This window comes from Lactuca virosa, chromosome 1 (assembly GCF_052849685.1).
Source record: "Lactuca virosa cultivar CGN04683 chromosome 1, Lactuca_virosa_CGN04683_v6, whole genome shotgun sequence".
NCBI classification, from domain to species: domain Eukaryota; kingdom Viridiplantae; phylum Streptophyta; class Magnoliopsida; order Asterales; family Asteraceae; genus Lactuca; species Lactuca virosa.
In genome coordinates this window covers 229,160,080-229,232,168 of record NC_136426.1, presented here as the reverse complement: position 1 = coordinate 229,232,168, position 72,089 = coordinate 229,160,080, and the positions used below count along the sequence as shown (strand labels likewise).

General features: G+C 39.1%; 1 protein-coding gene across 1 annotated transcript; it reads left to right on the top strand.

The window, feature by feature from the left end:
* Nucleotides 1-32,802: 32,802 nt before the first annotated feature.
* Nucleotides 32,803-38,080, top strand: LOC145165091 (Tetratricopeptide repeat (TPR)-like superfamily protein). Its single transcript, XM_079083720.1, has 5 exons — nucleotides 32,803-34,444; nucleotides 35,145-35,329; nucleotides 35,689-35,859; nucleotides 35,976-36,431; nucleotides 37,436-38,080. The coding sequence occupies exons 1-5, from the start codon at nucleotides 32,956-32,958 to the stop codon at nucleotides 37,898-37,900; spliced, it is 2,766 nt and encodes a 921-aa protein (XP_078939846.1). The 5' UTR covers nucleotides 32,803-32,955; the 3' UTR covers nucleotides 37,901-38,080.
* Nucleotides 38,081-72,089: the final 34,009 nt, after the last annotated feature.

Sequence of the window (72,089 nt, the reverse complement as noted above, 5' to 3'; positions counted from 1 at the left end):
TGGTCTTCCTGCCTTGGGAACCCCCACAAGGTCTTCCTGCCTTGGTAACCTCCACAAGGCCTTCCTTCCTTGGTAACCCCCACAAGGTCTTCCTACTATACAAAACGTAATACAAACTATACAAGCAAATATTTTAGGATGCCATGGAAACCCTCCAAGGTCTTACACCAAAAGCCACGAGAACCCCCACATGATCTTCCATGCAAATAACATACTATCATATCGCACATTCAATCAATAATCGTATCTCATAAAATGGGCTGGCCTTGGTGCCTTAGACCCATTGATATGGTGAGAAGACTCACCTCTCACAGGCTGAACCGACAAACTGTAGTCAGATATATCCCACGCTGCTCCTCCCAAACTGCCTATAATCAATAAGTAAATAACTCAGCATAATCCCATAAATACCCCCAGGGTCAACCCTGGTCAAAGTCAAGGTCTATAGTCAAGGTCAATCGTCCATATTAAGCTTGACTTGACGAGTACAATCAGTCACTCGTCGGGTTCCCTGCTTCACTCACCGACTCGTCGAGTCACCCGAGGGACTCGTCGAGTTCCTTGATGTTCACGGTTGTAAACCACCAACCATACACCCCTGACCATGAACCCTAGACCGTGAACCCTTGGCCGTAAACCCTTGGCCGTGAACCCTTGGTCGTGAACCCTTGGCCATAAACCCTTAGGCGTGAACCCTCTCGACTCGCCGAGTCACCAGAGGGACTCGATGAGTTCTCACATAATCAGTTCTTTTCAGTGGGATTTAAGGTTTCAAACTTCAGATCCATACTCTCCTAGTGAAGATATCACGTAAAGTTGCAAACTTTACGTGCATGCATAGCCTCACATGGCCATAACACCAAAACTAACCTTCAAACAAGGTTCTTATGCATGGAGAGGGAATGAGCTCAATAAAAGATGCAACTTCATGATATTTGGGGCCTAAGAAGGTCTAGATCTAGAACCATATCCCTGTGATAGGTCCAGATCTAAGCTTGCTTCAACTTCCTCAAAGTTGGTCACAACTCTCAAATAGAATTTATGCTTAAGGTAACAGATTCATACCTCAACTCAATGCCTAAGACGGACTAGATGCTAGATCTAGTGTTTTCCCCTTGATACTTCTTCTTCAAGCTTGAAATCCTCCCCAAAATCCCAAGGATAAGCTCCCAATTGATATTGCTTCACTCACAAGAGGGTTTGCGGCCGTAAACGTTCTTCTATGGTGCTAAGGGAGGCTACCGAGGCGGATAATGACGCTTATATAGGGGGAAAACCCAAAATTTAGGGTTTTCTTTAAACATCTTGGACTCGCCGAGTCGACCTTCGACTCATCGAGTCGGTCCCGTTCTGCGTTTCATGATCTCACGACCCTACTCGACGAGTTGACCTCCCAACTCGCCGAGTCCATGCATAAATCCTTACCAATCCAAACCAGGTGTTACATGTAAGTTCTAAAATTGTTTAGACACACATGTGAGCTATCTAATGAAAGGTGTATGAGTTTGAGAAGCCTAGATAAAGTCTTATCAAAGCGTCTTGTATCAGAAATCTGAACTTTGGTAAGAAAGTCAACAAGTATTGATTTCTAGAAGTCCAGCTTATTTCTGGGTACATGTCAAAGCTAGTAGGAGCATAAGTGTTATGCTAGTAATAAATAATTATCATGCTAGTGGGAGAATAATTATTATGGTAAGTGTTGCGAGTTAGCAATGTTAATTATAGAAAACAAAGGTTTCAATTCGCAAAGTTGCAGGGTTAGAAAAGTTGTTTTGCTATAATTAAGGGAGAGGAACTTATACTTCATTTCAATTCTAAAGTTTAGATTGAGATTTTAATCAAATTTAGTCAAGGACATATATGAAAGTTATGTTGAAAAGATTCGACATAAGGAAATTCTTGTTGGATTATGTGTCTAAGCCAATAACTATAATTGGTATGTACTTGACCCGATACAGCATGGTCTATTTGTGTTGTAACACTCTGGAACAATTTGATAGGATGGATATTTGAGAAAGAGGTTATTTTTGATTTATTAATATATTATAAGTATAATATATTAATTGGGAAATCATATTATTTAATTATTATTGATCACGAATTAATTTGGAATTAATTTAGTGATCAAAAGAGACTAATTAAATTAACGGGGACTGATTATGTAAATCAGTGATACATATGGTTTGGGCTATTGATCCATGATGGACTAAGCTTATGTGAAAGTCCATGAAATATTAGTCCATATGGATTATGGATCATAAGCCTAAGTGTAAGAATTAGGGTTTGCTTATGACTCTTGGAATTCTACACTATATATGTAATCCTCTAAAGCGAAAATCGTGCACTATGTGTTCTTAGAAGCTCTAGCCGATTTTGAGTCTCCAACTTCTCTCTCAAATTCCTCCTCTTGTTCTTGGTTTGTTATAAGACATTTGAGGCATGACACTTGAGGTGCTAGGCTCTTGAAAGACCGATTCCTACAAGCTACAATAAAGAGGTAATCTTCTAACTTACTTTTATGATTCATATGTCAAATTGTATGCTAGTTGTAGGTTTCTAGCTTTGGAAATTTTTGTTGCAAGTATAACTATAGAAAACTTAGATCCAAAGTTATTAGGGTTGTATGTGCACCATATGAGTGTTATAGTACACAAAACCCAACAGTGGTATCAGAGCCATGGGTTGTTTTCTGTTATATAGATGCATAGCTAATTGTTCAAAGTTGGAAAAGTCGAAAAACTACACTCTGACAGGAGGACTCAACGATTCCATACATGAACTCGTCGAGTCCATGCTCATAAGTGATGAACTCGTCGAGTCCATTATCCGACTCGACAAGTTGTATCATCTGTTGGCAGTTTTTCGGGTTTTTTGGCCTCAATTGGATTAGAGTCATTACCACAAACTGTTTTGTATCATAAAATCTATTTTTTCAGATATGGTAGTGATTATTTTCATCCAATTAAAAGATAAATTGTCAAATTTTAAGATAATTACTAGTTTCTAAGATAAAGCTATATATTTGTAATTTTTTATTTGAAATTATCTTACTACAAGAATTGTATTATGATCAATTTGGTAAAAGATAAAAATGGTTATTTTATAAGTTTATAATTTGATCTAAATGTTTTAAGGAGTTACAAATTTTGTCATCAAATTTGGAACTCAAAAGATTTTTTAAGGAGTTACAAATTTTGTCATCAAATTTGGAACTCAAAAGGTTTTATTAAGGAGTTACAAATAAATATTAGTTAAATTGATCTTAATGTTTTTGAAGAGTTCCATAAGTTATGGAACTTGAAAAGTCTCATCTTCATAAAACAAATTAACTCCTTAAGTTATGAACTTGAAAAGTTTTTCAAGAATTACAAAACTTGCCCTCAAGTTCTGGTATTTGAAAAGTCTCAAATTATGGAACATTGATTTCTAAAACTATTGTAATTAAAAGGTGCAACTCTTGGGTTCATAACCTAAAAATTAATTAATTAGTTTTAATTTGATTTAGCATCTTGATGTTTTTGAATAGTTCAATTAACTCTTATGGACTTTATTAATAGTTAATTAAATGTTTAATTAAATGAGTATTATTAAATCCATAATCATATGGTTTAATTTTAATTAAATTAAGAGTATAATTTATTAATAGATTAAACCATCAAGTATTTTAAAAGTTTAAAATACACCCTTATACTATATAAAATTAAAAGTCTAATATATTATATATATATATGTATAAGTTAAAAGTTAGTCTTACCGTTAGTAGGCCTCATTCACGAAGCTGGTCTATAAGGGGTGTTTAAGGAGCGACCTATAAAATGACCACCATTGGGTATACACTCTTACCCACCGCACTCTTGACCAGTGGAGGGTCGTTAGCCGAACGGGTTTGACACGACATTTATATCCTCATTAAAAATATAATGAAATACCAATTAACTAAACATTTATAAATTCCCAATCTTAGTTACTTAGGAAAAATGTGAATTTGGTGCTAACCCATGAAATTGCACTTTGCACCTTGCTAAGTCGTTAGTGGAGCATGTGTGGTTAACCGGCACACTAATTTGGGACTAGCAAGGGTGGAAAAGGGTAGTTTGGTGTTAATCATGGATCAATGGAGCATGTGTGGTTAATCGGCACATTGATTAGGTGTAACATCGAGAGTACCAAGCTAATTTTCATGATTATCCACACCTTGTTTGTGATCCTCGGCATACCAGTCACAAACTTGAGAGGGCATAATCAAGATTAAACATGCCATTGAAAAGTTCAATGAATCTCAAAGAATCTAGGAATTTCAATTCATTTAAAACCTAAAATTCATTTTCGTTTTTCATGGTGGAAATTGGTAAATCGTTATTTACCTACCTTCAAATATTTTGCAATTGGATTACGACATCCCTCTTCCGAATTGTAAAAGAATGTGTTAGGTCGTAGCCTTAATATTTCATTATAGGTGTTATATTAAGGACTTAAATCAAAAAACTTATATTTCTCCCTTATAGATGTCTAGTTCAGACAACTATGGTCTTCCCGAATCTTATGGAAAAAGCTTTCCTCATGAAGATGATATTCCCAGAAATCATACTTCACTTCCTCCACCTCCTCCAATATTTCTCCTTAACCCACATGTTCATCGACTTGAAAAGTTCAAGGTCACTCAAACCCTATTGGCAAGCAAACACCAAGATGAAAGGTCTGTGTGTGCACATGTCTTAGAGATGAAGTCACACATTGACAAGCTGGGAATGTTAGGTGTCGTTGTCTCAAGGAAGTTGGTTGTTGACTTGGTTCTTCAATCACTTCCTAAGTCATATAGTGAGTTCGTTAAAGATTACTATATGACAGACAACGACGTGACCCTTATCGATCTTACCTATTTGCTAATTGCTGCTGAATCAGCAATGATTTGGCGCACTGGTAAAGCAAATTTGATTGGAATATCTACTTCCAAATGTAACACCTGTTTTGAGTATCAGTTAGAAAGTACCATTTGGGGGAAATGTTCTGCATGGACTCGGCGAGTTGGGAGTCCAACTCGTCGAGTAGTGTCGTGTATCTTGGACACGGATCCAAAGTGACTCGGCGAGTCGGAAGGCTCGACTCGGCGAGTCTGAGTTGTTTAATGAAAACCCTAATTTTAGAGTTTGCTCCGTATATAAACATAATTATAAACCCTAGTAGCCTCCCTTAACACCATAGAAGACCGTGTACGGCCGCACACTCACTAGTGTGCGAAGTGTGTGCATTTGAGAGCTTGACTTTGGGAATTTGGGAAGGAATCCAAGTTTGGAGAAGAAGAATCAAGGGGAAAATAGTAGATCTAGCATCTAGTTCGTCTTGGGCATCGAATTGAGGTATGAATCTATTACCTTGAGCCTATATTTTATTTGGGAGTTCATGACCAACTTTGAGGAAATGGAAGCAAACTTAGATATTGGCCTATCACAAGGATATGGTTCCAGATCTGGACCCTCTTAGGTCCCAAATATCATAAAGTTGCACCTTTTATTAAGCTCATTCCCTCTCCATGCATGAAAACCTTGTTTGAAGGTTAGTTTTGGTGTTATGGCCATGTGAGGCTTTGCATGCATGTAAAGTTTGCAACTTTACGTCTTATCCACACGAGGAAAGTATGGATCTAAAGTTTGAAACCTTAAGTCCCACTGGAAAGGACCGTAATCATGATGAACTTTGGGGGACTCGCCGAGTCGTGCAAGTGACTCGGCGAGTCGAGAGGGTTTTCTCGTTTACGGCCAAGGGTTTACGGCCAAAGGTGTACAGTTTGTGGTTTACGGTCGTAAACACCAGGGAACTCGACAAGTCCCTCGGGTGACTCAGCGAGTCGACGAGTTAAGTAGGGAACCCGACGAGTGAATGATTGTACTCGGCGAGTCAAGGTCAATATGGACTATTGACCTTGACTATAGACTTTGACTTTGACCAGGGTTAACCCTGGGGGTATTTATGGGACTATGCTGAGATATTTACTCCTTGGTTATGGACAGTTGAGAAGGAGTAGCATGTGGGATATGTCTGATTTCAGCTTATCAGTTCTGCAGTGCGAGGTGAGTCTTCTCACCATACCAATGGGTCTAAGGCACCAAGTCTGGCCCATTATATGATAGTTGGTATATTTGCTATGTAGAGGTGTGTGATATGTATGTATGTGTGATACGCGGTAGAGATAGCCTTTGTGGCTAATGGTAGAGACAGCCTTTATGGCTGATGGTAGAGATAGCCTTGTGGCTAATGGTAGAGACAGCCTTTATGGCTGATGGTAGAGATAGCCTTGTGGCTAATGGTAGAGACAGCCTTTATGGCTAACGGTAGAGATAGCTTGTATAGCTAATTGATGTGTGCCAATGGTAGAAATAGCTTTTATAGTTATTTGATACGTGATATGTGGCAGAAGTAGCTTTTATAGCTAATTGGTATGTGCTAATGGCAGAGAGAGCTTTTATAGCTATTTGATATGTGATACGTGGTAGAGTAGCTTCTATAGTTGATTGATATGTGATAACGGTAGAGATAGCTTTTTACAGCTAATACGATATGTGATATGTGGATTGTGTGTGGGGTATGCTCTGGGGGACTCACTAAGCTTTGTGCTTACGGTTTACAATTTTGGTTTCAGGTTTCATCGATTTGGAAATGAAGGGCTCAGATTGATCACAGTGCACACACCTATGATTTCTGCAATGAATGGTTTTGGGACGAACTCTTATAATTATTTTACTTAATGATGATTTGGAATGTTTGAAATAAATGGTATCAATGTTTTAGCTACAATAAAAATGAAATTTTTACCTCTGATTTTTGGGTCGTTACAAGTTGGTATCAGAGCCTTGGTTTGAGGGATTCGGACATACTTTCGGGTGAGTCTGAACTCAAACTGAGGATCTGTAAAGTCTTCAAAAGAAAAATGTTTTAAGTAAAGAATTTCTAAGACAAGAAAGGGTGTGGTGCATGTAATCAACCGAGCTCAAGTAAGTTTCCCCAGAATACCCATATTTGTTATCTGTTATGATCTGATTTATGAATCTGAGAATCGCATGCTAGTTAGGGCTAGGGGAGATGCCTATATATGTTGTATGAGCTGGTAGACGTGCATGCTAGTGTTGAGTAGTCAGCAGTAGGTTGGCCAGATATGTGATGCTTTTAGCCTTAGGAATATTTGATGTCATGCTAGAATGGGAATGATAATTGTATTGGATTAGGTGTCTAAGCCCATAACTATTTTGGTATGTACTTGACCCGATTACGAGCATGGTCCTTTTGGGTTGCCTTCACCATAGCAACTGATAGGATGAACTAAGGAGAAAGAGGATTAATTATGATTTATTAATATATTATAAGAATAATATATTAAGAGAGAAATCATATTGTTTAATTAATATTAGTCAAGAATTAATAAGAATTAATTTTGTGGCTAAAAGAGATTAATTAAATAAAAGGGACTGATATTGCAATTATATGATAGTTGCAATTGGGCTATGGATTCCTAATGGAAAGGGGATTGGACGAAATCTATGGGAAGCCCATATGGGTTTCGTCCAAGGGCTTTCTAAGGGAACTCCATGGGCTGCTTAGGGCCTAAGCAGTCAGATTAGGGTTTCCTAGTTAAAAACCCTAATAGCCTAAGTATAAAAGGAACCCTTAGGCCTCCAAAAACGTGTCCAAATCTTTGAGAGAACCCTAGAACGTTTTTATGCCTCCTCCTTCTCTTTCTTCTTCATCCTTATTGCTAGTGATGTTTGTGACTCCATTAGAGGTGCAACATTTGAGGCACTAAGCTTTCAGAAGTCAAGATCAAGAAGGTTTTTGAGATTGTTATTGCTATATAACAATCAAGGTAATGATTCTAACCCTAATCATATGTCAATTTCAGATTTGTATGCTAGTCAATTAGGGTTTATTGCTTTGGTATTCAATGTTGTATGTTTACTTAGAAAAACCTAGATCAAAGCAATTAGGGTTGCATGAACACCATAGGAATGATGTTATGCTAATAATCCATCAGTAGTATCAGAGCCTAGGCCGTTTTTCTAGTGAATAGATGTGACAACCGTCAAATTCTGGTCAAGTCAAAGTCAAATAAAGTCAACAAGTCAAACCGGTCAACTCTACTAACTCTTGTATACTAGGGTTTACATTATGTAATTACTGTACAACTCGCTATTCTAATGAGAAATCATCAAATGAAAAGTCGTATATCTAGATTTTTCCTTAACCAAAAACTGTGGTAAGTAATGAACCAAAGCGATAAAACACTATTGCATACTCATCGGGAGTGTGTAAGATCCTTAAACATGGCTTAACGGGGTTTACAAACCTTGCGTTGCAAAGCCGGACACTCAAAAAGGTCACAAAAGGAGTCTCTCCAAATCGCTTTCACTCTATCTCTCCCTAACTCAAAGCTCTCCCAAATCTCTCCAAGAATGTGAAATCTCTCCCAAATCTCTATCTGTATGACAAATCTCTCCAAGCATGTGAAATCTCACCCAAATCTCTCTCTGTATGAGAAATCTCTCCAAGAATATGAAATCTCTCCCAAATCTCTCTTTGTATGACAAATCTCTCCAAGCATGTGAAATCTCTCCCAAATCTCTCTCTATATGAGAAATCTCTCCAAGAATGTGAAATCTCTCCCAAATCTCTCTTTGTATGAGAAATCTCTCCAAAAATGTGAAATCTCTCCTAAATCTCTCTCAAAACCTCTTTTGAGTTTTGTAATCATTTGGGGCATCCTGAAACTTGACTTGGTGAAAAACCATTCGAAAAGGGGCGATACCTTGGAAAATAGCCTCTTAGGGCCGAAGTCCCTCTATAGGGACCAAACCCTCCTTGAGCCGAGGTCCCAAGAAGCAAAACCGGAGTCTCCTTAGGTAGCCACAGCCATCTAGCCGCAGCCATCGGACCTGGAGCGCCGCATCCGAACTTCTCCTGACGAACCCGCCTGCGGTACCTGCTCGGACCGCAGCCCCCTTCTCCCTTCGGATCCACTTCAGCGACCAAGACCACTTCGGTTCTAAGGCTGTTAAGACCGGAATCACCCTCCTGACTTTGGATTTGCCACTTTCCACCCGGTTTTCGACCACGACTCCGTTTTAAGCCCGTTTTTAATTATTTTAACGAGGGATTTTCACCCAAACTTATATTTTAACAATTAAAGCCCCATATTTCATTAATCCCCATGTTTTTAGTGCCAATCATATCCAAGATTTAGTGGGTGAAGTACAAGGGGGTGGAGTGTTGACTTTTCTTTGATTTATGACACAAGCAACCACCCATACCCACTCCATGACCAACCCACACCCCTCCCCACCATACCTAGTCACTTCCTTGTACTTTTCCATCAATCTCCAGCCATTCCCACATCCTAAGAGCTGGACAACCCACCCTCTCTCCTCACACTTCCTTCATTCTCTCATTTTTCCTCCAAGGATCACACTACAAATTCTCTCACCATTCTCTCTCAATTTCGAGACTTCCAAGGCTGATCATCAAGCTTTCCTCCACTCTTGGTAAGTATAATTCATTCTTCTTATGATTATTACACATCCTTCTACTTAAAATCATAGTAAACTTACACAAACATCGTCACCTTCATGTTAGGTTCTCGATTCATCAAGGCATATTCTTAGTGTTCTTGAATAGAACACTTCTTTTCTTCAACATCCATCCACTAAGAATACACAAGGTGAGTTCATACCCCTATATTTTCATGTTTTTCTTAAGTTTTAAGGGGGGGGGGTGGGGGGGGAGGAATACAAGATAAATCACCAAAAACACAACTAAATACATTTAACAGCCTTCATCAGAAAAGTTTAACTCCATTCACGGACTGTTTTGTTCAACTTAAACATTTTAGTTTTCAAAACTGTATGAGGTGAAAATAGTTCAGGTTCATACCTTTAAAATGACTACTTGCACATATCCATACGATTTTTCTACAATTTATGGTGATTTTTGCAAAACTGCCTATCATTTCAAGAACAAATCCGGACCAGTCTGTGATTAAGGACTTTTTCACACAAGTTGGAGGTCACTAAAAATCATAATAAAATTTATGAACAAACTAGACTCATTTTCCAAACTCTCAGAATTTACAGATTCTGATTTGGACCTTTGATGATTTTTCTATAAATTTTCTAAGAACACTAATAGAAATGTTAATACTAGAAAAATGCTATCAATTTCATTTGCACCTTGTAACTTGTTGAGCAAGGTGTGTATCATTATGTGAATATATGTTTTTACATTATATGTCATTTCGTCTTAGTGTATTGACATACATCAGAAAATAAATGGATTTTTCTTTCACAAGAATGGTAATTAGTTTATTGTTATAAACAAAGTTTACGTCCATTGTATACAAACATTTGATAAACTATGGAAGTATAGTTTATGTTGCTTTTACATTATAAACGATTACAATAAACTATAATAGGTATAGTTTATGTTTCATTACCTTTCAAACTCTTTACCAAAGGTTTTCAGTTCACGTAAATCTGTTAATGAATAAATTTGTGAGACATTCGCTTCGCGTTACATCCATGTAACAAAGTCAAAAGTCCTGTAAATTGTAACCAGAGTCTCTTGTAGGGAGAACGTGATAGTTGTGTATAGATCTATATTGGGTCTGACAAACCCACACCTGAGCTGCATGCAACAGCTAGACCGGCAGGTCTGGGGTGACAAGTGTCATTTAACTTGCGACGCCTGAAGAACGTCGTATTACGAGGCCGTCTGAGTCATAGTATGGTTATAATAACTCACATGTGGTATTAACAAAACAAAAGATTTACGGGTTTTACTTCTATATTTAACGAGTTATGTCGATTTAAACTTGCATAAATTACTTGAAGTATGGTAAAATACTTGTACACTTCGGTCTTGACTTTTAAGACTACAATGCATTACATAAGAAAATATGGGATCTTTCTTGAACAAACATCATTTTTACAAGAAAAGAATTTTAGCATCACCTTCAAAAGCTTATGAACTCACCAACTTAATTGTTGACACTCTTTCAAAACTACTTGTATTCTCAGGAAATCAATAAACAGGTAACCAAGTGCTTTTGAGGATGGGACGTAAAGCGTCAAACATTTCATTTTTGTCAACATAATGTAACTGATTTGGAAACATGTAAACTCATACAATGATGTAACTCTTTCAATTATATTTATGTTGGTTGTGTTTACTTTGATCACTATTGCAAATTGTTGTTATGATACTATACATGAAGTCCTCCACCCCCGGACGTTTCCGCCATCCTTGGTTTGGGGGTGTGACAGATTGGTATCAGAGCAATGTTTATAGTGAACTAAGTATATCGAACCACATAAGATATACAAACTATAAACACATTTGGGACTAAAAGTCTCTGATTAAACATTTTTAAATGGCTATACTTTCAGAAAATAAACGGTTCTTATTAAAAGTATAAGTACATGCATACATGCGCGCGTAGTGTCATAACTAGGAAGAACATAAAGTAAAACGAGGAGTTGGACACTACGAGTAGACCTTGGGATATGTAATCAGACTTGAGATGAATATAGCCTGATCAACTATATTTATCCAAAGTATGACTATTGTATGCTGGGGTATGGTCGTAGTGAGCAACAAGCCTAAAAACTCCCCATACAAGAAAGTTGCTAAGAACCAAACATAACATTTAAAAATACTATAGGAGTATTTTGTAAAATTATAACTCGACATTTTAGATTCATTTCATATCTCTTACACCCCTATTCTCGTACAGACAACATGGCAGGATTCTATCTACCTGGAGACCCTTACTTCCCTAATGAGGGAAACGCTGGATGGCTCGAGGCAGAACCCGAGGAGATGATCGAGGAAGATCCTAAGGAAGACCCCGAAGAGGCTGAGGAAGACCCCGAAGAGATTGAGGAAGAAGAGGAACCCGAGGAGGAAGAGGAACCCGAGGAGGAAGAGGAAATGGAGGACGAAGAAGAAGAAGAACAGGAGCCAGAGGAGGAAGTCATCAACCCTCCTTACATCGCCAGGGTGCCTGCAAACCGTTTTGGCTACAACAGGCCCGAACTCCGTTGGGCAACAGTAATCGAGCGATGGGGCCGTTAGCAACGACAACGATCACCATTCGGTGATCAAAGGGGTTACTACGACCTTAGTCACGGGGGACCGGCTGATAGAGCCCTCCCAGTCGTGATCCAACAGATCACGAACCTTGGAGACCAGAATAGGGAAGTGGCAAATCAGGTTCGGGATCTCAACGCTGCTATAGAAGCCTCGGATGCTCGTACCAGGGACTTGGAAAGAAACTTCTACCCCATTGACCAACTCATCGAGGACCTTACCACCGCTCGGGCGGAGGTAAGGGAGTACCAGATAAGGCACGCAGCTCTCGAGGAGAGAGTAATTGCGGCCGAACGCCGGATTGCAGAGCCTCAGGGAGCCTCGACCTCATCTCAAGGCCTCAATGGACCGGATGCCACCCGCCACGAGTAGTGCTTACACTACTCACATTTCGTTATAAACTAGGATTTTGAGTATGCATTGGTGCTACTCTTTTTGCATGTAAGCTAAACCTGCGATTAAGTGATTACACTACTCAAGGGGCTATGCTATGCCAAAGTTTTTCCGTTACATTGATGTAGACCTGCTTAAAGGTCAAATTCTCCTAAACAATATGTATCACATTATATCAATGAAATTGGCATGTATTTTATTTCATTGCGATATTTTATGATAAATCTCATAGCATGACAGTGCAAACAATTTGCTTTCGGTATTTCTGAGATTCTTAATGTGCACCTCCTGGTTAGTTGTAATTTTGAGACGATCGACTTAGAAATGGTGAGTCCGCCTTAGGTCCTGTTCCTTGTTTGGTTGTGGGCCTAGGGTAGACTCATTAAGTTCAACGGCCTATTGGACCACAATCACAAATAACTGGTGTGCATCGAGTGATCATAGGAAAGGACCAGGCATGACCAAAGATTACAAAATTACATTTGGGTCACTACTAAATTCGGGGAGTTCGAGCGCAAGAACTTTCTTCATTAAATCATTTCTGAATGTTTTAAGTCGGGTCATATAACAAATAATCAAATTCAGTAAACTCCGACTTACAATTGAAGACTTACCGATTTTTCGTCTTTATAACTTTTGACAGAACTATGCCGCCAAGAAAAAGGCCCAGACCTTCCGGCAGCACAGCACCACCTCCTCCGCCGCCACCTCCACAGTTTGACTCCGTGATGTTCCAGGCTGCAGTAACAGCAGCCGTGGCGGCCGCAATGTCGCAAATAGGGACAAACGGCGCTGGTGGTTCTGGATTGGGTGCTACGCACTCTAACCACGAGGACAGTACGGGGCGTACAAGAGAGTGTTCTTACAAAGACTTCACGAATGGCAAACCTGATTTCTTTAATGGAAGCGGCGGAGTGGTCACGCTAATGCAATGGTTCGAGAGGACCGAAGCAGTTTTCGAAATTTGCGCTTGCCCCGAAGCAAGCAAAGTCAAGTATGCGGCATTCACTTTCACCAGTAAAGCTCTCACTTGGTGGAATGGCCGAGTTAAGTCACTTACTCCTGCAGTGGCTAACTCTATCAGCTGGGAGGACTTGAAAGCTTTGATGCTAAAGGAGTATTGCCCGAGGGGCGAAGGCAAAAACTTGAGGAAGAACTCTGGAACCTCAAGATGTCGGACACGGACCTTGAAACTTATACTACCCGATTCAATGACCTCGCACTCCTCTGCCCAGCGATGGTCACTCCAGAAGAGAAGAAGGTGGAACGATACCTCTGGGGGCTATCATCCCAGATTCAAGATAGTGTGCTAGCCTCAAAACCCACTACTTTTGACAGTGCCAAGGAATTGGCACAGCAACTTATCGATCATAGAGCCAGCCACGGTACTGTTACTACCACCCGCGATCAAGCTAAGAGGGGGAGCAATAAAAGAAAATTCTGGAACAACAAAAAGAAGCAGTCGGTGCCAGACTCCACCAAAAAGCAACAGACACTTGCTGTCCACGCTGCCACTACCCCTGCCACTCCAGCACCACCAAAGCCATATGCGGGAACCCTTCCCAAGTGCAATAAATGCAACTTCCACCACACCGGTGCTTGTCGGGAAATGCACTGCAAAAATTGCAACAAAAAGGGGCATACCGCTTGCTTCTGTAGGACGCCAGCCCAACCAATCACTCAAGTCGCCAGTACAGGGGCAAGTCAAGCCTGTTACGGCTGCGGGGAGACAGGGCACTTCAAAATAAACTGCCTAAAGGCACAAACCCCTAATGTTGGTGGCGTGGGGAGAGTCCTGGCCATAGGACATGGAGAAGCAGTCAAGGACCCCACGGTGGTTACTGGTACGTTTCTTCTTAATAACTCATATGCATGCATACTCTTCAATAGTGGAGCGGAGAGGAGTTTTGTGAGCCATCAATTCAAAAATTTACTTAATCAAGATCCCCAATTACTAAAAGACACATACGTCGTAGAAATGGTAAACGGAAAAGCATAGCGCGCTAGCGATATATACTCAAGGTGTACCCTCACTCTAGATAATCATTCATTTAAAATCGACCTAATGCCGGTAACAATAAAAAGTTTCGACATAATCATCGGGATGGATTGGTTAGGTTCTCATCGTGCCGACATTCTATGTTACGAAAGGGCCGTTCGCCTCAATCTGCCAAATGGCGAAACCCTTCTCGTCTATGGTGATAAACCCGGTGCAAACTTACAAATCATCTCTTGCGTCAAGGCTCAAAAGTATCTCCGAAAGGAATACCACGCCTTCTTAGCCCACGTAGTAGATAAGAAATAAGAGATGAAGGATATCAAAGACATTCCAGAGGTGTGCAACTTTCCCAACGTATTCCCAGAAGACCTTCCAGGCGTACCCCTCGCACGGCAAGTCGAATTCCGAATCGACTTGGTCCCCGGAGCTACCCCGGTAGCCAAAGCCCCATACCGCCTAGCGCCGGCAGAAATGCAAGAATTGTCCAGCCAATTGAACGAGCTGTTAAGCAAAGGGTTCATCAGACCGAGCTTTTCACCTTGTGGAGCACCAGTCCTGTTTGTAAAGAAGAAGGACAGATCTTTTCGCATGTGCATCGACTGCCGCGAGTTAAATAAGCTTACCATCAAAAACCGATACCCTCTACCCCGAATCGACGACCTCTTCGACCAACTTCAAGGAGCAAGCTACTTTTCAAAAATCGATCTGAGGTCGGGTTACCATCAGCTACGAGTTCAAGAAGTAGATATCCCCAAGACAGCCTTCAGAACTCGCTATGGGCACTACGAGTTTGTAGTGATGCCCTTCGGGTTAAGCAACGCACCCGCGGTATTCATGGACCTGATGAATCGAGTGTGTCGACCCTACTTAGACAAGTTCGTGATCGTGTTCATCGACGACATTTTGGTCTACTCACGAAGCAAGGAAGAGCATCGCCAACACTTACGACAAGTGCTAGAGACATTGAGAGCTGAGAAGCTCTATGCTAAATTCTCTAAGTGCGAATTCTGGATCCGAGAAGTGGATTTCCTTGGCCATGTGGTCAGTGAGAGAGGGATACATGTGGACCCCTCCAAAATCAAGGCAATCGAGAACTGGTCAGCACCAACAACACCAACGGAAATCCGACAATTCTTGGGGCTTGCTGGATACTACCGAAGATTCATCCAAAACTTCTCCAAGATCGCTAAACCGCTCACCACCTTGACTCAAAAAGGTGTGATGTTTAAATGGGAAGATAAACAAGAAGCTGCCTTCCAAACGTTAAAACGAGCCCTGTGCAGCGCACCAATCCTGTCTCAGCCAGAAGGAACCGAAGACTTTGTAGTCTACTGCGACGCATCAAACCAGGGGCTTGGGTGTATATTAATGCAACGAGGAAAGGTCATTGCCTACGCGTCAAGGCAATTGAAAACGCACAAGGTCAACTACACCACGAATGACCTCGAATTGGGAGCAGTGGTGTTTGCCCTAAAGATCTGGAGGCACTACCTTTACGGAACAAAGTGTACTATCTTTACCGATCACAAGAGCCTTCAACACATTCTCAACCAAAAGGAGCTCAACATGAGGCAGAGACGATGGGTAGAACTGTTGAACGATTACGAGTGTGAGATTCGTTATCATCCAGGTAAGGCAAACGTAGTAGCAGATGCCTTAAGTCGAAAGGAATACTCGGGGCGCCGAGTAAAGTCATTAACGATGACAATCCATTCATGCCTGTCTACTCAAATCAAAGAGGCTCAGTTGGAGGCCTTACAACCGGAAAATGTAACGGGTGAGGCATTAAGAGGAATGGATAAAAACCTAGAAGTCAAAGACGACGGAGTTCGTTACCTCATGAATCGGATCTGGACACCGAAGTTCGGTGGTTTCCAAGACGTCGTCATGAACGAAGCACACAAGACTCGATACTCCATCCACCCAGGTTCAGATAAAATGTATCTGGATCTCAAGAAGTTGTACTGGTGGCCAAACATGAAAGCCGAAATTGCTACCTATGTAGGCAAGTGTTTGACTTGCGCCAAGGTCAAGGTAGAATATCAGAAACCCTCAGGGCTGCTACAACAGCCTGAAATACCAGAATGGAAGTAGGAACGGATAACCATGGACTTCATAACCAAGCTACCTAAGACCACGGGCGGGCTTGATACCATATGGGTAATCGTAGACAGATTGACCAAATCTGCGCACTTCCTGCCGATAAAGGAAACCGACAAGATGGAGAAACTGACTAGGACGTACATCAAAGAGATTGTACGACTGCATGGCGTGCCAAAATCCATTATCTCAGACAGGGATAGTCGATTTACCCACAAACCGACGGGCAAAGTGAGAGGACCATTCAGACGCTAGAAGACATGCTTAGAGCGTGTGTGATAGACTTTGGTAAATCTTGGGATATCCATTTACCACTTGTCGAATTCTCATACAATAACAGTTATCACACTAGCATCAAGGTTGCACCATTTGAAGCCCTCTATGGTCGCAAGTGCAGGTCACCTCTATGCTGGGCTGAAGTGGGTGACACGCAACTAGCTAAGGGACAAGTCCTTAATAGCACCCTCATTGGCCCGGAGATAATAAAGGGAAACTACAGAGAAGATAGTACAAATCCGAGAACGGTTAAAAGCTTCTAGAGACAGACAGAAAAGTTACGCGAATAACAGACGAAAGCCCTTGGAATTCCAGGTTGGGGATCACGTCCTATTAAAGGTCTCACCCTGGAAGGGTTTAATACGTTTCGGCAAATGAGGAAAACTAAATCCTAGATACATCGGACCATTCGAGATCCTCGCTAGGATTGGCCCAGTAGCTTACAAGCTTCGCCTACCACAAGAACTTAATAATGTACATCCTACCTTCCACGTATCGAATTTAAAGAAATGTCTATCCGACGAGACCCTCGTGATACCTCGCGACGAAATTGAAATCAATGAGAGTCTCCACTTCGTGGAAGAACCAATAGAAATCATGGATCGAGAGATCAAAAGAACAAAGCAAAGTCGTATCCCCATTATGAAGGTCCGCTGGAACGCTAAACGAGGACCCGAATTCACCTGGGAACGCGAGGATCAGATGAAAAAAAAGTATCCACATCTCTTCCCAAATTCTTGAAGTCCCAGTCAAAAGGCTAATTTCGGGACGAAATTCCTTCTAACGGGGGGATGATGTGACAACCGTCAAATTCTGGTCAAGTCAAAGTCAAATAAAGTCAACAAGTCAAACCGGTCAACTCTACTAACTCTTGTATACTAGGGTTTACATTATGTAATTACTGTACAACTCGCTATTCTAATGAGAAATCATCAAATGAAAAGTCGTATATCTAGATTTTTCCTTAGCCAAAAACTGTGGTAAGTAATGAACCAAAGCGATAAAACACTATTGCATACTCATCGGGAGTGTGTAAGATCCTTAAACATGGCTTAACGGGGATTACAAACCTTGCGTTGCAAAGCCGGAAACTCAAAAAGGTCACAAAAGGAGTCTCTCCAAATCTCTTTCACTCTATCTCTCCCTAACTCAAATCTCTCCCAAATCTCTCCAAGAATGTGAAATCTCTCCCAAATCTCTCTCTGTATGACAAATCTCTCCAAGCATGTGAAATCTCTCCCAAATCTCTCTCTGTATGAGAAATCTCTCCAGGAATGTGAAATATCTCCCAAATCTCTCTCTATATGACAAATCTCTCCAAGCATGTGAAATCTCTCCCAAATCTCTCTCTGTATGAGAAATCTCTCCAAGAATGTGAAATCTCTCCCAAATCTCTATTTGTATGAGAAATCTCTCCAAGAATGTGAAATCTCTCCTAAATCTCTCTCAAAACCTCTTTTGAGTTTTGTAATCATTTGGGGCATCCCGAAACTTGACTCGGTGAAAAACCATTCGAAAAGGGGCGATACCTTGGAAAATAGCCTCTTAGGGCCGAAGTCCCTCTATAGGGACCAAACCCTCCTTGAGCCGAGGTCCCAAGAAGCAAAACCGGAGTCTCCTTAGGTAGCCGCAGCCATCTAGCCGCAACCATCGGACCTGGACCGTCGCATCCGAACTTCTCCTGACGAACCCGCCTGCGGTACCTGCTCGGACCGCAGCCCCCTTCTCCCTTCGGATCCACTTCAGCGACCAAGACCACTTCGGTTCTAAGGCTGTTAAGACCGGAATCACCCTCCTGACTTCGGATTTGCCACTTTCCACCCGGTTTTCGACCACGACTCCGTTTTAAGCCCGTTTTTAATTATTTTAACGAGGGATTTTCACCCAAACTTATATTTTAACAATTAAAGCCCCATATTTCATTAATCCCCACGTTTTTAGTGCCAATCATATCCAAGATTTAGTGGGTGAAGTACAAGGGGGTGGAGTGTTGACTTTTCTTTGATTTATGACACAAGCAACCACCCATACCCACTCCATGACCAACCACACCCATCCCCACCATACCTAGTCACTTCCTTGTACTTTTCCATCAATCTCCAGCCATTTCCACATCCTAAGAGCTGGACAACCCACCCTCTCTCCTCACACTTCCTTCATTCTCTCATTTTTCCTCCAAGGATCACACTCCAAATTCTCTCACCATTCTCTCTCAATTTCGAGACTTCCAAGGCTGATCATCAAGCTTTCTTCCACTCTTGGTAAGTATAATTCATTCTTCTTATGATTATTACACATCCTTCTACTTAAAATCATAGTAATCTTACACAAACATCGTCACCTTCATGTTAGGTTCTCGATTCATCAAGGCATATTCTTAGTGTTCTTGAATAGAACACTTCTTTTCTTCAACATCCATCCACTAAGAATACACAAGGTGAGTTCATACCCCTATATTTTCATGTTTTTCTTAAGTTTTAAGGGGGGGGGGGGTGGGGGGGGGGGGAGGAATACAAGATAAATCACCAAAAACACAACTAAATACATTTAACAGCCTTCATCAGAAAAGTTTAACTCCATTCACGGACTGTTTTGGTCAACTTAAACATTTTAGTTTTCAAAACTGTATTAGGTGAAAATAGTTCAGGTTCATACCTTTAAAATGACTACTTGCACATATCCATACGATTTTTCTACAATTTATGGTGATTTTTGCAAAACTGCCTATCATTTCAAGAACAAATCCGGACCAGTCTGTGATTAAGGACTTTTTCACACAAGTTGGAGGTCACTAAAAATCATAATAAAATTTATGAACAAACTAGACTCATTTTCCAAACTCTTAGAATTTACAGATTCTGATTTGGACCTTTGATGATTTTTCTATAAATTTTCTAAGAACAGTAATAGAAATGTTAATACTAGAAAATGCTATCAATTTCATTTGCACCTTGTAACTTGTTGAGCAAGGTGTGTATCATTATGTGAATATATGTTTTTACATTATATGTCATTTCGTCTTAGTGTATTGACATACATCAAAAAACAAATGGATTTTTCTTTCACAAGAATGGTAATTAGTTTATTGTTATAAACAAAGTTTACGTCCATTGTATACAAACATTTGATAAACTATGGAAGTATAGTTTATGTTGCTTTTACATTATAAACGATTACAATAAACTATAATAGGTATAGTTTATGTTTCATTACCTTTCAAACTCTTTACCAAAGGTTTTCAGTTCACGTAAATCTATTAATGAATAAATTTGTGAGACATTCGCTTCGCGTTACATCCATGTAACAAAGTCAAAAGTCCTGTAAATTGTAACCAGAGTCTCTTGTAGGGAGAACGTGATAGTTGTGTATAGATCTATATTGGGTCTGACAAACCCACACCTGAGCTGCATGCAACAGCTAGACCGGCAGGTCTGGGGTGACAAGTGTCATTTAACTTGCGACGCCTGAAGAACGTCGTATTACGAGGCCGTCTGAGTCATAGTATGGTTATAATAACTCACATGTGGTATTAACAAAACATAAGATTTACGGGTTTTACTTCTATATTTAACGAGTTATGTCGATTTAAACTTGCATAAATTACTTGAAGTATGGTGAAATACTTGTACACTTCGGTCTTAACTTTTAAGACTACAATGGATTACATAAGAAAATATGGGATCTTTCTTGAACAAACATCATTTTTACAAGAAAAGAATTTTAGCATCACCTTCAAAAGCTTATGAACTCACCAACTTAATTGTTGACACTCTTTCAAAACTACTTGTATTCTCAGGAAATCAATAAACAGGTAACCAAGTGCTTTTGAGGATGGGACGTAAAGCGTCAAACATTTCATTTTTGTCAACATAATGTAATTGATTTGGAAACATGTAAACTCATACAATGATGTAACTCTTTCAATTATATTTATGTTGGTTGTGTTTACTTTGATCACTATTGCAAATTGTTGTTATGATACTATACATGAAGTCCTCCACCCCCGGACGTTTCCGCCATCCTTGGTTTGGGGGTGTGACAATAGATGCAAAAGTGAAGTGCCAAAGGATCAAAAAATCGAATTTCTTTTGCTGTCTGCGATGCCGGCTCGGCGAGTCCGTCAGTGGACTCGGCGAGTAGCCTGAACTCGGCAAGTCCAGTGTGCTGTTGCCGGGATTTTCGATTTTTTGAGCAGATTTTGTTAAGGATAATTACCAAAACTCGTTTTTATTGCCTAAAATCGTTTTTTTATGTTTGGAATGATTATCCTTATCAAAATTAATGGATTTGGTTAAATATGGATAATATAGGATTATTATGAGTCAAATATTTGACCTAGTAAGGTTGAAAAGTTTCAAATTACACCCTTTAGGTTTTATAGTTTAAATTTGAACTTAAAAGTTTTAGTTTTTGAAATTGAAATAGTTAAACCCTAATGTTTTGAAAGGTTTTCAAAACTTGTCCTCAAGTTTTGGAATTTAATTTTAATTAAAAAGTATTAATTTTGAAATATTAAATTCTAAAACCCTAAAGTTTTGAAAAGTTCAAATTACACCCTTATGGTTTTATTAACTTAATTAAGTGTATAATTAAAAGAGGGTTAATAATTCCATAATGATTTGGTTTATATTTAATTAAATTAAAAATATAATTTATTAAATTAGACCACCTAGTATTTTAAAAGTATAAAATACACCTTATACTATATAACATTTAAAAGTTTAACATATTATATATGTATGAGTAAAGAGTCAGTCTTATCGTTAGTAGGCCTCATTCACGAAGCTGGTCTCTAAGGGGTGTTTAAGGAAATTGCCTATAAAATGGCGATTGAATGGGTATCCACTCTTACCCACCGCACTCTTGACTAGTGGAGGGTCGTTAGCCGAACGGTAGGATAGGACACAACCTTCCATTATAAGTATAATGAAATACGAAGTAACTAAACACTTTTATAAATAACCAAATCTTAGTTACTTTAGGAAAAAATTAATTTGATGCAATTCCATGGAATTACACTTTGTACCCTTGCCGAGACAATTAGTGGAGCGTGTGTGGTTAACCGGCACACTAAGTTGGGATTGGCATTGGTGGCAAAGGGTGACTCACTGTTTTTCATAGATCGATGGAGCGTGTGTTGTTAATCGACACGTCGATTAGGTGACTATAACATTGAGGGCACCACGTACATTCACATGGTTATTCACACCTTATTTGTGATCTTCGGCATCCTAGTCACAAATGAAGGGCATAATCGAGATTAAACATGCCATTGAAAAGTTCATTGAATCTCAAAAGATCTAGGAGTTTCAATTCATTTAAAACATAAACTTTCAATTTTCGTTTTTCATGGTGGAAATTGGTAAATCGTCATTTACCTACCTTCAAATGTTCTGCAATTTGGATTACGGCATCCCTCTTCGAAGTTGTAGAATGTTGTGTTGGGTCCTAGCCTTAATATCTCATTTGGGTGTTTTATTAAGGACTCAATCAACTAACTTGATTTTCTCCTGTTTTGTAGATGTCAAAGTCTGACAATTATGGTCTTCCCGAATCCTTTGGAAAAAGTTTTTCACATGAAGATGATGTTCCACAATTGGATTGTGGAAATGGAAATCATGCTTCACTTCCTCCACATCCTCCAATAATTCTCCCTGACCCGCGTGTTTGAAGACTTGAAAAGTTCAAGGTCACTCAAGCCCTATTGGCAAGCAAACACGAAGATGGAAAGTTTGTATGTGCTCATGTCCTGGATATGAAGTTGCATATTGACAGATTGGGAATGTTGGGTGTCAAAGTCTCTAGGAAGCTGGCTGTTAACTTGGTTCTTCAATCACTTCCTGACTCATATAGTGAGTTCATTAGAGAGTATTATATGATGGACCGAGACGTGACCCTCATTGATTTGACTTATTTGCTTGTTGCTGCTGAATCAGAAATGATCTGGCGGACTGGTCAAGCAAATTTGTCTGGTATATCAATGTCCCAACCTTCTATGGACAATGGCAACATTGGAAGTCCAGAAAAGTTTTCTCTACGCAAGAGAAAGGCTAAGTCTGAGATAGTCCCTTGTGTCATTCCCAAAGAATCTGTGTGTTTTTACTGCCAAGAGAAGGGGCATTGGTTGCAAAGCTGTCCTGACTACCTGAGAGATCTAAGAGATGGGAGAGTCAAGATATATGACTCTACTTCAGGTAAAATCCACTATCTGACTCTATTAAGTTTTTTATACATTCCTAATACATAATGTGATAAGATTACATTTGGTGTTTTGTAGGATCGAAGAAAAAGGTAGCTTAAAAGAAAGAAGTGAGCTGAATCTGGTCATGAAGAAATGGATTTCGATCGCATGATTCAAAGATCGGATTTTTAAGCTGCTACTTTAGAGTTAGGATAGATTGCTAAATAATATTTACATAGTTTTCATTTGTAATCGCATTGTAAGGACAAGATTTTTCCGCAATAAAATAAATTTTGATTTTGTCTTATTTATGTTTCCTTGCGATGGATTTTTATGAAAATTGGTGTTTGAATGTTTCTATTGTTAGAAATATTGTGAATGGATTTGATTCTTAGTTATGTTATTTGTGGTAATGTCAGAAATTTACCAAATAAGGAAAGATTCTCATCGCCCAAGTTTCAATTGGACAGAAACTTGGAATCATGCAAATGGTATTGTATGATGAATGAGAACCTTCGTATTTGGGAAATTAAGACTAATTCTTTGTTCACATAAGTATGTGAGTCGAGTAAAGGAATAAAGGATCTACTACGCATTTGTGTGCACTAGGTCTAGTCCACCACAAAGAAGGATAAAATGTTCGTCATGATTTGCTAAAAGATTAGTAAATGTGATTATACTTAAAAGATTAAGTATGATTCTGAATCATTGAAAAGGTTTCAATGAATAGCAGAACGAATAAAAAGAATCAATTAGGCAGGAAGATATAAGTTTCTCCAATCTGAAAGGATGGGAGAGGACTTAAGTATCGTGTTTTATGATTAACTTAGTGATTATATATCTGTTTCACAATTGATCCTCTAAGGACAACTTAGTGCACAAGTATGTCTAAGAAGAGGAATCAGGAATTGTTGAAGTGGTTAAATCAAAAAGTGAATCATACTTCGTTCCAAAACAAGTCTTAGAGTCATACTCCAAGATTGTGACTTGAGTGACACATCTTAAGAAGATTTTATAACACTCATCAAATGTGGAATAGAAAAAGTTCTTACTTTTACGCATTTGAAAAATTGGTAAGTTGTGATGTCTTGGATAAGACAAAGACCAACTAAGACCAATTGTGTGTAGTATTTGCCTTGATAAGGACCTACACTAACTCTTGAATATTTGTTTTGTCAAGAAATGTTTCTTGACAAGAGAAACTTATATGTAAAGAGGTCAGTGGGAGTCTAAATGATGTTCAAAAAGTCTTAAGAACTAATCAAGGGTAAACCTATTGTTAAACACTAGCACACGACTTGAGGTTTGTAACCTATCGTGTTGACACATTTTTTGTTTCTGTGTCGTTCCAGTTTAAGTCAACTATGCATATGAGTTCTATGAGTTCTCAATTGATTGCATAGAGGCAAGGTATCCTGATCAATGGAAAGTACATTGATAGGTAGGGGTGAGCTGCTCGAAGACTTGGAAGCAATGGTGGGACCCTTGATGACAAGAAATAAAGAATGAACAAGTTCTGTCTATAAGAGTTTGGATTTGTCACAAACATTATCTTATCATTATGGTTATGACAAATTCACATGGATAGGAACACATACACCATAAAATCTAAGTGTCATAAGGTTTCTCTCCTTCATGAAAATGATTGTGAGGAAACGCTTTCACTAGGAAGATTTTAATGAGATAGCGATTATGTAAATTGCATTCTCAAATTCGATTATGACCACGGCATCCCTCTTCATAGTTCGAATTGTGAGATTTGGCAATTAATTTGAACAGTTAAGACTTATTCCTATAAGTTCTAAAATGGTTTAAACACACATATGAGCTTTCTAAGGAAAGGTGTATGAGTTTGAGAAGCTTGATAAAGGTTTATCGAAGCATCTCGTATTAGAAATATGATCTTTGGAAGTCAATAAGTATTGATTTCTAGAAGTCCAACTGTTTTCTGAATACGTGTCAAAGCTAGTGGGAGCATGGGTGTTATGCTGGTATCGAGATAATTATCATGTTAGTGGGAGCATGATTATTATTTTAAATATTGCAAGTTAGCAATATTAATTATAGAAAACAAAAGTTTCACTTTGCAAAGTTGCAAGAGTTGAAAAGTTGTTTTGCTATAATTAAGGGAGAGAATATTATACTTCGTTTCAAAATCTAAAGGCTTGTCGTTTCAAAATCTAAAGGCTTGGATCAAGAAATTTTAATTAAGGACATATATGGATGTTATGTTGAAAAGATTCAACATATGGGAATCCTATATATGGCACTATTATAGCAAGGAACTGGTAAAGTATCACGTTTTTCATTATGAATCGTGTCCCATACGCTTCTGGATAAGATCGATCGCATATCTTGTAATATTTGAACGTTCTAAATTTTCCAAATGCCTAGGGCATTAAGAGGGAAAAAGGACTAGAACCGGATTTGACTAAAATAATTAAACAACTGTCAAGGACAATCTAAGGTTCGCTAAGGATTGGTCGGTTGTGAGCAGTTGGAAGTATAGTAATGAATGGACCATAATGACATTATTATGATTAGATATGATTTTATTAATAATGAGTTGTCGTATGGAAAATATGGAAATGTTTCCATATTGGGAGTTGGACGTTAAGAATTTATGTCTAGATTAGAAACTTTTATGCAAGAAGGATGTTCAAAGAAATGTACTTTGAATGAGAGACTTCATGTCTATGGAATTGCCTTGTAACAATCTCCAATAGAACACTTTGTAATATCGTTGGCAAAGTCTTGGTGACTTTTGTGCAATAAGATTACAAAAGGATCATTGCATAAAATGTTAGAATCTAACATATTCTAGTAGTGGCGAGAATTGTGTGTTCTTACACTAACGATAAGGATTAGGGATTGTGAAATGAGCATCATTGGAAATGATTGCAATTGATCTATTTCACAAAGTATGGACCACAGGTAAACAGAGTGTGCATGCTTGGTGGATGGGACAATTGTTGTTATAGTTCAAATAATAAGTTGATTATCCGAAACATTATACAATGAATAATGTGTAATCAATATGGTGACTAAATAAAAGGGGTTTTATTTATACTCAAAAGTTTGGGGCCATATTGGATTCAATTATTATTGTGATTCACTTTGCATGTTTTGACTTCCCGAATAATAAGATTATTCAAACTATCCACAGTCGCTTATACTTTGGAAGTAGGTATGAAAGAAGATTGTCATGAATTGACTTGTAGATTGTCTAAAGTGTATTAGACATAGCAAAAGTCTTCTACAACGTTCATGAGTGCTTATGAATTAAGATTTGAGCATTGGATTAAACCCACGCTCACTTGATCCCTTCAAGGATTTTATCACGAGTGATTGGTGAGAAGATAATATCTTATATTCTTGAAACCGAGACGTGTGAGTTGTAATTTACAAGTCGTTTGCACATTGATAATATGTAAACGCACCAGTAACTTGGTGTTATAAAACATATTGTTGTGTGTGATTTGATGAGTAGGTACAAGCAAGCATTGAGTCGAAGTTTATCCGTTCCTTTTAACCAATGTGGGATAAAAGCGATATATGTGGGCCCCTCGATGATTTAGTGATGACACCCTAAGTGCTTGGCCAAGCCTGGACTAAGTTGATGTGTTCAATGTAGTCTGTTATCAGTCGTCATAAATCGTAAATCGGGAAACAACACATGAACAGAGAGTATGATTAAAGTCCATGTCTCAGTTCATACGATATCTAGAATGGAGGAATATATGATCCCTTATCTAAAGGACACGTTTCTGATAAAATCAGAGTTCGTCAGCGGCTTTTGAAAGCTACGATTGCTGATCCGGTTCTGAAGTCATATGCAGAATAGTTGTTAGACTTATCCAAGTGGGAGACTATTGAATTAGGTGTCTAAGCCCATAACTATTTTGGTATGTACTTGACTAGATTACGAGCATGGTCCTTTTGGGTTGCCTTCACCATAGCAACTGATAGGATGAACTAAGGAGAAAGAGGATTAATTATGATTTATTAATATATTATAAGAATAATATATTAAGAGAGAAATCATATTGTTTAATTAATATTAGTCAAGAATTAATAAGAATTAATTTTGTGGCTAAAAGAGATTAATTAAATAAAAGGGACTGATATTGCAATTATATGATAGTTGCAATTAGGCTATGGATTCCTAATGGAAAGGGGATTGGACGAAATCTATGGGAAGCCCATATGGATTTCGTCCAAGGGCTTTCTAAGGGAACTCCATGGGCTGCTTAGGGCCTAAGCAGTCAGATTAGGGTTTCCTAGTTAAAATCCCTAATAGCCTAAGTATAAAAGGAACCCTTAGGCCTCCAAAAACGTGTCCAAATCTTTGAGAGAACCCTAGAACGTTTTTATGCCTCCTCCTTCTCCTTCTTCTTCATCCTTATTGCTAGTGGTGTTTGTGACTCTATTAGAGGTGCAACATTTGAGGCACTAAGCTTTTAGAAGTCAAGATCAGGAAGGTTTTTGAGATTGTTATTGCTATATAACAATCAAGGTAATGACTCTAACCCTAATCATATGTCAATTTCAGATTTGTATGCTAGTCAATTAGGGTTTATTGCTTTGGTATTCAATGTTGTATGTTTACTTAGAAAAACCTAGATCAAAGCAATTATGGTTGCATGAACACCATAGGAATGATGTTATGCTAATAATCCATCAAATTGGTATTTGTAACTGCAACGTGTATGCTTTTAAAATTGTATACGGTTAGGATCTTATTGCCTAAGAATAATTGATTTGGCCTTATTTCCTGTTCCTTGTTTGGTTGTGGTCCTAGGGTAGAGTCTATTATTCGACAGTCTATTAGATCCTGTTCTGTGTATAATTTGCATGCATAACGCAGCCGACAGTGAGGACGGATGGATGTGGATAGCGCGAGTCGCGATACGTGGGTGGAATGTTCTGTGGCAGTTCTTTGGATCGGAGTGTTTCTGCACGAATGTTGCTTGCTTCGTGCTTTGTGGAACTCTTGAGTGATGGGAGTCAGCCACTAAGTGGATATGGCAATATCCAGGAGGTGGATGGTTGGCATCATGAGGAGTTCTTTAGCAACTGATGGCAGGGTGAGATTGGGAACCTAGGAAAGCCTAGGTTATGCTCCAGTGAGATAGTGGGGCGGTTCAGTGAGGTTGGAAGTCCAGTAGGTGCTTCGGTGGATATTACGTTGCGGTTTAGCGGATATTCGGTGCATCAATGGGGTAGGTGACTTAGAGAATTCAGGAGGATTGCTGAGGAAAGTATGGATAGGTGTGGAAGGTAGTATGGGCCCGTACTACTGAAAGCACAGGATCCATACTCGAATCAGTGAGAGTCTTGGAGAATCTAAGAAACCTGGGAGAGAGGAATTTTGATTATGATTGAACCGTGGGGATAGCTGCTGTGCAGACTATGGATGAGCACACAAAGAGAAGGACCAGGGTTTGGTCCCGGCTCCGGTGGTGAGCCAGTTAGCAGAAGGACTGCCAGGACTTGGAGTACGCCTAGGTTCAGGCGGCAAGGATTGTGCTATCTAGTGCACATTCGGGATTGGAGACCAAGTCTCAGGGACAGCTTGTAGCCCGGTTTAGAGCAGATATTGTTCCAGTTATTGCAGTGTGGTATTGGCATTTGAGCCAGTGAGCGGGTTAGGGTGCGAGACCCTGGATGATATGGATTCCAGGGCCCGAGGGCAGAAGATTGATTAGGAGTACCTCGAGGAGAGAGGTTCAAGCCATGGGAAGTTAGTGGAGGATCTCGGGAAGAGATCCAGAAGCTTTGATTAGCTTTTGAGGGGCCAGTGGGGCCGGATTCGGTGCAACGCTTGCAGAAATTGCACGATGGAGCTTCGCTCCAAGAGTTGGATTGTCATTAGGACCGGAATAAAGTATTACATCATGTTCTCAGGAGGAGGTGGTCAGGGTTCCTCCAGATGTTTACGGATATGCTATATTCGGCTATTCCTGGTGGATATCAGGAATTTGCATTGCTTTGGAGTGGTGATAAGTTAGATCTCGGTTCGGTTCTCTGCTATTTTCTAGGATAGCAAGAGTTGTCAGATTCTAGTCAGCACGCCGAGGAATTTTTGAGGAATCATCAGACGGACATACCATGCGGAGTGGAATCCGCGTCTACCGTGATTGCTCTGGGTCATTGTCGGATTATGTTCAGTGATCTGAGTTGCTACGGGTGTAGCAGGTTTGGTCACATTGTTAGGGATTGCCCACAGGGGGAAAGCTCGTTATAATTGTTGCGATCAGAAGGGTGACAAGGAGGTAGACCATTTGAGAATCAGAGAGGAGCGATGAGTGCATCCGCTCCGGCTATTTTGTGGATCACTATTTGGACGAGAGGGTAGAGCCGGAGCCCAGCAGGGAGGGGCCCCACTTGCAGGGTCAGAGTGGGGAGACCGGAACTCCAGCAGACAAGGGTGCAGGCATGATAGGTGTATCATTGGTTGTTATCTTTGGTGGTGGTTGAGTTATACGCACCTTCAAGAAGAGCTATATGCCATCTGCATATTGTGATTTGGGTGGAATAGTACGGGATCATCTCCTGTTATATCGTGGATTTTTCCAGCAATTGAGTGTCATTTTGAGTATGGCCAGGGTTGGTTCAAGGGTTCGTACGAGGGAATTATGATTAGGTTTCAGTAACCTTAGCAATTATGTTAGGAAAGTCTCTCGGAGTTGCCAATGGAGGGAAGGAGAAGCTGTCGCTGAAGTATTGAGGGAACATCCGACCTTGGATTCCGAGATCTGAGTGTGATAACAGTGTGAACAGCCAGAGTCATTGGCATTGTTGGGGCGCAAGATGTGTTAGTTGGTTTCGGAAATTGTGTTGTTTGGAAGGGGTATGCATGGTGTTCTAGCTTTGGTAAGCACCGGTCGCCAGCAAGGTGAGCATTGGAACGTAATGAGGATTGGGAATCCTGCAATTTTCGTGTGCAGAGCGGTCTTAGTTGAATCTAAGTGGGGGAGAACCGTCCAGGCATCCGGGTCAGAAGTAGGGTGAAAGTGATGTAAGGCTACGGGGGAGCCGTATCATTCACTAATGGTCAGATAGGGTATAGTGTTGTAAGACAATGGGGGGAGCCGTAGCATTCACTAACGGTAGAGAGTGTTGTAAGGCTACGGGGGAACTGTAGCATTCACTAGCGGTAGAGAGTGTTGTAAGGATATGGGGGTGCCGTAGCATTCACGGATTCTGTCAGGTGATTTGGACTAGGGTAGGCTAATTCACAAGGGTTGTGGGAGAGCCACAACTTAGTAGGATCAGGACCCGAGGTGGTCAGGACCTGAGGTGGTCAGGACCCGAGGTGGTTGATCGATCAGTTATCCGGGGGCAAGCCTGGACGTGTATGGGAGTTCAGGGTAGAACCGGTAGAGACTATTGAGCTAAGGGTAGGACCTTGTGATACAGGATCTTGTGGTTGAGTGGTGCATGTTTCTGTAGGGCTGCGGCTGGGTAGCCTTGTTTTGGGATCTCATAGGAACCTGGTGGTTGGACCAGGTGCAATACTGGAAGTCTCAGAGAATCAGCTAAGGGTATTTATTAACCGGTCAAGTAAAGGATGATGGGAAGTCATGGGGCATTATGCAAATGCCGATTTGAGGAACTCTTGATGGGACAGGAGCAACAATTCGAATTTGGATAGGAACCCAAATCGGAATTCGTGCAGGATCTCGTTTCAGCGAGATATGATGTGGGGCGTCTATATGACAAGGGCATTGAGGGCAGAATTCCAGGTTCGTGAACGGGTTGGTTTGATGGTGGTTTAAGTCATTGGGATGTGTCCTGGGTGTCAATTCCAGCAAGAAAAGATTGGCGGAATGACAATAACATCCCCCCTTTCACATTTACTTCTTCTTCTTCGATCCTCTTTCTCACACTCAACCGCTTTCTTTCTGCCCCACAACACTGGCACATACATATACATCTAGAGTTTGAGTTTTGCTTAAGAAGGAATACAATGAAAGTAACAACAAAAAATGGGTCGCAGGTTCTTCGTTATCCCCATGCTATCGTGATGTAAGGAACAAGTAGACAAGAATTTCCAAAACCGACAAAAAAACAACCCCTCAAGTTTGGTCCATTGACAATTTTAATCTAGATTTGATTTTCTTTAACAAAATAGGTTTCCATAAATAGCATAATGCCCCCTGGACTTTTATATTATTATTATTATTATTATTATTATTATTATTATTTTAACCCTTTACATCTATAAAACGCCTTTAATTTAATTCATTTGCAAAACCTTAAAAATTAGTCTTTAATTATATCATTATTTGTATTATTTATCAACCATATTTTGAAATAATTAAAAGGAAATGAGGCGTGACAATATGTTCCAATTTTGTCTTTTAGCAGGTTCTGTGGTTCCCGGTATTGGACCAGTTTGTTATGTGTAATCTGTGAAACTTGTAAAAACTACATAACTAATTCCCTTGAAGTCAAATTGCCATGAGATTTTTTTCTAGCATGTATTATATAACTTTCACTTCAATTTACGATATAATTCTATTAGTTTTTTTTCCATATTGCATGAGTTATAGTCCACCAAAGTATCAAAAGCTAAAAGTTTTCTTGTTTTCCAACTTTTATATGTAATTTGTGAAACTTTTAAAAATTACACAACTTATTCGTTTGAATTTGGATTGACATGAGATCTTTTCCAACATATATTTTATAGTTTGTATTTCAAATTAGGTTATACTTTTATCATTCTTGGTTCCATATAAAATGAGTTACAATCCCATATAGTCGATGTATCAAAGTTGAAAGTTTTTCAGTTTTCAGCTTTTATGTGTAATATGTGAAACTTTTACAAATTACAAAATTCATTCGCTTGAAGTCGGATTGACATAATATATTTTCCAACATGTAGTTTATAGTCTGTACTTCAATTTAGGCTATAATTTCGTAATTTTTGGTTCCATATTAAATGAGTTGCAGTCCCTGAACTCGAGGTATCAAAGCTAAAAGTTTTTCGCTACTGTTTAAATGACTTATAGCATATGTAACAAATGTTATACCGGTTTAATGAGTCCAAGAACCAAAAAACCAGCACCGACACCAGAACCTATATGTGTCACTAGGGTCCAGTCCACTGTCCAAGGAATTCTCTAAAACCGACCCGATTGGACACTCGCCCTTAGAAGCAACCACACCAAAGTTGATGTACTACTAATGATCGTAGAGAAGAAAGCTATAAGTGAAAAGAAGAGAGAGAGTTGACTTTACCATACTCTATGATTCGTCGTTGCATCTCGTGGTGAAGAGAACGTAGAGCAACACTCATATCACCACGACACCCTCTTGGGGCGTTTGCACGACCGTAGTGAAATGCCAACGTGGCATGAAACCCTCCCGTGGTATGCATACCGAGAGACCTAAATTTAACTGTGGCCTCGTGAAGTATTGACTATTTTTAGACAATCAAAAGTTGTATACTCCGTCATGAGTTCACTAAAAGAAATAAAAGAAAAAAACGAGAGAAAATAAAAGAAGTGAATTGATTTTCATTTTCTTTCTCTTACGAGTTCATTGTGACTTGAAAGGATAGTTTATATGAAAAATTAATATGAATCTTCTTTTTGTTATTTTTGTTATTTTTTTTAAACAAAACTCAGGAACAATAATTTTTATTTATTTATTTATTCTTCGAGGAGTAATGCGTTTGGAAATTTCCTTTTATGTAAACGGATATATATATATTTTTCTTTCGCTCGGGAGAGATCTCTCTCTTTAAGCTTCTAGGGTTTAGCAGTACGTATCTCTCTAATGGTAACAGTGTCGATCGATATTTGAAGAGTCCATCTGTATTTGAAATTTTAGATTTTGCTATTTTCACCGGATATACAAATTTTCATCAATGTCGATTCCAAGCGAATTGTATCCTAGCCAAGACGATCTTCTGTACGAGGAAGAGCTCCTCAGAAATCCCTTCAGTCTGAAGCTATGGTGGCGTTACCTGATTGCGCGAACCGAATCCCCTTTCAAGAAAAGAGCAGTAATCTATGAACGAGCTCTCAAAGCCCTTCCCGGAAGCTACAAACTATGGCATGCTTATCTCCGCGAACGCCTCGAATTGGTACGCAATTTACCTATTTCTCACGCCCAGTACCAAACTCTAAACAATACATTCGAACGAGCTTTAGTTACAATGCACAAAATGCCTCGAATTTGGATCATGTACTTGACTAGTTTAACTGAGCAGAAGCTGGTTACTCGAACTCGTAGGACCTTTGATAGAGCTCTCTGCGCCTTGCCTGTGACACAACACGAAAGGATTTGGGAACCATATTTGGTTTTCGTGAGCCAAAGGGGTGTTCCTATTGAGACGTCACTTAGGGTTTACAGAAGGTATCTGAAGTATGACCCTGGTCATATCGAGAATCTCATTGAGTTCTTGTTGAATTCGAAGCTATGGCAAGAAGCAGCTGAGAGATTGGCTGGCGTCTTAAACGACGATAGATTCTATTCGATTAAGGGGAAGACTAAACATAGGCTATGGTTAGAGCTATGTGATTTGCTTACCCAACATGCTACAGAGATCTCAGGTTTGAATGTGGATGCTATCATTAGAGGTGGTATCAGGAAGTTTACAGATGAGGTGGGTCGTCTATGGACTTCATTAGCAGATTATTATATCAGGAGGCAGTTGTTAGAGAAAGCCAGAGATGTATTTGAAGAAGGGATGACTACTGTTGTGACAGTAAGAGATTTTAGTGTAATCTTTGATGCATACTCACAGTTTGAAGAAAGCGTGCTTGCTTTGAGGATGGAAACCATGACTGAGAGTGAAGATGAAGAGGAAGATGGTGAGACAGAGAATGGCATCGAAGATGAAGATGAAGAAGATGATAGGCTTGATGTGGGAAAGCTGGAGGAAAAACTTAAGAAATTTTGGGTCTCTGATTACAAGGATGTTAATTTGAGGATAGCAAGATTCGAGCATCTTATGGATAGAAGGCCAGAACTTGCTAATAGTGTTCTTCTTCGCCAAAACCCTCATAATGTGGAACAATGGCATAGAAGAGTCAAGATATTTGAAGGGAACCCCACAAAGCAGATATTGACATACACTGAGGCTGTAAGAACAATTGATCCAATGAAAGCTGTTGGGAAACCTCATACTTTATGGGTTGCATTCGCCAAATTGTATGAAAGTCACAAGGATATTGGTAATGCAAGGGTAATATTTGATAAGGCTGTGCAAGTGAATTATAAAGCTGTGGATAATTTGGCTAGTGTGTGGTGTGAATGGGCAGAAATGGAACTTAGACATAAAAATTTCAAGGGAGCTTTGGAACTAATGAGGAGGGCTACTGCTGAACCTTCTGTTGAGGTCAAACGGAGAGGTAATTACTATGCTAGTTTGCTTTGCTTATATGTTTTCATCATAAGAATCCATGTGAAAATATTTGCTACAGAATTATTAAGCTTCTGTTTCCTTTTTTATCCTCACTAAGGTGTTTGTGACTTTTTTCTTTGACTTGATGGAATTAATGGGAACATGACTTATCCTGGACAGGTATATAGTAGTGCTTCTATTTGACTTGATATAAACTAATGAGCTTAATGGTTTAAGTGACAGGAGGGTGTCTTTATCCATTAAGAACTCATTAACCACTCTCCTTTTTTTTTTCTTTTCTTTTAAAACATATTCAAACCTACTCATATTCTTCCCCCTAAAATTAGCTGGTTCTCTCTCCTACCCTCGTCTTCTTCCCCTAGAACATGTAGGTATTGTTACATTTTAAAAAAATTATATTTTAATTTACATTTTCAACTTATAAGTTATAACGATTCTTAAATAAACAATCAATTATTAATCTGTATCCAGTGATCACTTCTACACAGAAGGGTAAAATGGACAATATTTCATATTCAGTTGTTATATCTTTATAAGTAGAGATTAAGTCCATTGAATTAAAAAGGAACAGCATGGTAGATATCTTGAATTGCTTTTTTTTACTTTACACTTTGTAGGCTGTAGCATGTATTATATTTTACAATTGATGGTTTGGAGTCTTACATTGTTTCTTTTTTTTTAATCAGTGGCTGCTGATGGCAATGAACCAGTACAAATAAAGTTGCACAAATCCTTGAGACTTTGGACTTTTTATGTGGATTTAGAGGAAAGTTTAGGCACTTTGGAATCCACTCGTGCTGTTTATGAGAGGATCTTGGATCTTCGTATTGCCACTCCACAAATTATTATAAACTATGCAATGCTATTAGAGGTATGGAACTTACTCTTATTTTCTTTATAATGTACTTTCATTTATTTCTTTATTATAGGTTATATATTAAGGTATTGTACTTTCAAAATTTACCCAATAGATATTGCTTTGTATTTTGATGACATTGCTATAATTCGGTAGATTTCTCAAAGTATAGTGCTTTAGTAGGAAGATATTATAAACAAATAGAAGAAAGTACATTGCTGTATTTTTATTATCTTGAATTTAACCCTTTTCTTTATGATGACAAGCAATGAAATTGAAAGTAGAATGCTATATATAACTCTGCATGTTACATTTGTACTTGTTAATGTGTGAAATCAAAAACTTATAATTTGACTGAGTTGCATGTTATCCAGGATAACAAGTACTTTGAAGATGCTTTTAAGGTGTATGAAAGAGGTGTGAAGATCTTCAAATACCCACATGTGAAGGATATTTGGGTTACTTATCTCTCTAAATTTGTCAAAAGATACGGGAAGTCCAAACTTGAAAGGGCTAGAGAACTATTTGAGCATGCAGTTGAAATGGTACTATGGTTATTCTAATCCAAAATGGAACTCTAATTTCATCATTGAATGATGTTGAAAAATTATTTGAGAAAATCAAACTTATATAATATTATTGATGTGTGATTATTGAACAGGCTCCTGCAGAAGTTGTAAAGCCATTATACATTCAATATGCAAAACTGGAAGAAGATTATGGTCTAGCTAAAAGAGCCATGAGGGTATATGATCAAGGCACAAAAGCTGTCCCATCAAATGAGAAATTAAGCATGTATGAAATATACATCGCACGTGCAGCTGAAATATTTGGAGTTCCAAAAACTCGGGAGATTTATGAGCAGGCAATTGTGACAGATGGACTTCCAGAAAAGGATGCAATGAAGATGTGTATAAAATATGCAGAGCTTGAAAAGAGTCTTGGAGAAATCGATAGGGCAAGAAAGATATATGTTTATGCATCTTGGTTGGCTGATCCCAGATCTGATGGTGATTTTTGGAATAAATGGCATGAATTTGAAGTGCAACATGGGAATGAGGATACTTTTAGAGATATGCTCAGGATTAAGAGGAGTGTTTCTGCTAGACATAGCCAGGTATCTATCTCATCATGTCATGTCATGTCATGTGCTTACTTTTTTTTTAGGTTCGTGGGATTTGGCCAGAATCGGAATTCAATTCCAGTGTTTGGTTAGAAATCTGTTGGAACTAATGAATTCCCTTGACTGATGGATTTCAATAGTACATGGATTTTTCTTTTCTTAACAGAGTAATTTAAGTATTTAGAGTGAATTGCATTTTTGGTCCCCGAGTTTAGCTGATGTTTGCATTTGTCCCAAAAAAGTTTTCTCTTGCAGTTTTGGTCCTCATTTAAGATTATTATTCCCTATTCAAAAAATGAATATAATTTAGGACCAAAATCGCAAAAATCAGATATATTGAAGGACCAACTATAGTCATTTTACTTGGAACGGGACCAAAAATGTTGCAAGAACTTCGGTTGAGGACCAAAATTGCAAGAAAAGACTTTTTGGGACCTAAATTGCAAAAATCTTCTATACCCGGACAATAAAACGTTACATGAAGAGCACTAAAATTGCAAGCAAAAACTTTTGGGACCAAAAAAGGAAAATCTGCTATGCCCGGGGATCAAAAATGTAGTTTACTCCAATATTTATAATACATTTTTCCTAAAAATATATATATATATTAAAAAAATAAATAGCATTTCCATCATAATACGCATAATATACTTTTTTTTAGCCAAAATGGTTTTTAAAGGATTGCATGAACAAGATACTACTATTAAAGGGTAGTTTAAACTTTTTTGTAAGTATTTATAATTTATTTTCAAATATGTATCCATAAAACCGACAAGAAATCAAGGGTAATTCTGTCATTTGTCATTATTTGTTCTGCAGATTTACAAACCAAACAAAGGAATTCCATTCCATTCCATTTCCTATTAACCAGATCTCAATTTGATTCCCATTCCTTCCAAAACATTTTCCTAACCAAACACCACCTAAAGATTTGAGTACTATAATCATATTATTAACGCACACGTTAAAAAATAGATATTAACAATTGTTTGTTACAGACACACGTGATGCTACCTGAGTACTTAATGCAAAAGCCTACAGTCGATGAAGCCATGGACGCATTAAAGAAAGCCGGTGTCCCTGAAGACGAAATGGCCGCTTTAGAAAGACAGCTGGCACCTGCCGCCCCCAAAACCACCACCACCACCACCACCACCATGGATTCCGGCAACCGGAAGCTTGGATTTGTGAGTGGCGGTGTACAGTCGTCGGAAACCGCCTCTGGAATCCAAAACCAGGAAGAGATTGAGCTTCCGGAAAGTGATGATGAAGAAGAAGATGATGATGATGGGAAGGTTGAGATCTCACAGAAAGATGTTCCGGAAGCTGTTTTTGGAGGACTTGTGAGAAAAAGAGATGAAGAAGAAGAAGAAGAACAAGTGAAAAAAGATAATGAAAATGGTGATGCTGGTAGTCGTCTTGGTGCACTTGAAAGAATTAAGCGAATGCGACAGGGAAACTAGTTTTTTCTTTTTTGAGTTTAAATTGTTTTGAAATTTTGAATGTTTTAGTTGGGAATCGTTTAAAAAACTGTATTGTAAAAAACTTGTTATTGGTATTTCTACGAGTCTTTTTGGTGTTGGGATATCATTAGTTTTGAATTGTACCTAATCGATCCAAAGACCCACAATTTTGTTGCTTTACTTTTCAATTTGATTTTAGGGTAAGTGCAAATTATAAACTATTTTCATATATGTATTTATATTGGGCTAATGTAATATTTGTTTATAGGCATAGGTGTGAACACCGCCCCTTACCACTCACATCTGTCTTTCAAATGTATCAAAATTCATTTGCAATGCCACGTGAGACTTGGATTTCAAGTATAACAAGCATTTCAAAAGAGCCATTACAAAAAGAAATATCTTCTTTTTTGTTTAGTATTCATTTTAATTTATTTAATTTTTAAATTTACTTATTATATTATTTTAGTTTTTTTCATTAAAATATTTATAACAAATTTCTATATTATAAGAAAACGTGTAAAATTATTTTTATTGAATTAAATTTTAACCGATTTTAAATTATACAAGAAACTTATATATATATATATATATATATATATATATATATATATAATTTTAATAAGTTAAGAGATTGTAAAAAATTGTAAATTGGTAGTTGATGTGGCAATGGGATTCATTTTAAAAGATGGTTGTTAGGGCATCTCTAATCCTACACTAAAAAGTCATTTTTACACTATAAATTACACTATACCTAACACTATATACAATATTGAATTTTAGTGTAACATTATATATAATGTTGGATTTTTGTGTAACACTAAATATAATGTTGAATAAAGAACAATATACCTAGAATATTCTTTTTAATGTTAAATATAGTGTAATGGGTTGGAGAACTTAGTATTTATATTATATTTTACACTATAATTATATGTATAGTGTAAAAAAATAATGTTAATGGTTGGAGATGATCTTATTACACTGATATGAATGGTAATTGCAAAAGCAATGTGACTCATTTGAAAGGTTAATGATATTATACCGAAGTGGCTAGAACTACCAAGTGTTCACCCTCTTGTTTCTTTCCATATACCTTTTTCTCTTTCTTTTCATTTTTTTCTACCACATAGATTAATCAAGAGGCATTGGGTATTTTTTTTATTTTATTTCTTTTAACATGGGACAAATGACAACATTTCAATAGTATTTTATTTTCCTGTTTGGGTCACTATCTTATAATTGCTCTTTAGGTATCCTATATCCACCACACACCAAAAATATTGTAAATAAAATTAACTTTTATTTATAAGACAAAACTACAAAAATGATCCCTTTGCTTTGCATTTGTGCCGGGTTGTGGTTCAAATTTTGGAAAAATTGGATTCTTGGTCTTTTTGTACATCTTTCATTATGGCTTTGGTCCCTCTACAAATTAAAAAGAGTAATCTGTCTATCTTTATATTTTTTTTGGAATTTATTCTATTTAAATTAAATTTTTATTAAATATAAATGTGAGGTTCTCTCTCTCTCTCTCTCTCTCTCTCTCTCTCTCTCTCTCTCTCTCTCTCTCTCTCTCTCTCTCCCCCCCCCCCCAAATCTTCATGCCTAATGAAGCTACATCAAATTCCATAAGTTGATTTTTGTCATCAATGGCAGACTCCTTAACTAATTCATCACTTCATCATGAACAATGTCTATTAAATTGTTCAAAAGATCAAAGTCTCACCATAAATTTGGGGATCGGTTCATCGCTTTCTTTTTTTTCTTTGTCTTGCTGGCTACTAATCGATTCAACACGGGGACTGCCCAGTTCCCATGTTCTTTAAATCTTGATACCTACTTGCAATCAGATTCAAGAAAATGCATCTATGTTCAATATTTTCTTTTTAGACATGGTGTAATCGATTCTAACGGAGGATGTGTTGCTTGATATTTTTGGTTATTTGTTGATGCCAATCAAAGACACACTAAAAGAAATAGTCAAAACTGATTCTCCTTAATGAAATGGTGGCATGGAGCAAGGATTCTAGAAATCCATTGTTGCCTTTTAAGGTGGATTTCGAGAAGGCCTATGACTCTCTCTCTCTCTCTCTCTCTCTCTCTCTCGTGGGATTATCTTTTAAAGATCATGTAGATCATGGGGTTTGGATCAATATGGTGTGGCTAGAAAATAGAGTTATTGAGATATGTTAGTGCTTCTGTTCTCGTTAACAGGTCTCCTACCAATGAATTTCAAATTCATCGTGGTCTGAGATAGGGAGATCCCCTCTCCTATTTTTTATTTATCTTGGCGGTGGAGGGGCTTCACGTAACATTGGTTAGGACCCAATTGGATAATGTTATTAAGGGGATTTCTATCTCAGGGATCGAGATTTCAAACCTTTATGTCGACGATGTCCAGGGCCGGTCCATTGAATTTCAATGCCCGGGGCAAGAAAGTAAAATAACGCCCTAACATTTCTAAACAAAATTATATAGGAAAAGCGAAATAAATTTTATAGTCAAACTAAATGATAGTTGTACAAACAAAAGCATACAAACAGTGCCATTTTACATTTTTTTTGAAGAAAAACATATGTTATTTGATGATAGTTGTACAAACAAAAGCATACAAAATTATGTTTATAAATCTTCACAGACATTGACTTTCAATACTTCTTTCCGCTGAAGTTAGCTATCCAGAACCACAACCTATACAAAAAACATAAAATGGTCTTGCAGAAATTGAGAATCAACATCATATTTTCTAAAATCTGATACATCAAAGTTTCAGAAATTAAAATAACTTTTCAGATTTTGAGACATATCTGAATTTCATATATATTAGATTATTCAGAAAAACCATTCACATTATTCAGATATAAAAAAAACTAATCAGTTGTTCAAAAACAGATTTCATATATAACATCAGAATTTACATAACAGATTTTCGAAAATCTGATACATTATATTTTAAGAAATTAAAAGAACTTATCAAATTTTGAGATGCATCAGATCTTCATGTACATCAAATTATTCAGAAAAAACTATATCATATTATTAAAAAAAACAGAATATAACAAAATTTCAATATCAAAAACTCATCATACTATTCAGAAAAAACTGTTACATCAGAAATTTAAGAAAATCTCATTAGAAAAAACCTTATAAAAGTCAAAAGAAGTCGAAGGAAAAAATTACCTAAAAAATTAATGAAGCCCAGTTCTGGATCAACAAGACTACAACTTTAATTGATAACTTCACTTCACTTCACTTCACCTGCAAGCTATATAAGCAAAAATTGAAATTTTAAAAAATTTCAATAATAATCATTATCATATTTTCTCAACTTTAGGTAGGTTATGAAAGAAATTCAAACACTAGAAAAAACATACTGGATTATGACTTTTGGAAGACTAATTCATTCAATGACCCCTTTAAATCTTCACTTTAACATGCCCGGTAGTGGAGGACCGTTTGAAACTTTAGCAATTCACAAAATTCTTATAATTTGAATATATTAATAGGAGATAAATAGATTAGAGGAAACTGTTCAGGAGAATAATAGGATACTAGATGAAACTATTCAGAACGAGAACCAAGGAATATGTGACAACCCGATATTCCGAGTCAATGTAATATTATAATCTATTTTTGTAATCAATAAAAATAGCGTCAAAACGAATTGTTCAAAAGTCTCAATTGGGTTGCATAAAATGTTAGATATAGTGTCAAGGTTTTCAGAAATATAAAGAACACTCAAATCCGAGTTATAACGAAGAAGTTATGACTAATCAAAGATTCACGACAAAACCGGTAAAACACTGTCAAGTGTAAAAAGTGAAATTTCAATAAAATACTTTTTAGCCTTAAGTATCTAAACAAAAGTCGTAGATAATAACAAACCGTGAGCCTACATAATAAGAACGTCAAAATCTGGCTTCGTATGAGGAAGTTATGATTTTTCTAAGTTTCGGATACAACAGTAGACAGCTAAAAACTCGAAATAGAGATCGAGCAACTTTTAGCCGACACAACCTTAACAAAAATCGAAGATCCCTACAATAGTAGAAGTACGGTAAAAAGACAGACGAAAACGGATGTCAGATGAAGAAGATATGAATTTTTAACAGACTTTTCCTGTCCCGGCCTGTTAAAAATATAATATTAAAAACTTAAGTCAAAATTAGCCGACGGAGTCTAAATGAAAGTTGTAGAGCATAATCTCACCTACGGGTGGATATAAAGAACGTCGAAATCGGAGCTCGTATGCAAGAGATATGAATTTCTGAAGTTCGGGGCACGCAAACCAACCTTATCCGAAGCCCCACGACGTGAACTAGAGACTCACGGCGTGAGTCTATGACTGATGTGTGCCAGAGTTAGACCACCAGACGTCGCGTCTACGGACCAAACTCACGACGTGGGCCATCCCATGCCACGACGTGAGTCCTGAAATTTCACCCTATAAATAGAAACCGAGGGTTCCGGTTTCACTTGCTCAATTCCCTCATCTCTCTCACTTTTACTCTGCGTTAAGCACCCCGAGACGACCCCGACACCCCGATTACATATCCAAACCCCGACGAAGGCCCGAAACTCCGAAACGCCCGAGAAACTTACCACTTCCCGGTCGAAGTGCCGCCCGAGAAAATCTTGTTTTCTTCAAATCACCACACTTTCCAGGTGAGTTCATACCCCTACTTTTTCACGTCTTTTTCATGTTTTAGGGGGGGGGGGGGATACAAGTGAAACACAAGAAAAAATTATGCTAAAATATGAATCGTTATATATGGTTTCAAATACTTTACCTACATTATGTTTATAAATGTTAAACAATATTACTACCAACGTTACACTTTACATGCAAAGTTGGTATTACACCGAGTTTTCATCACCAAATGGAACACACTTTCGAAAAACTATAATGGGTATAGTTTACAAGTTATTCATGACATCTTTACATAAACACTGTAAAAAGGAAATACTTTCATTTACAAGAAATGTAGACTCTTCATTCCGTAAATCTATTGATACTAAGTTTTGTGAGACATTCGGCTTCAACGTACTCTCAAGTACGCATTTCAAGTCCTGTATTATAAACCATAATCTCTTGTAGGGAGAGCGTGATACTTGTGTATAGATCTATACGGGATTGACAATCCCGCACCTAAACTGTTAGCTACAGTTAGACCGGCAGGTCTGGGGTGACAAACATCATAACACTGCAACGCCTGAAGAACGTTGTTACAGGCAGTCTGGGTCAATAGCATGATTATAAAACTCACATAGAGTATCGAAATATCTTTAATTTACGAGACTATGAAATGTATTCAGTAATTACATTATATATGTATAAATCCACTTACACCATTTTTAGTACGGAATATACTTATGCATTCTAGTCTTTGGAACTTTTTTTCAAACTACCACACATACATGGAAAATATTGGATTTTCTAGAAACTCGCTCAGTTATTTTTACTGAAAGGCATACAATTTTAGTACAAAAAAAAAACGCTTATGAACTCACCAACTTAATTGTTGACACTTTTTCAAAACTACTTGTATTTCTCAGGGATTCAGTAATACAGGTAAAACATCAGCTTTTAGAGAAGAGACGCTAAGACGTCAAATTTAAAACTTATTAAATCATCATATTGTAATTCTTTTGAGACATGTATTGTATGCAACAATGTAACTTTTAAATTATATATATGATGGTTGTGTTTACTTTCTTTACAAATATTCAACTATTATGATATTACGTGAAGTCACCCACCCCCGAATGTTTCCGCCATTCTGGTTTGGGGGTGTAACAGATTGGTATCAGAGCATTGTTTATAGTGAACTAAGTATATCGAACCACATAAGATATACAACTATAAATGCAAAGGGACTAAAACCCTTTGACAAAACGTTTTCACAAACTATATTTTTAATAAATTAAAATGATTTTTTTTATAAAAGTATAAGTACACACATGCATCGGTCTAGTATCATAGTAAAAACTATACAAAAAGTATTAAGACAAGTTGGGCACTACGATTAGGCTTCGGGGTATGTAATCAGATCGAGGATGAATATAGCCTGATCAACTATATTTATCCAAGATGTGACCAACGTATGCCGAGGAATAGTAATAGTGGACAACAAGTCAAAAACTTACCAAAGAAAATACTAGAATCAAACTTGCAAATTTGAAAATACTATAGGAGTATTTTTATAATACTATAAGAACTGTAATAATCATACGAACCTCGATATTTAGTTGAAATTAGAAATCGTCAAATAAATAGAAGTATGCTTATCAAAAATTACCTATTTACTCTCAGGTTTTATATATAATTCTCTTACCTCTATTCTCGATCAGACGAAATGGCAGGATTTCCATCCCCGGGGATCCCTACTACCCTAACCAGGGCAATGGAGGCTGGATCGTGGAGGACCCAGAAGAAGATCCCGAAGAAGATCCAGAAGAGGATATCGAAGAGGATCCCGAGGAAGAACCAGAAGAGGATTCCGAAGAGGATCCCGAGGAAGACCCAAACGAGGATTCAGAAGAGGAAGGAGATGGTGGGAGCACTGACTCAGAATCAGAGATCTACAATCCTCCCCGGGGAGCGGTAAATCTCCGACGGAACTTTCAGGGCCCGGCGCCCCGCTGGGCTGTGGATCTGAAACAATGGAGCAGGGAACAAGGACAACGCCCACCATACGGTATGGAGCGATGCTTTTATAACCTCAGCAACGGGGGTGCGGCTGACAGGGCACTCCCTGTCATGGTTCGTCGCATCGCCAACCAAGGCGAGCAAGCAAGAGTGAATGCCAGCCAACTCTTGGACATTGGAGCCACCACTGCTGTCACGGCGGTACGCCTTCGTCGTCTGGACGAAGAGCATGAGCGAACGATAGAGCACACCTTTTCCCTTAAGAAGGATATTACTGCTACTAGAGCCGAAGTGAAGGAGTTCCGTAAAAGCCAAGCCGTAATGGAGAGGCGCATCATTGAGGCTGAACGTCAAGTAGCCCGAGCTCAGACTTCCACAACCACATACCATGGTCCGCAGCGTACCACCCGCTCGGAGTAGAGCGCGTACTTCTGGCGCTATGTATATACTTACCGAATAAGCATTGGGGCTACTCTTTCCTTTATGAATGTAAACCCGATGGATTGTGAGTACACAGTTCAGGGGTCGGAATGCTGTCAAATTTTCCCACTTTCATTGATGTACCCTAGACCTATGTAAGGTCAAATTTTCCTGATCGTTGTATCTAATACTAATATCAATAAGATTGACACGCATTTATTATTTCCTTGAGTATTCCATTAACTCCTTAAAATACTAAGGAAATCATACACGTATTATTGTAAGTTCCCATTAACTCACAAAATTCGGTAATGTCTGGAGCGCAAAACATATAATACTAAGACTCTCCATAATCATTTCTGATGACTTAACAAGAATTCGTCTCTTAACTTATGGCAGAATCATGCCGCCAAGAAGGAATCCCCGACGCTTCAATACTAACGGGGCACCAACACCACCTCCACCACCACCTCCATCAATGGATGCTGCTACCTTTCAGGCTGCTGTAACAGCTGCCTGAACCACAACAATGGCATAAATGAGTAACAACGGATCAGGAGGAGGAATAAATAGCTCTACCAAAGGCCAAAACCAAGGTCATTCCGGGGAATGTACTTACAAGGACTTCACCAACAGCAAACCCATACCCTTTAATGGGACTGGGGGAGTGATGGCTCTATCTCAATGGATAGAGAAAACAAAAGCAGTTTTTGAGATCTGCTCATGTCCAGAAGGGAGCAAGGTAAAATTTGTTGCCTGTACTTTCTCCGAACGAGTCCTAACATGGTGGAATGGCCATGTTAAGTCACTAACTCTGGTGGTGGCTAACTCCATGGGTTGGGAGAACCTGAAGCAAATGCTAATGCAAGAGTACTGCCCAAGGGGCGAGATTCAGAAGCTCAAACATGAGCTGTGGGGCCTGACTATGGTGGGCTCGGACATCACGACCAATACAAATAGGTTCAGTGACTTGGAAATATGTTGAAACAAAGTTCAATTAGGATCGTTAGATTCTAAGCAGGAAAACAATTAAGAACGTAATTATGAACACGAGAATGGCTTTGAATGTGTCGTATGATTAATGCTTCAACACCTCAGAAGAGCTCGATTAAGAACTTCGACTGTAGAGGTGTTTAGGGTTACAAAACAATAAACGTAAAATCATCAACATTGTTTAATGCATACATGCATGCATATTTATAGTCTAACCCTACCAGCTAATCACGGATGGACAGGCCCAATCCGGATACAAAACATAAGCCCATGACGCAACACAATTAGATCCAACAATCTCCCCCTTTGCGTCAATGGAACAGAAAGCTCATTTCGGCTGAGCTGCAGAAGACTTCTTTATTGTTTTGAACACCTTCGGAATGATAGCCAGCAAATGATGACGAAACGTTATGTACCACCGAAGCATGTCCGTGAAGTTTTTCTTGTCTGCTTCTGAATTCTGCTTGCACCGATGAATAATGTTGATGATGTGCTCCAAGCAGTCAGTTGAAAATAAATGTTTATCAATAAGAGCGAATAAAAATCTGTGTGCTTCGCCTTTTGTAAACATCACAGTAAGATGTGTTGAATCGATTTGGCCCATCTTCATCTTATTCACATCTCCTGGTTTTGGTGTTGGCTTGATGGTCGGTTTCTTATTCATCACTTTCGCTATCTCTTGATCCATAGCTGCAACCTCATGGATGTAAGAAGCCAACATCCTCTTCAAGTGCTCCAATATCGGCTCATATTCCCTCGGATTTGTGAGCAGAATATTAAACAAAAGAATCCAGTCATGAGGATTTAGATTTGGAAGGTCTGCCAGGGAAATAATCGACACCGAGTTTGCAGATCCTCGTGTGATTTTAAAATTAACATTGATAAACCACCCAACAGACGTAGGTTTCAGCACCTTGACAGTGATTATCTTTTGTGCGCTCCATGTCAAGTACTGCGGTTGACCATACTTCAAATAAAAGTCTATAAGCTCACGAGCAACCTTAGGATGAGGAAAAGGAACCTCAGCAGTCGAATCGAAACAGTGAAACGTGAATGCCTTTCGAGTTATCGGCATGTCGAACTGCGAGTCCTTAGAATTGTCACAGTCAAACGAAGCAACAGGTTCCAACCAATAAACACTTGGAAACTCTATAGCTTGATTGATAAGTGCCTCTTTTGTCCATAGGGGAAACAAGGCCTTCTTGCAGTTCAAGGCTTCTTCTTCTTCCTTGTTTCTCCTTTCCATCTCCTCTGCTTCCCTTGCAATCCTCAAGGTTTCATCCAACTCTTTATCCCTCTTCTTTCGCTTAAGAGCCTCAGCTATAGTTTCACCAGATTCGTCATTGGTATCATCATCAATCTTCTTTTGCTTGGCTTGTGAACCAGAACCTGAAGCTTCATTACCCTTCAGTTCGGTTGTAACTTTGACCTTCGGTTGAGCAGAATCAGTTTCAATTTTAACCTTCGGTTGATGAGCACCTTCTCCCCTTTGTTTTGGAGCAATAAATCTCTCCGAAACACCCTTCATCTCGTGTAACAATGCAAGGGTAGGAAGAAGTTTTGTAGTGAGATGATTCCAAATGGTCAAAGTAAGTATTGGATCATGAGTACCAAGAAGGTTGGTGAGCATATCCTTCACATCCCCTGCACAGCTGCGAAAAACAGCTCTTTCTGTCTTCAACAAAGTAATTTCTTTTTCAGCTTGAGCGAGCTGAACCTTCTGAACTTCAATCGTGGAGGCTTGTCGAGCAAGTTCTTCCTTCAGAGCACTCTCTTTTGCTAGATCAGCATGAAGAGATTCCTGCCGAGAGGACACAGAACTGAGAAGTGAAGTGTTCTCTGCTTGGATGGAAGAACGAACAGCTTCAAACTTTGTGTGCTCTTCGTGAAGGGACTTGGAAAATGAATCCACAGAGGCTTGAACCATGGCTGCACTTGTATCAGCATGCCCTTTAAGTGACTCGAGAAAAATCTGAGTAGTATGAACAATATCAGCAACATCAGCAGAGGACTTTTGGCAAGAAGAAGTAGACTCATTAACAGCCTTAGTGGATTTGTCAATGGAGTCAGTGTATTGCTCAAGAGCTGTGTCCAAAAAGGCTTTAGGCACAACACCACTGTAGGACTTGTTGTCATCAAGCAATTTATCCAGTTTCTCATGAATGCTCTGCAAGTGTTGGCGTGTGACAGGAGCATCATCATCCTCATCAGTAGGAAGTCTGTAGGGACTGTAGTATGTTGAATCAAAATCATCATTAGCACCACCGAGAGTGGCACCAGAATCGGTTGAAGGTGAGGGTGAAAGTGGTGTAGAAGTAATTGGAGGTTCTGTTTCAGTAGTCGCCCCCGTATCAGATACGTTGACTCTTACTGTCGGTTCAGGGATTGTAGTGGAAGTTGATTGGGAAATTATAGGAGGTGGTAAGGGAGTTGTAGAAATAGGAACAGAAGAAACTGGTGGTGGTGGTGGAAAATAAGTTGTTGTTTGAGATGTTGTAGGTAGGGAAATAGGAGCAACCGAAACTGGAACTGTCGGTTTCGGTGATGGAGGTGGTGTTGGAAGTTTGTTATGAGGAGATTCGGTTGGAGTAGGAGATCGGGGAGGAGTGTTACCTCTCGGTGATTCATGACGAATTTCCTCTTCTTCATCCTCCTCATCGTGTTCGGAACTGGGAGGAGTAGGACTCTTGGACCTTTTCGCCATCTTTTTAATCTTCTTCGGTTTAGAAGAATCCCCTTTCACAGAATTTTGCTTCTTGGACTTGGCAGTCTTAGACTTATCATCCTCTGTTGGCTCTTTCTTGGTAGTAGTCCGTTTCCCTCGGTTACCAGGCTTGTCCACAGCATCTAAGGCAGTCTGCTGTTCAGGAGATAGGACTCTCGGTTCCTTGGGAGGAAGTTTGCGATAATCAGCCATGAGTTTACTCTCGGCTGTGACACATCTGTACATTGTCTCAGGGATAGAGCCAATGTGAAGAAACTTTCTAGGATCAGAGATAATGATTTTCTTGGTGTGGAACGTAGCAATAGACGCGACTAGGGCATCCTTCATTACCGAAATATCCAAAGAATTAATCGCCCTTCGTGTAATGAGAGTCCAGAATCGACCACACGAAATTTCCGAATGCCTCGTAGAAGTGTTGAGGCTTTGCACTACTTGAGACCAGATAATCGTCCCGTAATCGAGATTGAGACCATTTTAACGACCGTAGAGAAGGGTTAGGAAACCCTTACTTGTGCCATCAGATCCACCACTTCTCTCCGCCAAACCCTTAATGAGGAGAGTTAGCAATCCATTCCATTGGGGTGGTAAGCAAGACTTTTTAACCTTCGTAACCGTGGTAAGCACGTCAGTATAGCCCATCTCGTAAAGCATCGAGAACAGTTGGGTAGTGGTGATGAAGTCTGGTGAGATTACAGATGAACCTACAGCAAGTTGCAACTGGGAACATAATTTCATCTTTGAAATAGAAGCCTTATGAGAATGGATTTGGAAGTAGATTCGTTCCTTGTTCTTGTCATAAGAGGCAGTAGAGTAAACCTGTGATAAAAGTGACATAGGGACGGCTTCCACCTGTGTTAGGGCTAGAACCAGCGGAGAATACTTCAAACACTCAACCACCTGCAGCATATACGAATCGTACAGAAACGGATTGAGTTCAATAATCATGTTCTGATTTGGCTTGATCGAAAGCAATGTGGACGAAACAGTCTGATCGTGAACTGATGAAGAAGTCGCCATTGTTGATCGAAGAAAGAAGATGAACAGTTTCAACTTGCCTTGTAATTTGAGAGAATTTGTTGCTGGTAAAAGACAAATAAGATTAGAAACCCTTTATATACCATTGCCAGGAGAGAGAAAAATCATCATGATAATGACGTGATCACTAAAACGTCGCTTGAAAAAGCACGATGTGACAGGTTGGTTACTCCCAGGTATACGTCAGCACGCGCGGGTATAGAGACCGTTCAAATTCACGCGCCCAAAATCTTATCCTCAATCGTTGTTTGAAATACAATTTCGCTCCAAGATTTAGGATTACCCCTGTTTCGCCAAAAGATAAACAAAAATCGAACTAACAGCAACCAGAATGTTGGAAAATAAATATTTTCGTGCAATAGAGTGACAAACGATAAAGAAATAAAGCAAATGTGTATTGGATGTGAGTGATGTCTATTATAAGACAGAAAGCAGGTGATTCCGGGCAAGAATCGCTTCCTTCATAGTCAAGAGAGACTTGAAGTGCTTGTGTGGGTTCCCGAGAAATAACGATCAAGTGTTTGTGGAGAAACATTGAAAGGCTTCTTTTTAATTCATAGGCTTAGGGTGGCTTACCTTCAACCGAACGTCGATTCTTAACATAAGACCGAACATTGGAAGAAGTACTCGTGAGACCGATGTGGTCTATTGAACAAGTAGGTGGGTTATAATTTATAGTGACAAAAGAAGTGATAGAGATCTCAGAAACAAAAATAAACAGGATCCTTTTGGGAAGAAAAGCCTTGGTGTTTAGACAAATGCATAAAAGATCACTCAATAATAAAAAATGACATTTCATTAGGTAACCAGTAAGATCTTGAATATTATAATTCACCATCAACTCGTTGTTGGTGTTGGATTGTGGGTTTCACTCAACACGTGGTATACGTATCTAAGATCACAAACACATATTTTGTGCAACCATAAACCTCAGTGGTAAAGACTGAGAGTCTCAAGGGTTATAGTGGTGAACCGAGTGTTGATGGAGAATATAAGGAGGGTGGCTAAAGAACCGAAAGTACCTTCTGCTATAAAGACATGACTAAGCAGAAAAACTCTTAACTCATTTGAGAAGAGTAAGGTAGCTCTTGACTGAGTTGATTTTAACAGCCTGATTGGGAAGAAACGATAGGAATAGATCGAATCATTAAGGCCTTGCTCTAAGTCGTAGAGGCTTTGGTCAACATGCAACATCATGCTTCTAGGGACCCTTAACTAGTTCATATAGAAATGATTATACCTTCCTTAGCTCCAAATTCTGTTGTACTGGTACACTTGTGACCTAATTAAAAGAACAAGCAAACAAACACACCACACAAAAAAATATTTTTGAAGTTTTGAGATTTTCAGAAAGAAAAGAATAAAAACAGAAAAAGAAAATATTTTTGGATTGTTGAAGTTTTCTGAAAAATAATAAAAATAGAAAAAGAAAATATTTTTGGATTTTTGAAGTTTTCTGAAAAATAATAAAAACAGAAAAAGAAAATATTTTTGGATTTTTGAAGTTTTTTGAAAAATAATAAAAACAGAAAAAGAAAATATTTTTGGATGAACAAAGTGAACAAAGTGTACAACCGAAACCTTATCTTAAAAGAATGAAGCGAAATAGACCGAGCGTTCGGTTCATTTCGGTTCCATAATTTTATAGAGCCGAAATAGACCGAGCGTTCGGTTCATTTCGGTTCCTGAAAATTATAGAGCCGAAATAGACCGAGCGTTCGGTTCATTTCGGTTCCTTAAAATTCCAGAGCCGAAATAGACCGAGCGTTCGGTTCATTTCGGTTCCCGAAAATTATGGAGCCAAAATAGACCGAGCGTTCGCTCCATGTCGCTTGTCTAATTTTTAGTGAGAGATTTAAGGATTCGGTACAGACTCTGCTTCCATCATTCCCAGGCCTTGTAAAATTTTATTGAAACTCGCTTCAGGTAAGGCTTTAGTGAATATGTCAGCCAGTTGATCAGAGGACCGAACGAAATGTACTTCCACGTTCCCATCTTCTACGTGGTCCTTGATAAAATGATATCTAAGTGCAATATGCTTAGTCTTAGAGTGTTGCACTGGATTGTGACAAATTCTTATTGCACTTTCTGAGTCGCAATAGAGAGGAATCTTCTTCATACTCAGCCCATAATCTCTTAGTTGACTTTGAATCCATATGACTTGAGAGGTACAAGATGCTGCTGCTATATACTCAGCTTCGACTGTTGATAGTGACACATAAGTTTGCTTCTTGGACTGCCAGCTAACAAGTTTACCATCAAGAAATTGGCATCCACCTGTAGTGCTCTTTCGGTCCAGACCACATCCTCCAAGATCAGCATCAGAAAAAGCTTGAATGAAGAATCCAGATCTAGCAGGATACCAGAGACCGAGAGATGAGGTTCGCTTCAGGTAACGGAAAATATTTTTCACCGCCACCATGTGAGGTTCTCTTGGATTAGCTTGAAACCTGGCACAATAACAAACAGAAAACATAATGTCCGGTCTACTAGCTGTTAAATACATAAGGGACCCTATCATTTGTCGATATAGTGTTATGTCAACGGCAGATTTTCCAGAGAAGATGTTAACTTAGTGCCAAACGCCATAGGAACCTTCACTTTTGAGTCTCCAGTCATGCCAAATTTTGTTAGCAGGTTCTTTGTATACGCCTCCTGGTTGATAAAGATACCTTCTGGTCCCTGTCTAATATTCAAACCAAGGAAAAAATTAATCGGACCCATTGCGCTCATTTCAAATTTAGTCTCCATCAACTTCCTGAATTCAGCCGTTAAGCTGGGATTCGTGGAGCCGAAGATGATGTCATCGACATAAATTTGAACTATCATTAGATGTTCGCCTTCTTTCTTTCGGAAGAAGGTTGGGTCAACCGAACCTTGCTTAAATTTCGACATTTTCAGAAAGCGAGTTATAGTTTCATACCAGGCTCTCGGTGCTTGCTTCAAACCATATACCGCTTTATCCAGCACATAGCAATGATCAGGGAATTTTTCGTTCACGAACCCGGGAGGTTGCTCAACATACACTGTTTCTTCTAGTTCTCCATTCAAGAAAGCGCATTTGACATCCATTTGGAAAACTTTGAAGTTTTTATGAGCAGCATATGCCAGGAAGATTCTAACTGATTCCAACCTAGCTACTGGAGTGAAGGTTTCCTCATAATCTATCCCTTCCTCTTGGCAATATCCTTTAACCACCAACCGAGCCTTGTTTCTAATGACGTTCCCCTCTTTGTCCAATTTATTCCTGGATACCCATTTCAATCCAACCATTGAAACATCCTTTGGCGTGGGAATCAGCCTCCAAACTCGATTTCGTTCGAACTCATAAAGCTCATCTTGCATTGCTTGAACCCAATCAGAATGATCAAGTGCAGCATTAACTGTTTTTGGTTCGACTTTGGAGACAAACAAATTAAACATACATAATTCAACTTTAGAGAATAATGCAGTTTGTTTCGCTTTCAATTGAGAACGAGTGACAACCTTCTCAGATGATTCACCAATGATTTGTGCTTTGGGATGATCCTTGGTTAATTTCACTAATGGAGGATAATTTGGGTCATAGGCTGGATCCAACTCTGCATTTACTTCCTCTTCAAGTTCTGATTGATCACCTTCGTCAGTTGTAGACTCTTTCTCCCCCTCGACTGGCGAAGTGTAACCCGTGTCAGGATCAAAGTTGTCACCCTTTGTGGAAGTCAGACTCTCCCCCTCAATTGGACTATTAATGGGTGGGTTTTGAGCTGTATGTTCACCCTTTGTGGAAGTCAGACTCTTATTAGTTGGGGATGGAATAGAATTCTCCCCCTCGAAAGACATTTCAGTTGTCTTTGATGCTGATGAACTCTCCCCCTTGAACATTGAGCCGTGGTTTGGAGAGTCAGTTGAGGGTTGACCACCTGTAGTTTTAGGAGGTTCACTTTCCATTTCTTTGGCAGCTTCATCTATAATCTTTTTGAGATTATCAATTTTGTTATCTGCTGCTTTCGCCTCTGAGTGTGCTGCTTTTTCTGGTTCATCAAATAACCGAATGTACTCCTCAAACAAGTTGGATATTGGAACCGAGACCTGTCCAGATTCAGGAAATATTTCACCTAAGTCACTTTCACTCCTTTGAACTTTCTTCATGTAATTATCGTCAAAGGTGACATAATATGTTTCTTCAATTCGTTTGGAGCGTTTGTTCAACACTCTGTATGCCTTTGAAGTGAGTGAATAACCAAGAAAAATTCCCTCATCTGCTTTGACGTCAAACTTGTTTCGGTTCTCCTTTGAATTAAAGATGAAATACCTTGAACCGAACACGTGGAAAAATTTGACGTTAGGCTTTCGATTGTTTAAGATCTCATATGGAGTGATTGAGAATCTTTTGTTGAGCAAAGATCGGTTCTGAGTGTAGCACGCGGCTGCAACTGCATCAGCCCAAAAGTATAGTGGAAGAGAGGCGAAGCTGAGCATAGTTCTGGCTGCTTCACACAATGAACGGTTTCGTCTTTCAACAATCCCATTCTGTTGTGGAGTATAGGGGGCTGAAAAGTTGTGAGATATCCCCTTGTCTGCCAGAAAATCCTCAAAATCTTTATTCTTGAATTCCAGCCCATTGTCGCTTATGATATTCCTCACTGTCTTTCACAGCTGTACTTCCACTTGCTTGATGAACGTCTTCAGCTTGGGAGTTGCATCTAATTTCTGTTTAAGAAAGAAAACCCAGGTGAAGCGAGAAAAATTGTCTACTATGACAAGAATGAACTTACTACCACCGAAGCTTTCGATAGCCGAAGGTCCACATAGGTCAATGTGCAGAAGTTCAAGAGCTTCAACAATCTTCGTGTTGATGCGTGTAGGATGGCTCTTTCTGCTTTGTTTTCCCATCTCACACGCTGCACATAGATGTTCCTTGTCAAACTTGAGAAGAGGAAGGCCTCGAACATGATCACCAAGCACCAACTTATTAATGTCTTTGAAGTTCAGGTGCGATAGCCGTCGATGCCACAACCATCTTTCATCAGTGTTCGCTTTTGATAGCAGACATATAGCTGGTTTTCCTCGAATTGGGTTGAGATTTAAAGGATACATCTCTCCCTTGCGTTCAGACTTCAACAGAACCTTTTTGGATTGTTTCTCAATTATTTCCGATCCCTCATCATCAAATGAAACCTTCAAGCCTGTTCCCACAACTAATTGTGATACACTGATGAGGTTATGCTGCAATCCTTCCACATACACTACTTTTCGAATCGAGAAATCTCCGTTGGTTATCATCCCATATCCTTTGATTGTTCCATAGGAGTTATTGCCATACTTCACACATCCACCATCTTTTAGGGACCGAAATTCCCTCAACTCTTCCTTCCTTCCTGTCATGTGACGCGAGCAGCCACTATCTATATACCATTCGTCATCGAACTGCTCGTCACTTATCACCTGCAAATTCAAGCAGATTTAGGAACCCAAAGTTTCTTGGGTCCTGGTGAGTTTTTCACAGAAAAAGGAATTGCAGTAGAAACATCAACCAAATATGTTCGTTTTATTAAAGTGGTTTGATCTTTTCTTTTGATGGTATACACCTTGATTTTAGTTTTATTTGGTTTAAACTTTGGTGTATTTGATGGTGTGTTGTTAGATGTTTTTGGTGTTTTCTTTTGAATCTTAGGGTTAGCTGACTTTTTCTTATTATTAAACTCAGAATCAAGCTTTCCTTTGCCTTTGATATCCTTTACTAAATTTGATTTGCTTTGTGAGTTGGAAGAACAGAAACTAGACTTGGGACCGAAGCTTGACTTTCGGTTCTGAGAGCCGGTGTGAGGACCGAAACTTGACTTTCGGTTCGGTACGCTAGTTTGGGAACCGAAAGTAGAGGTTCGATTCTGAGATTTGGAATAGTAGGAATTTGGGCTGAAATTTTCTTTTCCTTTCAGTTTTTCCTTTCCTTTATCACTTGATTCTTTCTTTGGAGGAACATAGTTGGGATTTAGAGATTGCCAATGATGTTTTCGCTCATTTAGATTCTTCATGTATCTTTGATTTCTTAAGCGTTTCTGTTCAGCTAACTCCTTCTGCGATTTGTGGATATTGAAGCTAGCCTTTGGCTTCTCCTTTTGAGTTTCGGTTGTCTTAGTTGGAACTCTCGGTTCTTTCATTGGTTCTTCAGGGATTTCTTTGGTTCCACTTGTGCTTGGTTTGTCGAAACTCGAGGGTTTGTTGATGGGTTCAGCAACGTATCTTCCTTTAACCCTCCATGAAGTTTGCTCAGATAAGCCTACAGTTTCATCTGCGTTGTCAATCAGAGCTGACCAGAAGTAATCGTCACATCCTTCAGCGTTGTCTTTGTCGACAAGGATTTTTAACTCTGCCGTTTGTTTTGCAGTGACACCAGTAACTGCATAGACCTGATTCGGCACTGTTTGAACCTTTTGATAGACCATAGCTTTTTCTTTGAGTTTCTGTGGCCTTTCTTTTGACAGGCGAGCGAATTCAACCGAATTTTCATATATGAGTGGATTCTCATTTTCGGTTTCACTCTTCATAAACTCAGAGCAATCAACGACGTCTTCCACTGAGATTTCGCTCATCTCACTTTCCTCATCAAATTCAGACGTATTATCTAAGTTCATTTTATTTTCTGAAATTAATTTGGCGTTTGACGAGTCAAAGGATTGAATAGTTTCAGACTTAATTTTTAACCTATCATTCTCATCTAAAAGATTTTTGAGCATACCTTTATGTTCCTTAGAATCGATGAAGGTTTCTATTTTGTCCAGTCCAATTTTTTAAGACATGGATGTCTCTTCTGATGACACTATTGATTCACACTCAGCAATGACCTCATCCTCCTTAAATTCAAGGAAGGGTAAGATCATCTTATGAATCTTCTTTCCTATTTCACAACTTAAATGTAATTGAGCAATATTAGTATATAAGCGCTTAGCAATTAAACAAAAAACATTCCTTTGTTTTAAAAACTTTAAATTGTCTCTTTGCAAATAAATACTTTCATCCCTAGCTCTATTTAATTCTGCCTCCTTCAGCTCAATCCACATCCTTCTCTCCTCACTTTTTGAAGACACCCTGCTGAGTTGGTCAGTTAGGTTAGAATTCGCTACGCGAGTTTGCATGAGACTACCACTGAAGTTAGAAAATTTAAATTTTAATTCTTTTAATTCTTCTTCATAATCTGTTACTGGAACTTTAAGTGATTCAAGGATGGATTGTACCTTTTTGATCAGCCGATCGCAGTCGTTGATCTTCTCACTCACAGGTTTGGCTGCAAAACACTTGTCCTCAGTCAGGTTCGGTTCCTTACTTGCACTTTCGGTTGATGAACCAGCTGTGACCATTAAACACCTTCCAGCTTAACCTACTTCCTTTGCCGCATAAGCCCTCCCATGAGTGGGCTTTCTCAGCTCTTCATCTTCAGAATCGGTTGACCAAACTTCAACGCCACCGAACTCATCCTCATCTGCATTCTCCTGCACAATCAAGGCATTCATAGAACTGTTAGTCGTCTTCTTTTTCTTGATCTCTTCCAACTTGCGCATATAGTATGCCTCATCATCTTCACCATCTCTTTTCTCAGCCATTTTCCTTAGCATGCAATCTTTGGCAAAATGGTTCTTGCCGTGACAGTAATTGCAGTCGAACCTAGAGTCTCCAGCAAGCTTGCTCTCCTTCTTGTCTTCATCCTTTTGAGAAGAATTTTTTGCTTCATCCTTTACCTTCTCAGAGTTGTAACTTCCCTGCCAGTTTCCGTTCTTGTTGATAGGAAATTTTCTTCGTGCAAACTTCTTTGGATTGGTGACCATCAAAGCATACTCCTCGCTTTTAAGGTCACACTCAGACATATCAGACTCTTCTTCTTCTTCTGCAATGCTTTTTCCTTTTGAGACAAGGGCCAGCGATCCCACACCCGAAACTACCTTCGCTTCTTTGGTTACTACACTTTCATGGGACTTAAGTATTCCCACAAGTTTCGCTAGTGAGTAGGACTTAAACTGTTCATGTGCTTTCACGGTTGAAACCACAGCGATCCATTCCGATCTCAGACCGTTCATGAAGGTCACCTTCTGCTCGATTAACTTTCTTTCTATTCCATGCTTGATCATCTTACTTAGGAGATGATTGAACCGATCGAAAGTTTGTATGAGTTTCTTGTCTGGTTTCTGTTCGAAGACTCCAAATTCTGACAGCAACAAGGTTTGAATGGAGTGTTCTAGATCTTCATCGGTTGAATAAAGTTCTTTCAACCTATCCCAGATTTCTTTGGCCGTCGTGCATGAACCAACCAACCGAAAAGTGTCAGATTGCAAGGCGAATCTGATCATTCTCATGGCCTTCACATTACACAACAATTTGTCTTTCTCGTCCTGTGGCATCTTCTCTACATCCGCCACCAGCTTGTTATATTCTTTTTGGGACTTAACTGTTGTGTTCGTTCCTGAGTGAACAAACGGACCAAGCGTGATAGCTTCCCAGATGAGATAGCCATTGTCTTCAGATCCAACCACGTAATCTTCAAAGTGATGCGCCCATACTTCATAGTCTTGAGTGTAAAGAATGGGAATTCTGGTAGTGGATCCAATGCTGTTGGAGATGTTGATGGGATTTGTTTGCGAATCTTCGTGAGACATGGTGAGCTGCTAGAATCAAACCTGTAAACCTGAGATTAGGGTTTTATCAGAAACAGAGTTACCGTCGATATGAAGAAGACGACTTCTATTTTTACGATAAAAGCGGAAACCCTAAAGAATTCTGAATACAGAAGGAATGTGTATTGATCACACAGACTCCTGCTCTGATACCAATTGTTGAAACAAAGTTCAATTAGGATCGTTAGATTCTAAGCAGGCAAACAATTAAGAACGTAATTATGAACACGAGAATGGCTTTGAATGTGTCGTATGATTAATGCTTCAACACCTCAGAAGAGCTCGATTAAGAACTTCGACTGTAGAGGTATTAAGAACTTCGCCCTTCGTGTAATGAGAGTCCAGAATCGACCACACGAAATTTCCGAATGCCTCGTAGAAGTGTTGAGGCTTTGCACTACTTGAGACCAGATAATCGTCCCGTAATCGAGATTGAGACCATTTTAAAGACCGTAGAGAAGGGTTAGGAAACCCTTACTTGTGCCATCAGATCCACCACTTCTCTCCGCCAAACCCTTAATGAGGAGAGTTAGCAATCCATTCCATTGGGGTGGTAAGCAAGACTTTTTAACCTTCGTAACCGTGGTAAGCACGTCAGTATAGCCCATCTCGTAAAGCATCGAGAACAGTTGGGTAGTGGTGATGAAGTCTGGTGAGATTACAGATGAATCTACAGCAAGTTGCAACTGGGAACATAATTTCATCTTTGAAATAGAAGCCTTATGAGAATGGATTTGGAAGTAGATTCGTTCCTTGTTCTTGTCATAAGAGGCAGTAGAGTAAACCTGTGATAAAAGTGACATAGGGACGGCTTCCACCTGTGTTAGGGCTAGAACCAGCGGAGAATACTTCAAACACTCAACCACCTGCAGCATATACGAATCGTACAGAAACGGATTGAGTTCAATAATCATGTTCTGATTTGGCTTGATCGAAAGCAATATGGACGAAACAGTCTGATCGTGAACTGATGAAGAAGTCGCCATTGTTGATCGAAGAAAGAAGATGAACAGTTTCAACTTGCCTTGTAATTTGAGAGAATTTGTTGCTGGTATGCTTCAAGGCCGACCCTTTGAATTGTTATTGGTTATGCTATGCTAGTACGGTCTGTTAGTTCGGTATCCTAGAGGGTATGATAATATTATGTGGTATGTGGTATGATCTGTTAGATCAGTTGTGTCTATAGACTATTATGTGATTCTCCGTTATATGTGCACATGTTTGTTTGGCGGTTGAGGCTCATCTGCTTTGTGCGAAAGCCAATAGACCTGGGCATTCCAACCTGTTGGTTGTGGGCCGTAAGTATTCCATCCCGAGGATGATTGGACTCATAGTATATGGGCATTCCAACCTGTTGGTTGTGGGCCTGGGGTATTCCATCCCGAGGATGATTGGACCCATAGTATGTTGGCATTCCAACCGGATGGTTGAGGGCCTGGGGTATTCCAACCCGATGGTTGACTGGACCCATAGTATGCTGTGTATGATTATATGTGCGTTGTTGCAGGTATGGGTATTTTGGGGGTAACTCACTAAGCTTTCGGGCTTACAGTTTCAGTTTATTGTTTCAGGTACATCAGGGGATCGCGGCAAGGCGAAGGCATGATCGTACAACTCCTCATATTATGTTTATGTTTCTGGGAATACTCTGATAAATAATATTTTGAAAACAAAGATGTAATGTTTTGATGAACTTGACATGTTTTTTTAAAGTTTAAATTTGTTTGAAATTTTTGTGTGTTACAAGTTAGTATTAGAGCCTTGGTTTGAGTGAATTGGAGGGACACTTGTGTAACTCCAATCTCAAATCAAGGAAAGGATTTTCAAAATGATTTTTCAAAAAGGTTTTGAAAATAAGTAAAGGAGGATGCAGGGTGTACGATCAGCCGAAGCCAGTAAGCAGACCCCAAAATACCATACAGTTATTTGATTACGTGATATGTTAGAACATCATGCTAGTACTAGGCTAGGGATCTTCAGGAATTGCATGATAAGAATTTCCTGATTACATGATGCCTGCTAGCCTAGGGTTTCCTTTATATGAGATTTACATCATTACTGTAGTTGCTTAGTGTATGCATCATGGTTATACATAATTAAGATCTTATAGCTTGAGAATGTTTGATTTGGCCTTATGTTCTGTTCTTGTTTGATTGGGAGCTTAGGGTAGGATTGGATATTCGAAAGTCTATCGGGTCCAGCGTTATGTATGACTAGCATACACTAGCGCTGCAGGATTGGTGGAAGTTTCATGGGTGGGTTGAGTGGGGCCGGGAGGCCAGTTACGCGATATATATAGCATTCCTCTAGGAGTGAGGATTGAGCGCTTGCCATATGTATGTATATTGTTAGGGTGTTGTGGTGATACTTGAGACAAATATGGGTAGGTGTGGAGGGTACTAGGGGCCCATACTACTGAAAGCACAGGACCCATACGCGTAGCAAGGAAGTCACAACCCCTAGGGTTTAGTCGGGAGTTGGTTCCCGGTTATTTATGCGGATTATCTGATATCTTCCTGTCATGTTTCAGTATGGTGGTTACGAGGTGTTTCACGACTAGATCCGGATCGGGATCAGGACAGGGCGATCAGGAGGCCCCAGTGGCACCTGAGGTTATCGGCCAGGAGGGGCCATTATTGACAGAGGATCGAGTCAGGGAGATTATCCGCGAGGAGGTGGTCGAGATTGTCCGGGGTCAGATTCCGGAGCTGTTTGGAACTATCAAGTCCGCTATGATGGAGTACTTTGATGAAAGATATGCAACCCTCGCTGAGAAAGCTGCTGCTGCAGCCACCGCGGCTGTAATAGCGGCAGGAGGGGGAGCGGAGCGAGTTTTCCAGTACCGGGACTTCTATAACACGAAGCCCCCGACTTTTGATGGTACTCAGGATCCCATTGTAGCCATGAGGTGGCTGTCCGATGTGGAGGGGTGTTTCTTTACATGTTCGTGCCCTACTGACCAGAAGGTCAGATGTGCCCTGAACCTGCTAAGGTCCGGGGCAAAGGACTGGTGGAAATTGATGACGGGGTCGTATACGGATGACCAGAGAGCTGCTGTTACTTGGGAGCAATTCAGGGACATGTTCCGTGCTCGCTACATTCCGAGGGTCGAGCGTGAGCGGTTATCTCAGGAGTTCTTGGAGCTGAGACAGGGTACGGAGACAGTGACGGAGATCACCCGTATGTTTACTGAGAGGGCGACGTTACGCCCGGAGTTTGCCTCGGAGCAGGATCAGATGACACGTTATCTGGGCATGCTCAAGACTGACATCCGTCAGTTTGTTGCTACTCAGAGATGCGATACTCTACTAGAGTTACAGGAGGCCGTGAGGCGGCGTGAGTTAGAGCTTGAGCTGCAGATGAGGGAGCAGCGCCAGGCCCCGATACAGTCGCAGCCGGCGCCGAAGCGGTCCAAGACCGCGGATACCAGGACCGGGGGACAGCCATGCCGCACTTGTGGAAAGTGCGGGAAGGCTCATTCAGGGACATTCCGAGCAGGGAGTGGGTGCCACCGATGTGGCAAGCAGGGCCATCTGGCCAGGGATTGCAGGCAGCCGACTCCGACTTCGGGAGTCAGGCTTTGTTATCATTGTGAGCAGGTGGGCCATATGAAGGCCCAGTGTCCTCTACTAGCCGCCAAGCCGGCACAGGCTCCAGCACCGACTACTTTGAGGATCACGGATGGGAGACCAGTCAGGGCATAGCCTCCGAAGGTGATACATTTATTAGTGATAGTACACTAATAGATTTGGATGAACCTAATAATTACAGGGAAGCCATGGCAGGCCTCGAGTCTGCTAAATGGAAGGAGGCTATGGACAGCGAGATTCAGTCAATGTATGACAATCAAGTGTGGAACTTGGTTGACAATGTACCAGGTCGTAAGATAGTTGGGTGCAAATGGATCTTCAAGAAGAAGACCGACATGGATGGGAAGGTACACACTTACAAAGCGCGACTCGTTGCGAAGGGCTTTACTCAAACTCCGGGAGTTGACTATGATGAGACCTTCTCACCAGTAGCGAAAATTAAGTCTATTAGGGTCTTACTGGCCATAGCTGCATTTCATGATTATGAAATATGGCAAATGGATGTCAAAACCGCTTTCCTTAATGGAAAGTTGGCTGAGGATGTTAAATGGCTCAGCCAGAGGGTTTTGTCGATGCAAAGTACCCTAATAGAGTGTGTAAGCTTGAGAAATCCATTTATGGATTGAAACAAGCGTCTCGTAGATGGAATCTTTGCTTCGACGAGAAAGTCAAAGAGTTTGGTTTCTCGAGGAGCGAAGATGAGTCCTGTGTATATGTCAGGGCTAGTGGGAGTATAGTCAGCTTTTTGGTGTTGTATGTGGATGACATACTACTCATAGGAAATGACGTCCCAACCTTGCAGGAAGTGAAGTCCTGGCTTGGGAAGTGTTTCGCTATGAAGGACCTTGGAGAAGCTGCCTATATCCTAGGGATAAGGATATTAAGAGATAGGAGTAAGAGACTAATTGGACTTAGTCAAAGTACTTACTTGGATAAGGTGCTGAAGAGGTTCAGCATGCAAGAATCCAAGAAAGGGGAATTACCCATCCAGAGTAATGCCAAGCTGAGTAAGACTCAGAGTCCGAGTACAGAGGCTAAGATAGCTGAGATGAGTCATATACCGTATGCTTCCGCTGTAGGCTCTATCATGTATGTTATGACTTGTACTCGCCCTGATGTGGCCTTTGCTTTGAGCATGTTCAGTAGATATCAAGGGAACCCTGGCAAGGCTCACTAGACTGCGGTAAAGAACATTCTCAAGTATCTGCGGAGGACTAAGGACTGGGTCCTTACCCTCGGAGGCAATGATGACTTGAGAGTGGAAGGATATAGCGATGCTAGCTTTCAGACTGATAGGGATAATTTCCGCTCTCAGTCAGGCTGGGTCTTTATCCTAAATGGAGGGGCAATTACTTGGAAAAGTTCCAAGCAGGAGACAGTAGCTGATTCTACTTGTGAATCAGAGTACATAGCAGCGAGTGAAGCAGCAAAGGAGGCGATATGGCTAAAGAACTTCATCGGAGACCTTGGAGTTGTACCAGCTATAAAGGAGCCAATGGAGATTTTCTGTGACAGCGAAAGTGCGGTTGCTTTGGCTAAGGAACCAAAGACTTTTGTTGATCTACCTTTGACTTACTTCCTATCTCTACCCTTGATCCAAGGTAGCCGAACTAGGCACATTGACAGAAAATACCATTTCATCAGACATCGAATAGAAGAAGGACTCCTCGTGGCTAAGAGGGTATCATCAGATGAGAACCCATCAGATCCCCTCACGAAGGGACTGAGTAGGGTTAAGCATTTACAGCATGCGAGGCGCATCGGGCTGAAGGATGATATTAGTTTCAATAATTAGATTTCTGAAACTTGTAAAATGTAATTGACATTTTGATGATTAAATAAAAGTTGTTATTTATTTATGAGTAAAGTGTTACTATCTTATGTTAATCGTTTACTATGGTTTCAATTTTGCATGTTTTGACTTCCAGAATAATTATTTTATTCGAACTCTCCACAGTCGGTCATATGTCAGAAGTAAATATGAATCAAGACTGTCATGAATTTGGTTTGTATGATATGTCTAAAGGGTATTAGACATAGCAATAGTTGCTGCAACATTCATGAGTGCTCATAAGTTCTGAGTATTGGATTCAACCCACGCTCACTTGCATCACTTCATGGAATTTATCTCGAGTGATCGTGAGACGGTAATATCATATAAATCTGTAAACCTAGAGATATGAGTTGTTGACTATGAGTTGGTTATCCATTGATTGTACGAAAACGCATTGGTAATTCGATGTTATAAAACGTGCTTTTGTGCATAATTCAACAAGTGGTCAGTACAAGCATATGAGTCGAAGTTTATCTGTTCCTTCTAGAAATAGAAGCGATATCTGGGCTCCTCGATGATTTGGTTTTGACTTATGTACCGGGCCCGGTCAGAACCTAATTGATGTGTTCAATTTAGTTCTATGTCGAAACAAATCAGAGATCGAGAAACAAATGCTGGACAATAAGTAAGACCATGTTCCATGTGTTTGTCCGGCTGATATCTTGAGAGCAGAGGATTATATGATCACTTATCTTAAATGGCGTATCATTATTATCTCAGTTCCGAGAGACTTTGAAAGAGCTACGATTGCTAGTCGGATCCTGAAGTCATATCTGCAAATATAGTTATTAGACTTATCCAAGTGGGAGACTGTTGGATATAGTGTTTAAGTCCATAACTTTATTTGGTATGTACTTGACCCGACCCGGCATGGTCCATTTGGGTTGCATGGCATTGCAATACTTGTATAGACTAAATGAGAGAAAGGACACTTGTGATTATTAATATATTATAAGTTCTAATATATTAATAATAGTATTATTTAATTAGTATTGATCAAGTATTAATTTGGTGATCAAAATGAGACTAATTAAATACATAGGGCTGATTATGACAATCATCTACTCTTTTATGGTGGATTCATGATCCATGGTTTATTGTGATTTGGAGCTCCATGGATATGGGAGTTACAAACCCATGGATCATTAGAAATCAAGAGTCTTGACAATTAAGGGCATTCATGTGTAAACCCTAATTGTGACAACACTATAAAAGGAACCCTATAGCTAGCAAAATCTGCCACTAGTTGAGTTCTAAGAGGGCATAACCGATTTTGAGTGCAAGTGTATTCTCTCAAGTTATTCCAAGTCTTGTGGTGTTGTGTGAAGCATTTGAGGCACAACATTTGGGGTGCTAGGCTCACAAAGTCTTCAAGGAATCCAAGCAACAAGAAAGGTATGTACTTCTACTAGTTTTATATTACATATTCCCCATGCCATGCTAGTTAGGAAGTAAACCTTGAAAAATCAAATTTGCATGTATATTAGAGAAAACATAGATTCAAGGTTTATAGGGTTGCATGTACACCATAGGAGTGTTAGAATGCTCAAAACCCATCAGTGGTATCAGAGCCTAGGATTGTTTTCTGTATATTTGATGCAAACTGCTTGAAAAATCGAAAAACTGTTCACTGTTCGACTGGACTCACCGAGTGCAAGGGGAAAACTCGACGAGTCCAAGACAAAATTCATCCTACTTGTCGAGTAGGATCATGCACTCGACGAGTAGGTGCGTGCTGGGCAGTTTTCCGAGTTTTGTTGCTGGAAATGGGCTAGAATCATTATCCCAAACTGTTTTGGACTTGTAAAATCTGTTTTAAAAGTGGTAATGATTATGTTAACCCATTTCAAATGACTATTATCAATTTTCAAGTTTTATATGTGATTTCTTGAAATTGCTTGATATGAATATTTGTTCTTATAAGTTTTAGAAGATCATAGGAATTGTGTGTAACTTACATGCTAGATTAATTCATGATCTTAATGCTTATGATGGTGTTCATAACTTGTCCTCAAGTTATGGATAACCAAAAGTCACTTCTTTAAAAGTTGTCATTAAAAAATAGTAGTTTTCATAAAATGAAGAGTCTTCAACTTTATGAACCATTAAAACTCATAAGTTACAAATTTGAAGAGTCTTGAAATAGTTTCAAAACTTGCCCTCAAGTTTTGGAATTTGTAAAGTCTTACACTTTAATACTTTAATTCCAAATTAAACCTTAGATTTTTAAAAGTTTAAATTTCAACACTTATACTATTATTATAATCTTATTTATATAGATATGTATAAGAATAAGTCATTCTTACCGCAAGTAGGCCTCATTCACGAAGCCGGTCTATAAGGGGGTATAAGGTTGTTGCCTATAAAATGGCAGCTTAATGGGTGTCTACTCTCACCCACCACTTCCTTGACTGGTGGAGGGTCGTTAGCCGAACGGGTAGGATAAGACTTTAACTCTCATTAAAAGTATAATGAATTATAAAGTAACTATACATTATTAATTCCCAATCTTAGTTACTTTAGGAAAATGTGAAATAGGTGCTAGCCCATAAAATTACACTTTGTACCTTACCAAGTCGTTAGTGGAGCGTGTGTGGTTAACCGACACACTAACAAGGACTAGTAAGTGTGGCAAAGGGTAACTTGACTTTATTATAGATCGGTGGAGCGTGTGTGGTTAACCGGCACATCGATTAGGTAATATAGTTAAGGGTACCAAGTCAATTTGTATGGTTATTCACACCTTGTTTGTGATCCTCGGCATCCCAGTCACAAACTTGAGAGGGCACAATCGAGATTTAAACATGCCATTGAAAAGTTCAATGTATCTCAAAAGATCTAGGAGTTTCAAATCCAATAAAACCTAATAATAAAATATTTCGTTCTTATGGTGGAAATTGGTAACTCGTCATTTACCTACCTTCAAATATTTTATAGCTTGGATTACGACATCCCTCTTCCAACTATAAATAGTTTGTTGGATCCTAGCCTTAATATTTCATTTGGGTGAGTTATTAAGGACTCTTAATCTAATGAAACTTGTCTTTCTTTTCCTTCAGATGTCTTCCAACAATGCTTCTGGCTCAAACCCAACAGGCTCTTTTTCCCTTATGAACTTGTGTGGGAAAGTCACTTTTGATGGATCCAACTTCAATGAATGGATCAGAAACATCAGGATGATTACCCGCAATGAGGACAAGGAGTATGTCCTCGATAGGGAGCTTAAGATTGTGAATGAAGCCACTGCTACTCCTGAAGAGTTTGCGGAGTTTGTTGCACATGAAAAGGATGCTACTAAAGTAGCATGCATCATGATGGCCACCATGACTCCTGAACTTCAAAAATCCTATGAAGATTTCTACCCCTATGAGATGCACCTATGTGACAACTGTCAAAATTGAGTCAAGTCAAAGTCAAACAAAGTCAACAAGTCAAAACCAATCGACTCAATTAACCCTTGTATATTAGGGTTTACACTATGTAATTACTGTACAATGTAATATTTTAATGAGAGAAACATTATTTGGAAAGTTCGTGTGTTGAATTTCCTAAGTCTCAAATGCAGTAAACATTGAACCAAAACGATAAAAAAATTATTGCACACTCATCGGGAGTGTGTACGACACTAAAACACGGTTTAACGGGGTTTACAAACCTTGCGTTGTGAAGCCGGACACTCAAATTAATCACAAACGAAACCTCTCTAAATCGTTTTCACTCTATCTCTTTCTATTTGAAATCTCTCCCAAATCTCTCTCAAAAGTTACTTTAACTTTTTGTAATCATTCGGGCCATCCCGACCCTTAACCGGGTCAAAAACCACTTGAAACAGGGTAAAAACGGGTAAAATAACCTTAAGGAACCAAAACCCTCCTATTAGAAGCGAAAACTCTCATGAGAAGCCTCTCAGGACCGAAGCCTCTCAGGACCGAAGCCTCTCATGAGAAGCCTCTCAGGACCGAAGCCTCTCAGGACCGAAGCCTCTCATTAGAAGCCTCTCAGGACAGAAGCCTCGCATGAGAAGCCTCTCAGACAGCCCATGCGAGAGGTCTCGCAGACGGCCCCTTTTTACCGGTTTTTCGACTACGACTTCGTTTTAACTCCGTTTTTCATTATTTTAACGTGGGATTTTCACCCAAAACTTTATTTTATAAACTAAGGCCCCAAAATATATAAATCTCCAGGGTTTTTATAAAAATGTATTAAAAGAATTGGTGGTTGGACTAATTATTGAGGGAATATTTGCTTTTCCTTATTTTATGACAAAAGCAAGCCACCACCACCTCACTCTATGATCAGCCACTCTTTCCCACTACTCCTTGTCACCTTAGTGGACCTTTACACCCTATCTCTAGCTCTTCCCACGTTCTAAGAGCTGGAGGATTGGTCCTCTCTCCTCATTCTCCTTAAAAGCCCTTTCATTCTACACTTAGCAACCAAGAACACTCTCCAAAATTCTCTCATCTTTTCTCTCAACTTCAAGAACTTCAAGGCTTTCTCCAGGGATTTCTTTCTTCAATTAGTAAGTATCTTCATCATTCACATAATTATTAAACTCCATTCTACTCAAATCATTGATATCTTACACAAATTCCATCTTATTCGGTGTTAGATTCTCGAATCATCAAGACATCTTCTTAGGGTTCTTGGGTTGAACACTTCCTCTCTCTCACTTTCATCTACTGAAACCACATAAGGTGAGTTCATACCCCTACAATTACATGTTTTTCTTAAGTTTTAAGGGGGGAATACAAGTAAAATCATCAAGAACACAATTAAACTTTTTCTATCAGATTACATCAGAAAAGATGAACTTCGATCACGGACTGTTTTGGTCAACTTAAATATTTTAGTTTTCAAAACTGTTCCAGGTGCAAGTAGTTCAAACTCTTAGCTTTAAAATGGCTACTTGCACATCTCCATATGATTTTTCTACAATTTATGGTGATTTTTACAAAACTGCCTATCATTTCAGAGGCAAACCCGTACCAGTCTGTGATTATGAACATTTTTACCTCTGTTAGAGATCACTAAAAATCATGATAAAATTTACGAACAAACTAGACTCATATTCCAAACTCTCAGAATTTGCGGATTTGGATTTAGAGCTTTGATGATTTTTCTATAAATTTTCTAAGAACAGTAACAGAAACTGTATACAACAAAAAGTTGCTGTCAATTTCATTTCACCTTGTAACATGTTGAGGAAGGTGTATATCTTTATGTGATTATATGTTATTGCAATATATGACATTTTATCTGAATATTTAGACACACATCAGTTTACAAATGAATTTGGACATATAAAATATAAAGAATAACAAATGATTATAATCAAAGTACAACTGATACATTCAAACATTTAATAAACTATTTTGAATATAGTTTGCATACATTACTACGTACTATCATTGGTTGATAAAGTATAATAAGTATAGTTTATGATACATTACATAATACATACATTTAAAAAGGGTACATTTATACAAAGTATATTTTCATTAAGCAAGGTACGGCCATACGGTACCAAGTTTTCATAACACGTAATTCCGTTAATGACTTTATGAAACATTACATAACACATACATTTAAAAAGGGTACATTTATACAAAGGATATTTTCATTAAGCAAGGTACGGCCATACAGTACCAAGTTTTCATTACACTACACGTAAATTCGTTAATGACTTCTGTGAGACATTCGATTCAATTTACATAATAACTCACATGTGGTATTAACAAACATAGAATTTACGGGGATTTCACTAAAATCAAACGAGTTTATGTCGATTTAAACTTGCATTGTTTTACTATAAGGAACGAACACTACTTGTACATTTCGGTCTTTGGGTTTTAAGACTACATTTACACATTAAGGAAAATATTGGATTTTCTGGAACGAACACTACTTTTACAAGAAAAGGCTTTAATAAACTCACATAAAGTATTAATGAATATTGGAATTTACGGGAACTTCATTAAAATTAAACGAGTTTATGTCGATTTAAACTTACATTATTTATTATAAGTAAGAAAAGTTACTTATACATTTCGGTCTTTGGATTTAAGACTACATATACATTTTAAGGAAAATATTGGATTTTCTAAAACAAATAATACTTTTATAAACGAAAGGCTTTTAATAATACTAAACAAAAGCTTATGAACTCACCAACCTTTGTGTTGACACTTTTTCAAACAGCTTGTATTCTCAGGAAATCATTAAACAGGTAACCAAGTGCATTTGAGGATGAGACGCTAAGGCGTCTACTATTTCATATTTTGTCAACATAATGTAATTGATTCGTAAACATGTAATTCATACAATGATGTAACTTTTTCAATTATATATATGTTGGTTGGGTTTGCTTGAATTACTATTACAATTGTTGTTATGATACTATACATGAAGTCCTCCATCCCCGGACGTTTCCGCCATCCTTGGTTTGGGGGTGTGACAGATTGGTATCAGAGCACAGTTTATAGTGAATTAAGTATATCAAACGACATAAGATATACAAACTATAAACACAATTGGGACTAATAGTCTCTGATTTGTGCATTTTTCAAATAAATATACTTTTAGAAAATAAATGATTTTCTTGATTAAAGTATACATACATACATTACATGCTCGCATGGTATCATAACTAGCGAAAACATAAAGCAAAAGAAGAAGAGTTGAACATTTTGAGTATGCCTTAGTATATGTGGATTAAGTCTGGGAAGGATATAGCCTGATCAACTATATCTGTCCGGGAATTGACTTGCATATACCGGGGGATGGTCAGGATGGGCAACAAATCTAACAAACCTAATAACACACTACAAAGGATACTTTAAGAACTCAAAACTAACCATTTACAAATACTATAGGAGTATTTTGTGTTACTATAATAAATTATCTGAGAATTAAATAGGTCTTTATTTATAGATCAATAGCTGCTAAGTGGATGCGCTAAGGTCATATGTAACTAAGATGCTATAGACTTAGAATTTATGTATCTTTGTTTCACTTCCTGTCCTTGTTTGGTTGTGGTCTTGGAGTTAGGGTCATCTATTCGAAGGACTATTATATCTTAATCACATATGACTGGTATGCACTTTGCAACTAATGAAGTAACCGATAAAGATCTTTTTAAAACATAAATATATTAATTATGTCCCGACTAAATTAGTATGTGTGAAACTTTTACAAACGGTCATATACTTGGAAACAAGAAGCTGCTTTCCAAATGTTAAAACAAGCCCTATGCAGAGCACCGATCTTGTCTCTCCCAGAGGGAACCGAAGACTTCGTAGTGTACTGTGATGCTTCGAATCAAGGCCTCGGATGTGTGCTCATGCAGAGAGGGAAGGTTATCGCGTATGCATCAAGACAGCTTAAGACGCACGAGGTTAATTATACTACGCACGACCTGGAATTAGGAGCAGTAGTATTCGCTTTGAAGATCTGGAGACACTACCTCTACGGCACGAAATGCACTATCTTCACTGATCACAAAAGTCTTCAGCATATCCTCAATCAGAAAGAGCTAAACATGCGACAGCGGAGATGGGTAGAGTTGCTGAATGACTACGAGTGCGAAATTCGTTATCATCCGGGCAAGGCCAATGTAGTGGCCGATGCTCTAAGCAGGAAGGAGTACTCGGGCCGCCGAGTAAAATCCTTAACAATGATAATCCATTCCCACCTGACCATACAAATCAAGGAAGCTCAACTGGAAGCTTTGAAACCAGAAAAGGTGGCAGGAGAGACATTAAGGGGAATGGATAAAAACTTAGAAGTCAAGGATGATGGAGCACGTTATATCATGAACCGGATTTGGACACCGAAGTTCGGTGGACTCCGAGACGTCGTCATGAATGAAGCACACAAGACTCGATATTCCATCCATCCCGGGTCAGATAAGATGTATCTGGACCTCAAGAAATTATACTGGTGGCCGAACATGAAAGCTGAGATTGCTACCTATGTGAGCAAGTGTCTGACTTGCGCCAAGGTCAAAATCGAATACCAGAAACCATCCGGGCTATTACAACAGCCGGATATACCTGAGTGGAAGTGGGAACGAATAACCATGGACTTCATAACCAAGCTGCCTAAGACATCGGGCAGGCTTGACACCATATGGGTAATCGTAGACAGATTGACCAAATCAGCACACTTCCTACCGATAAAAGAAACCGACAAGATGGAGAAGCTGACTAGAACGTACATCAAAGAGATTGTACGACTCCATGGTGTGCCGATATCCACTATCTCCGATAGAGATAGTAGATTTACCTCATG

What these genes read in the sequence shown, in the direction of transcription:
- LOC145165091 (XM_079083720.1), top strand. Translation starts at nt 32,956, where the DNA reads ATGTCGATTCCAAGCGAATTGTATCCTAGCCAAGACGATCTTCTGTAC. An exon ending in TGTTGAGGTCAAACGGAGAG is followed by an intron (nt 34,445 to 35,144) that starts GTAATTACTATG and finishes TTTTTTAATCAG; the next exon opens with TGGCTGCTGATGGCAATGAA. An exon ending in ACTATGCAATGCTATTAGAG is followed by an intron (nt 35,330 to 35,688) that starts GTATGGAACTTA and finishes CATGTTATCCAG; the next exon opens with GATAACAAGTACTTTGAAGA.